This window comes from Lycorma delicatula, chromosome 1 (genome assembly GCF_047948215.1).
Source record: "Lycorma delicatula isolate Av1 chromosome 1, ASM4794821v1, whole genome shotgun sequence".
NCBI lineage: Eukaryota > Metazoa > Arthropoda > Insecta > Hemiptera > Fulgoridae > Lycorma > Lycorma delicatula.
Window position 1 is genome coordinate 253,781,593 of NC_134455.1, and position 72,089 is coordinate 253,853,681.

General features: G+C 31.1%; 2 protein-coding genes across 2 annotated transcripts in view; both read right to left on the reverse strand.

Annotated features, from left to right (window-relative positions):
• Positions 1–9,327: 9,327 nt before the first annotated feature.
• Positions 9,328–28,199, reverse strand: LOC142317812 (uncharacterized). The gene is made up of 4 exons (XM_075354362.1): positions 28,142–28,199; positions 25,835–25,884; positions 19,936–20,281; positions 9,328–9,623 (listed from the first exon to the last, which is right to left on the reverse strand). Exons 1-4 carry the CDS (start codon positions 28,197–28,199, stop codon positions 9,328–9,330), a joined length of 750 nt encoding a protein of 249 aa, XP_075210477.1.
• A 38,315-nt stretch (positions 28,200–66,514) lies between these two features.
• The window catches only part of LOC142330475 (uncharacterized), a 14,655-nt gene continuing 9,080 nt past the window's right edge, over positions 66,515–72,089 (reverse strand). The window contains exons 2-3 of the mRNA XM_075375744.1: positions 71,027–71,485; positions 66,515–67,799 (exon numbers count right to left, since the gene is read on the reverse strand). Of these exons, the coding sequence (XP_075231859.1) occupies positions 66,610–67,799; positions 71,027–71,485 (1,649 nt within the window). The 3' untranslated portion in view covers positions 66,515–66,609. The remainder of the gene's footprint in view (positions 67,800–71,026; positions 71,486–72,089) is intronic.

The following is a 72,089-nucleotide window of genomic DNA, read 5'->3' on the forward strand; positions in this document are numbered from 1 at the left end:
AGCTCGTCCAATCTGCCTTTTCAAACAACCATCTTTTAGAGATGGAATATATTTTTCTTGTAACATCAGTTACAATTTGCACCGGGAAATGATCGCTTCCATGCAAATCGTCTAAAACATGGAAGCTGTACCTCGGTGCTATCGATCCGCTTATGAGTGCAAGATCTAAACAGGACGTCGATCCATTTCTGGCATTGAAAAAGGTTCCTGACCCGTCGTTTAAAAGAATAAGTTCAGAATTCATCAGGAACCTTTCCAATTCTCTTCTGCGGGGATCTACTCGATCCGATCCCCAAAGAGAATTATGAGCATTAAAATCACCCACCAATAAGACAGGTGGGGGAAGCTCAAATACTAATTGCGCTATGTCATCCTCCTTCCAATCAAAATTCGGTAAGTATATGCTGCAGACAGTGACCTGAAGCGGACGCTTCATTCTAATAGCGACCGCTTGTAGGTTTGTATTTAGAACAACCGCTTCGGTGGTAGCTCTGGTCGACGTTAATATGGCTACTCCACCTCTAACTCTAACATTTGGCAGTTGATCTCGCCGAAATATGTCATATCCTTTAAATTTAAAATTTTCATTTCGGCTGAAACGTATTTCTTGCATACATATACAAATCGGGTCTACATCATCTACCAAGCTTTGGAGCTCATGGATTTTGAAGAACATCCATTGATGTTCCATTGTACAATCGACTCGCTAATTTTAAATTAAATTATAGTCTGGGTTTGCCTTTCGGCCATCCTTTTTTTCTTTTTTTCCCATACTGCGAACAGCTTCGTATTTTCGCGGAGAACGTCGTTGCCCGTATAGCTTCCAGTCTCCGGATCGGAGATCACCGAAGCCGCTGAGGACGACGGTTTCAGGAGCCGATTGAGAGACGGCAACCTGGCCAACCTCCCACACGGGAGCAGCACCGGTCACCGCCTTTGGAAGGGGGGACACTCGCCCCCCTTGTGTGGATATTTGTGGCCTCTGTTGTTTAGAGGCCACCTCAGTTGCAGGAGGCTTGGCAGCCTCCATAACACACTCTTTCTTCTTATCCTGAAGGATCTCGCTGAGACGGACTTGACATTCTGGTTTGGCGTCCGTTTTCTTTTCTACAGGAGCAACTTTCATTTTTATAGATTTATCTTCAGCAGGCTGTACCACTATCTTTGGCTTAACAAATTAGTTGCTGCTGAAAGGCTTCATCTTGTTTTCGATGATCCCTTCAATCATGTTAGCCAAACTAGGCGCAAGTTTGTTTATAATTTGTGTCTCATCTACAGCAATTGGAGCAGGAGCAGAAACAGCAGCCGCAGCCTGAGCATAGGTTGTTGTTGCTCTAGGTCTGCGGGCATTTACAATCTTCTTTGCTTTGAAGTAGCTGACCTTTTGCAGGGTTTTTATTTCCTGCACAGCTACCTCGTCTTTGTATACAGGACAGTTCCTGGATCTACAGGAATGCTGTCCTTTGCAGTTGATACAAGTAGGAGGCTCCTTACATGGCTCTCCTTCATGTACTTTGTCACCGCACACGCATATTTGCGGTCTCTCACACATAACAGCGGTGTGGCCAAAGCGTTGGCACTTAAAACATTGCATTGGTTGCGGGACAAATGCTCGCACGTCTAATCGGTGTATGCCCGCTCTTACCTTCTCCAGCAAAGTTGGCCGGTTAAAAGTAAGAACATGAGAGGCTGAAGGTAGGACTTCGCCATTCCTTCTCATGTTCAATCTCCGACACTCTAATACTCTTTGCGGTGCTAATTCTTCCACAATTTCCTGCTCCGTGCAGTTAAGAAGATCCCGACAGACCACAACACCCCTTGAGGTGTTGAGCGTGCCGTGGGGATCGACGCGTACAGCAAAATCTCCTATGTTTTGGAGTCTTAGGATCTTCTGAGACTGTGCATCATTCACAGTCTCCACATGAAGTCCATTAAAGGTTTTTCTTATTTCTTTCACAGGGCCACCAGCGCATTTAGTTATTTCCCGAGCAATGAGAAAAGGACTCACTCTCGAGAAATTCCCATCCTCCTTTGTAATGACCAGATACTTAGGCTTTGGAACATTACTATTCTTGAAAAAAGCTTTTTGTAAGCTTTTTCTAGCTTCACCTTCAATTTTCTTAAACTCCACACTCTTTCTCCGTTTTGCCTCAGGCGAAACGGCTGGTTCTAAACGAGGGTGTTTTCGTGAACCCTCTGCCACGTTTGGTTGTTCAGCTTGCATGACGTATGATCCCTTCTGTAGTAATGCTAGCCGCCGGGGTACACCCCCACTCCAGGGCTACCAACCCTGGAGGCCCGTTCCGGTACTCCGGTTGGAACCGGCATATGTCTTGGCAGAGAGCGGATCCGCAGTCTCTGCACTGACTCCAGGCCCCTACACACCGAGGTTTTCAGGGCTCCCATGCCACGAAAAACATGGACACCTTAACTACATGCTTGCCATCGCGGGGGATATGTGGACAACGAAAGGCCTCCGTTATACCTGAAAATAACTTCGACCGTAGCCGCCACATCGCCAGCTCTAATGGTGGTATTAATCCATGTCCTTAATCGTTAATAAAGTCGTACCTGCAGGTGGCCGCGAAACCCAGTCCTTAAACTCGGCCTGTAGATGTAATTCGGCCGAAAATGAACATTACCGAGAACAATACTCGGATCCCCGTTAGCCAGCTATATGTAATGTACGTAAGTACAGCTGTTGCCGCCCTGGACGTCGAATATAGATGTTGTGTTCCGGACGTGTGGATTATCTACCTCGGGGCTCTTAGTTCTTATAGTTTGGTAACTTCATTTTTGTGGTTGATATAACATTTTTTAATATTTTGATGGAAACTGAAAATAGAGTAAACTTATTTTTTTTTTTTATTATAAAATTTTACTCTTTTTTTTTCCTTCTAGAATTTCTTTATGGATATTTTTACATTTACACATACAGTTTTTGGTGTTACTGGAAATCTAATCTATGAGAAACATTTACATTTTTATTTATATAGATGTATCAAGATTTATCATTATTTTAGTCTCCTTTGTCAACTAATAAGGTTGGCAAATAATATGCCGTCTTGGTTTAATATCTTGGTTAGGTTTAATTATTCTAATTATTTTATTATTTGCGGGTTCAATCAAATAAGTAAAAGTCTTTATTTCATTTATAATATAAATTATTTTTATTAAACTACTTTTAATTCATATATATATATTTCTTAACATAAATCATATGATTTTTGCAATTATAAGTTACATACATGATACAATCCATAATGTTACATTTCAACAGAATAACAAACAAGTTTAATTGTGAATAAATAAACAATAATATAATTAAATTGTTAATATTTATGTTTAGTTGAAAGGTATTTACATTCATTTGTGACACAATATTAATAGTATTCATATAAATGTATAATAAATTAATTAAAAAGCTCAAAATAATATTTTGAATAATAATAGTCAGCATATTCTTAAATAAATAAAATTACAATTGGATATTTTAACCTATAATAGTTTGAAATTTCATTCACATTAATCTTAAATAATAATTAAATCTATGGAACCCTAATCCTCAAGATCAATAAATTGTTGTTGTTGCCTTATTGCACCTAATATATAAAACAATACACATTTATATAAAGTATAATATGGATGTGAAATCATAATTAAATTAATACAAATATGTAAATTAGGTTATAAATGTTAATACAATATTAATGAGCATGTAAACAGTCATATTATAAGAATATAAATCAAATGAAATTACGAGAACAATAGTAAGAAACAATTAAGTCGATAAAAAATATTACTTAAAAATATTATTTAAATCAATCATTTGAGATTGGTAATAGGCACAATTTAAGCACAGGTCTTCTTAATGGACCATTAACTGTACGTAAATCAATAACCCTTACTACGTTGTCAGAGTCCAGGTAAACCTGGGTGACAATTCCAAGTTTTCAATGCATGAGTGAAGAATTTTCACTGGCAACTAATACTAAATATCCAACATAAAGATTACTGGATGGAAAACAGTTACGCAACAAATGGTGTTTCTGTAAATAAACGACTGTGAAGTCAGATCAGAAATTAATTCTAAATGAATAGCTTTAGTAGAAAGACATATAAAAAGCGCCATATAAGATTTAATTAAGGTTTTAGACCTCTGCCCGCCAAGAAAAACCATAATTGGACCGCTGTAGTCTACTGCACAAGTAGAGAATAGTCGGGAAGGGATAACTCTGGAAGACGGTAACAGACCATGCTCTTGTACCTTGGTTTTGCATTATATTGAAAGCATATCTCACATTTACAAATAAATAAGCATATCATGCATTTACATCTTCTCTTAAATATATTTCAGAGAAGAAATAATTCTCTTACCATTTGTAATCGAATATATACAATTTGTATGTAAATGTCACAGTTATAACGTTTTATAGAGGCATCGGATAATTCATGTATTTGAATAGAATTAATTCTACTCCCAATGTTAGGTCATTGTGTTACTAATGTGCTAGGTAATATTTCATTTCAATTAATCTAAAGTTACCACAAAAATTACATAAAATGTTTATGTGAGAAAACAATAGGACCAATGTGTCCTTTAGGATTCATTGGTCCTATTGGTAACGACACAACAGATTTGCCTTGATTACTTCGAGTAGTGTTGGACTGAAAATATTTTACACATGTAGAGGTTTCATTACTGAAGCATTAGTATTAATTTTTTCAATTTTCCAGAAGTTCTCAAGTATAGTTGAGAGATTTTTATGAGTGTTACAAGCAAAAAAAGATGTAACAGTATTGCTGTCCTTAATGTTATTATGAAGGCAGCCACTAAGTATATATCATAATTTAGTTTCCTGAATAATAGGATATCTGAAATTTTGAATGAATTTCTCAGGCAAGATAAGATTCAAATAAAATTGAGCTCCCATCAGTAGGCCAATGTTATTTGCTATGTTGAACTTGGGATCTGCTAGAAATATATTACAAGGAAGATTAAGATTAGAAATGTCAAATGTGGTTCGTGGAAGGCTGTCTGATAAATCAGATAAAACAGCACATTGCACTTTGAATGAAAGGTTCTTATATTGAGAGTGTAATGTAAGTGTAACACTATATTTGGATTGTGATAATGAGTTATTTATGCCTGAAATGGGGATGTCATTTTTAATAAGTTTCAGTCCTAATTTTCAGGCAAGTTTATATGTACTAAAATTTGCCTGGCTACCAGAATCTAATACGATTCTTATGAGTGGTGATTACCATATACATCATTGGTGTTACATATAGCTGTTGATGAAAGTATATTTTCGTTTGACTGAGTATTAAATGAACAATAGGTATTACATCTAAATTAGAATGATTAATTTTATCTATATAAACGAGTGTATTATGTTTTTAGAAGAAATCATGCATAAATGTTTTGAGTAACACTTACTAATAGAATGGCCTTTATTTAAACAAATAAAACAACAAATATTATGCCTCAAAAAGTCTTTGCATTGATGGACAAATTTAAAAATTCTTAAATTCTTATTGTAAATGATGGTTTGAATAAAAAAATAAACATTGCTTAGACTTAAATTCTGAATAAAAACTGACATTTCCTTTAAATTGCTTGTTATGATTCAAGGTAAAGCGTTGGTTAATAGCTTTGGTTGAATTGTTATGACACGATCTTTTTTTTGTTTCATTTTCTGTTTTCACTTGCATGTTTGAAGTAAATGCATTAATATTTTCTAGAAGTTATCATCTGGAATTAAGAAATTTGATAGTCTTTAAAGGTGGAAAATCTTTGATTTGATAACATTTCTTTCCATAATCTTCAGGTATTGTAGTCCAATTTTAATGTTAGAAATTGGACAACAATAAATTCATATGTGTTTACAGGAAGTTGCATTGTTTCAAGCGAAATTTCATTAATAAATTTGGATAAAGTATCTACGGATTCTCTTTTCATAAAATCTGACCTTAAAATGCAACCAGCATTATGAAATTGCAATTATATATTTGTTATCAAATCGTATTTTTAATAATTCTAGAGCATTAACATAATTTTCATTTGTTATTGGCAGATCTTTAATGATAGCTAAAGCTTCATCCTTCTAAGAGGAATGTAAATAGTGTAATTTTTTAATATTAGATTAGTCATCTCTATTATGAACTAAATCAATAAATATATTAAAATAGTGTTGCCACTCTAACACATTACCTCTAAATAAAGGTATATTTATGGGTTATAGATGTGTGTTTAAATGTATTTGAACTAAATTCTTGATAAGATGATTTTGACTATTATTTATTAAATGTTGCAATTTGAACTCTATAATACACAAGTCTTCTTTGACTTGGATGCACTCCAAAGCTAAAACAAAACATCATACAATTTTTACAATTCAATTTCTGATTGAATGGTGCCATATTCACTTTGCAATCCAAGAAGATTCCTTCTTTTAATTTGTAAGGTGGAAATATCACCTTGTGAAGGTTCATAATTGTGAGTAAATGGGCCAATCCTAATTATAGCGACCTTTACTAACCCTCTTTGTCTAATTAATTGTTCCCTATCCATAATAATAGTAATAACTTAAATTAACAATGTAAATTATTAGCAAAGTAAATTAAATATAAAATGAATCAAATGTTATTACATAAATGATGAGACAATGTAAATTAAATGTAATAATAAATTAAAAAAGATATTACGTAAATGATGTTGTAAATCAAATTGCTGCGAACCCTTTTGTTTTAGTAATTTGTTGAACATTGAAAATTTTAGATTACATCCATGATTCTGGAAGAACAAGATAATGATTCTTCAAAATTTCACATTTCATCCGTAGTTCTGGAAGACTAAAAATGTTGATTCTTCAAAATTGTAGATTATATTCGCAGCTGGAGGACCAAAAATGTTGAATAATATGCCACCTTGGTTCAATATCTTGATTAGGTTTAATTATACTAAATAGTTTATTATTCACTGGTTCAATAAAATAAATAAAAGTTTTTATTTCATTTAAAATATAAATTATTTTTATTATACTTTGAACTTGTGTTTGTCACAAATGTATAATTAATTGATATAATAATAAAATATATATAAATTACAAGATGAGTCTTTGAAGGATGGAAGAAGACTAACTAAAAATAGGGCATTAGACCAGTTCAATTAATAAGCGTAAAAAAAAGTGAGAATTTATATGAGTAAGAAAAAGTGAAAATTTTTATTTTAAAATTCAGAAGTCCCTCCTTTAACAAAATTTAAAGTTCCTACTTTTAATAAAAAAGGAGAAAATGAAACCTGAGTCTTAACAGGATAGTTATGCATCATTGCATTTTGTTCAAGATTTTAGCCAATATTCAATTCATTACATCGTTGAAATTGTATGAGTTGTGCATGGAATTAAAATCGGGCACTGTAATTGTATATGATCATGTTTGCTAGAACTGGATTTTTATCGTACTTTCAGTATCAGAAGGTGTTAAGTATATGTTTTGTTTATCAAATATCAACAACAGAAAAGAAATCAATACAATATAACATCTGACTCAGACTAATGGCTGGGTACCCACCTATACTTGCAGACAACTTGCTACATAACACACTGAACAGAATAAAAAAGTAAAATATTACACAGGTAAAACCTCTCTCGTTTTCAAGAAGGAACTTTACTATATCATCTTTAAAACAGTAAAAGAGAATTCACAGAATCTTTCTAAGTGCTCACTAAAAAACATACTGACATGTAAAAATTCAGGTTATGCAAATTTAACTAGACTTATAACTAAATACTATATTAGACAGAGTAGATACACTTTCACCCATAGATACAAAGTACCATACAGGCATTACACGTCCTACAAACAGGTCATATAAGAAATTAATGACAACATGAACATGCTACATAGAGCAAATAAAAACCAACTTGGCTTTTATGTACATATGTGTAAAATGTTACATATAACATTTAAACATTACACATAACATTCGAGGATCACACACGAGTACCTAATGTCAGGAGGACATGCATCCCTATGCACACGATGAAACTGCCGCATGACTGTGCACCACATTCTCATAGACTGCATATGTTATGCGGTGTTATGTCATAAATTTAATCTACCCAGAAACATCCAAGGTATCTTGTACAATGATAATGAAATTTTAACCGGATGTTTCTGTTTTTGCGTAGTACTAGGTTACTGCAAAGAATTTAATATTATCATATATGTTTATGCTGGAAGAGTTTTTGATAATTTTTTTTTTCTTTAATTTCAATTTTAATTTTTTCGGTTCTGTCTTTAATTTTATTATCTGAGTAGGGAGCCTTTTGCACTCTCTATTGGAATTAGTTAAGTTTTATATAGTTTCCTTTTTATATTATTTTAAAGACTCCATCTGCGATATAAACTTTGAGTTTTATTTCACTTTTTTAACTTTTGTTTTAATAAATTTTTATTATATAATTTATATTAATTTTAAACCTTATTTAGTTTTATTATTTTAGTGTTATTTTAGCTTTTTATTAAAGAAACTTCTGGGCAATAATAACGCACAGGTGTTTTTCACATTCCAACAAAAAGAAAATATAAAATAACATTTAAACTAGTTATTTTTTTGTATCTTAACATTTTGTATAGAATTCTTTCTGGAAGAGCAGTAAATTAACCAAAAAAGTAGCTTAGAAATAGATTTACAGAATTAAAAAAAGAATTATTTTTTTAGCTTCCAGAATAATAAAAATATAATTGAAAGAATTAGTTACAAAGGTAAAATATTATGTACCTGTTAAAAAATTAGTAATTACTGATGAATTTTCAAAACAAAAAGACAACTTTAAGATTTAGTAATCCAATACTCTTAATATTTTTCCTGATGTGAAGTTAAAGACCATCACACATACAGAGTAGACTGGCAAATAAAACTGATTTATATAGACTGATTTTATAATTAAAACTTGATTCATATATTTTACATTTGACACTTTTATTCCTATAAAACTAATTATAAGAAAATAACTAAGGAAATATATGATTTTTTTTAAATTTACAGATGATCATTCATGGATTAGTTGTTAAATTGTGGATGAATCATCTGTTAATGAACTAAGTACTGAGAAACTATTGTAGGCACTATGTATGTCAATAGATTGAACCCTTGCATCAAAAGGCCCTAAGTTTTTATCTGTTTGTTGATAAAAGTTGCAGAGAAGATGTTTCTTCTCATTTGGTTAAGATAATTCTTTGGATTTTTAATAAATATTCACGATAAAATAAATATATAAAAATATTAAATTATTTTTACTTAGTTAAGTACAGTCTTACTTATGGCTCTCTTTCATAAACAGTTCTATACACTGCACCAGATATATCTGCTGGTTTCTGCATTAATTCTTGTATATCCATGTTGCGCCCATTTGCAGTTATATAGTGAGGAGCACATTTGTCCCCTGAGCCTATTCCACTACCCCATCCACCTCTTAATGCACCTGCAGCAGCTAACATCAGTGCCAGCATAGAAGTCATCATAGCTTTTCCAGCCATTGCAGCCAATGATGCAATTCCTATTGCTGCAATTGTACCTGCTGCCCACATTGCACCACCATATCCTTTTTTTCGACCTTTAAACAAAAATATAAAACATTAACTTTAAAAATATGTCTCCAAAAATTATATATAAGAAAAATTGTAATTGGGGGCCCCTTCACAGATTTCTCAATATTTTGTTTTTGTATTAAAAAGTTTTTTATAAACTATCAAGTGCTGTAATATGTAGTCTAAAAAAACTGTTCACTATGCAGTGCAAAATGTACTAGTTGATTTAAAAACTATACATATATAAATAAATAGTTTAACATAATTTTTAACAAATGTTCAATTTGAGCACCTTTCATCATGCAGTAATATATATTCAACCAATAGGAAAGTTTTTCCCATTTTTTAAACAGTGTGTTTGGAGTAATGGAAGTGACAGCTGTTTCATTCCTGTGCTTCAATCTCGGTAGATCAGTAGGTTGAAGAGGCGTAGATCCTTTTATGTTCAGTTTTGTTTTGTTTCCTCCTTATTGATGGTAAACTAACTGTCTCTTTTACTTACTTCATAAAAGCATATAAATTGTTATTCTAGTTGATGAGTTCACCAGCTGATTTTTATGATATACGAGTATTACTGTTATAATCTATATAAATATGTGATAATCTATATCCTAAATAAGCATATATTGAACAAACTAACAATGAATTTATTTAGAGATATAAATGATCCAGCGTCGTAAAGGTTCAGAGTAATTAAAGAAAGGTGCAATAAGGCATAGTTATTTACACATTTTTTTGGTCCTCCCAGCTGGCTTTGTACCAGTGACCTATGGATATACAGTCCACACCAACTGAGAATATATTCTTATTTCGTTTCTTGGAGAACAGGATATTTAAAGTTTTGAATAAATTTCCTAGGTAAAATAAAATTGAGTTCCAATGAGGATGTCAATTTCATTTGTTATGTTGGATTAATTGTTATTTTGGTGAGTCCCTTTTTCTTGTAAGAGTCTGAGGGATTTTCTGACCTCCATATATGGACTTACCTGGGTTAACTTTAACACTAAGTTTTTTTTCATCACTAAACACAATATGTTCAAAAAAGTCCAACTTCTGAACAATGCATGAAGAAAAATATGATCTTCATATTGCAACATTTCAATTCTGAAATTGGTAAGCATAGCCTAATTGGTAGGTTTTAAACCCTGTAACAGCTGTAAATGGTATGAATGCATTTGTATGTGTCTCCTTAAAACATTCTACACTATTATCACCAGCACTGTTAATTTGCAGCAGGCCTTCCTAAAAGATATTTTAGGACTACACAGAAATGTCCTCCTGACACAATCAATATTGTCTTCAGAATCATCAGCCATCCTGTAATCTTTCCTTTACATAGACATCCGGTTACTTCAAACTGATTATGCCACTGAAAAATTTTATTGCCACTTGGAGGAGCACAATTATACTTTTTATAGAATGCTTGTTAACTATAACTATAGTTTCATATTTAACAAACTGGAAAATGCAGAAGACTTTCTGGTTATAAGTGCTCACCTCTTTAATTTGTTGCTGTTTGATAATTATATAAATTAAACTGTGTCGGAAAGGTTAGTACTATCCTTGCCATGAATGAAGAGATAGTTAAGCCAGATCAGTGATGGTTTAATAATAAGGCTCACTGATACTCTCTACAGTCATCATTCCATTGACATGTTTTAATTAAACCCACCCATCCTTTCCTGGTGATCCACTTTACCAGCATCAACCGCTTCAGTATGCCCCGAAGCGAGAAAGTTGCACTAGGTGTATGAAGAATTTGGAATACTATACACAACAACCAATGAACTAGTTAAAATTTATGCTTTTGAAAACTTGCAATTGTATAATCAAACACTTCAAAAACCAAGGCATGAAGAGATGTGAAGATTGCAAAATAAAGTATAAAAAGATTTTGATGGCAGTTTAAAAGTCAAATATAACTTCAAAAATTACTAATTTCCAAAATAACATAAATGCCACTTATAATACCTCAAATTAGGAATGGATTAATAGGAGAGGAATACCATCAAAATTACAGCACCAGAAGGAAATCTAGTTAAATCAGTGAGGGTAGGTAACGCATTAAATAATTTATTTGTCAATTTTCTTATTTTTTAATCTAGCAACTTTTTATTTCTGGTTTAAATGATTCCATGTAAGCAAGCTAAATGTAATGAAAACTAAATTTTAATAAAATACATGAATGAGAGATGGAATATATCATGAAAATAATGAAGAATAAAAAGTCTTTTGAATTTTTCAAATCAATATTATTTAACTGGGCATACATTCTATTGTGTACTACTCATGTATTTTAGTGTAAAATGCTGAGTGATAGGGAAGGATGAGCTTACCTAAAGCATAAATGCCAGATTATTTTTGCTACGATGCTTTACACTGGCTGCATAACATGCACATATTTACCAGAAATGCATACTAAATATCTCCTTTACTTACTCATTTTCCCAAACAGTGAGAGCAACATATGCATTCTGCATAAGTAAAATGGCACATGCTTGACATTCACTTATGTTGTGCCAGGTTTGAGTAATAGTGGTGGCGTTTTATAATTATAGCCAATTCCTCTAAAGAAGTAGTTTCCTTCTCAAGCAATACTGAAAATTATGAGAGTAAGTACAACTTTCTGGAAAAGGTTATCCTGCCTAATTAAAATGTATTAAATCATTCCAATGTATTAGAATGGGGGATGAAATCCTGAAACCTTAGTAAATAAAAAATATTTACAGAAACTAGGGTATCTTTCAAAGTAAATTAAATTAAGGGAACAATTTATTTAGTGTAGGTTTGTACCTTCTTGAAAGTACAGGTTTTGCAATTCTTGGGCAGAATTACAAAACCTTTTAAATTTATACATCACAAGTATAGCACAGTCTCAGTAATGTGAAATAATTTAGATCAAACTTTGGTTAAAAAACAATTTGTGAATTATTAAAAATACACCATGCAATACAAATTTATGTATATTCTGGTCTATTGTAAAAGTAAATAATTTTATATTCTGTATAATTAAAATTGTGTACTGTTTAAGAGTTACTTTTATGTATTTTATAAGCCTGTTAGAGTAATATAAATATTCTTCTACATCCAGAGAATTAAGTAGTGTAATTATTAATTCAGTTGTAAAGGATGTGTACTTGTATATTTAACTTATTTTTTTTCTTTTAACTAAGGTGACCAAGGTTTAAGTTACCTCAGATTACTGAGAATGTACTGTATATAAATTGTATACTGCACTCTACTGGGCTGACCTCTGTGTTTGTCACTGTACTTGGCAAAATTCTAGTGTATCTCTGTCTTTCATCCAGGAGGTTCTGGGTTTGATTCTTGGTCAGGTTACAATTTCTTCCACATTGCAAAATTCATCTCTTATACAAAACATAGATTACTTTAGTTGTAGTTAGGTGACAGTGTGGAGTTACTTCATGAATAAATACTACAATGAAAATATAATTAATAGGATTCTATTTGCAGCATGGGTGTTGTGAAAAAATATAATTATACTAATGAATGTTGACAGAAGTGATTTCCTTCTCACTAAAGTTACTGGATCTTCTGTCACGGGTCACAAGATAGCCAAGTTAAGCTACCTAGTTGTTTCCATGCAGTGAATTGTAAATGGTTCAAGCAATTTTAGTTATTCATATATGAAATATATATTGCAGTTAATTCATGTAAATAAATCTTATTTATTATATAAAAAAAAATAGTTAGATAAACAGCTGAAAAGGTTCTGTGATTATAGTAATAATAAAAAATGCATAAAAATGTATTTCTTTTTTTTACAGAAAAGTATAATTAACAAAAATATAAAATTGAAAATTTTTTTCCCTCATCATTTTTTGGGTTACAAGTATTTGACATTTTTGACAAATTCTCTGATTTAGTATATTTCAATAAAATTTTAAACATTTATGCAGTATCTAGAATTATGTTGATTAGTTCTCTTAAGTCCAGTTGCATATGCCTTCTCATTTTTACTAACTTCCTGTGTTTTAGAATACATCAATATAAAGAGTAGTAATGAATAGTCTTAAAAAGTTAGTATAAACAAGCAATAAATAAACAATACTTTCACAAATACTGTTCCTCAGATATTGAAAATTTTACACAGTAATATTTATACTTGTACATCCATACCAATTGATGACATGCAATTTTAAATCTTGTACATTGCCAAGGTCAGATTCTGAAACTTAGTAAAGAACTATTGTACATATGATAAAGTCAATTTGGGAATTTGTTAGGAACTTTCTCCTGAAAACAGAAAATGGATACAAAACTCTCTAACCACATTCATTTAATGTAAGTGAACAATAATTTAAGAATCTCAGCTTGATGAAAGTTTTACTGATTAACTGAACACAAATCTAAAAGAAGTAAATAAATATAGTTTATGACACTCCATAAAATGGAAAAGGCAATTACTGTTCATACATTTCCTAATTACTTGTTTAATGGAATTCTCATGTTAAAAATGATGCTAAGAAAAATACATATTTACTTATGTTCTTTTGTGTACATCAAAGTAGAGAGTAGCTGTGAATAGTCATAAAGTAAGTTTTCAAAATTATCAATAAGAAACAATACTACATACAGATACATTTATTCATATATTGAAGGTTTTATTTGCTATTGTAACTGCCTCAAAAAAACAAATCTTATATGTTGTGAAATTCTCCTTGAAAATTCTTTCTGTGCATATTGAAATTTTAATAATTGTTCAAATGTAATTACCAAATTAGGTAAACAAAAATGTTTCATTTGTACAACACTATTTGCATACTGTACTTTCATTCTGTTACTTTATAATGTAATTGAGACCTCAAAATAAGATATAAGGAAAGCTTTAAATGAAAAATTGTAATACAAAAATAGAGAAATAAAATTATGTTTCTCCAAGGCACAGCTTACTGTACAAGTAAAATAAATCATTCTTCAAGTTATTCTGTCCTCATTTACACAATAAACAACATTTAATCATGCAATCAAAATTCTAAGATTCAAATACTGTTCAAAGTACTATAATGTATATGGTCAAAGAGCAAAGAAATTCAGTACTGAGCTCTGCACATCATTGAAAAAAAAATCCTTTTATATGCTCTCCAAAATAAAAAGAACATATATACTCCTCAATTGCCCTACTGTTCCTAAGAATGATTATAGTCTGGTTAATAAAAGAAAGTGCAAGAATTAGAGCTATTACAATTTTTTAAGTAACTGCTACAAAAGAATATGACAGATATCTATCTAATTAAAGCTTATTCTGTTTTACATAATTTTACGAGTATTAAGAAAAAGTTTAAACAACAACAAATGATTTTTTTACTAAATTTTTAGATAAACTGAGGAAACTGTATCTTTACTCACTTATGCAACTTCTGTAATTTTGATTAAATAATTGTCTAAATTATGCATTTAATATATATAACTTTTAACTTTACTATGTCACAATTATTTCTGTTATATTAGGATTTAAAAAAAATATATATATTAATAATTTTATACCCAGTTATCTTATTGAAACTTTTTTTATTATTATTATTATTGCTTCTCAGCCACTGGCCCACACACAGTGATTTTCAGAGACTCACTTGCTGTATGGCAGTAAGTTCTGCCGTGTAGACACTGGCCATATCTGGCAGTTTGGAAGCCCAAAAGTGGGCTTCTCCATTTACATATATGGAGCATCCAAAACCATGTGCGGTTTTAGAACCGTCAGTATAAATTTTAATATGTTCTTCATAGTTACCGACGGTTGCTAAAACTTCCTGTTGGATGATCACTGCTGGCTTCTTTTTTATTTCTTCCTGAGAGAGATCCAACCTCATATTTACCGCTGGCAAGAGCCATGGCGGTATTTCTCTCGTAGAAATTGCGAATGTATCTGGAATAGCAATTTCGTATTTTCTTCTTAATTCGTGGTACCTAATTCCGGCTGGTCTGGAATAGGTAGCACAATTTTCGTATAATACAGCCAAAGGATGGTTGTTAAAAAGTTTGTTATTTATATGAAATACAAATTTTTTGAACACCTGAGCTATATTATTTATGAGTTTTTACGGAAAGTATAGGTTGTTGCAGTTCAAACTAACTTGGCTAAGCCTTTCAGTATAGCTGGTCATGTTATTGTGCTCTATAAATTGAATACCTTTAGCTTCTTGGACAATTTCATTAGATTTTTCCAGTTTTTTTATAAAAAAAGAAGAAATCAATAGCAGGCAGTTTGTGGTTTATAAGAGTATTGTCACTCTGTATCTAAGATTTATCTAGTTAAGATACCTCAGTTTCAAGTTGGTTTATTGCTCTTTTTATTTACAAATGTTATCATATTATTTGCAGAATTAGCAAAGATACCGTTTTATGTGATGATTTGAATGTTTATCAGTCGATGTAGATAATTTGCAATGAACTACTACTACTCCTACAAGAATTGAACAGGCTTCTTTACTGACCGAAAAATAACAAACTTTTGTTGTTAATTGTCATTGTATTATCATCGCTATAAATTGTACTCTTTAAAATTCAACGTAAAATGTTGGTGACCAAAGTTTTAAAAAGAATTAATAAATTTTATATATATATTTTTTAACGTTGGAGAGGTTTTGTAAAAAGGTATCTAGAGATACCTATTTGAATAGGAAATGTATTACCTATAGTTTTGAACACATTATTGACATCCGATGGATTCATTTCCAGGGTTCTTCACACTGGATGAAATATAACACTTTTTTAAAAAAAAAAACCCAACCTCCCAAGACTGGACCCGTCGATAGGCACGATACAGTCTTCGGGGGGGGGGGGGGATGCCTTTAAGCCTCTAACTTTTCAGGTGACCGTACTGGGCACGGCTATGTCGTTCCCAGCGTACCACTTGATCCGCAGGGAATAGATCCTTTCTCTAATTTCCCACGTCTCTAATGACAGTGCCCACAAGGAGCTCTACCGCCGGGTCTATGGTCTTTATAAATCTACACCCAACCCTGCCACAATATTAAAGCCCTACTAAGTTTCATTTTCCTCATCCCATTGCTCCTGCGCCTTCTTCCTCTATACAAACAACCATTTTATTGACCAAATCCCAATTCCTAGGTCCGTGTAACATGGTCTCGATAACGTTCTCGGCGTTATTCTGCCAATAGTACCAAGAACCTCCCTCCTTACTCCATCCCACCTCACACAATGGAAAACATTGTGTTCCACTGTATTAATCTGTCCATATTAGGAGCACTCCTCCCACCTCTTCCTTTTCGTATCACTAAGGAACTTATAATAACAACCATGACCAGACAATAATTGTGTCAATTCATAGTTAAGCTCACCATGCTTTCTTGACAGTCACGGCTATATCCGTGGAATTAATCGCTTGTCCACCTTCCCACCTGTACCCTAATCCATCTCTGCTGCCACTTCTCCAGCATTTCCCTCTTGGCCTGACTTCTACTCACTCCCTCCGATCTCTTCACCAACTCATCCGCAACAAGATCCAGCGGTGGCATTGCTGCAATAACTAATGCTGCTTCAGTCGAGACCATCCTATAGTCCCTGGGAGCACCAACGGCAAGCGGTCTCTGCATACATAACAACTTAATCCTTGTTACCTGCTTATTCAGCGCTCTCTTCCAGGCCGGTAAAGCCATAAAGAACAACAGACCTCGCCACCGAAGCCAATACTATTTTTTTTGGCCACGCTCGGGGCGCCGATCCTGCACATCAACCTGGACACCGCAGGAACAGTACTCCTGCCCTTGTGCACGGCCTCGACTGCATGAGTCTGAAAAGATCTTCTACCGTCTAGCCAGACTCCGATATACTTGGCCCTAGGCACTGGCACAATCTCAACCCCCTCTACTGCTAGCTTAATTGGACGCAATTTACGCTTCCCCGTCATTACGATCACTTGAGTCTTCTCAACTGCAACGTGAAGATCTCTCTCCCTTAATCTTACACCATTTGAATAGCAATATTCCCCTTGGTCATTATCTCCTGTTATGTTTTCGCAGTTATCACAAAGATAAATCTTCAGCAAAACCAGTGGAGTATACTTTCTCTGGGCAACGCAATCTAAGAATACCATCACACGCAACGTTCCACAAAATAGGCCCGAGAACCGAGCCCTATGGAACTCGTGCCTTCATCTCCACTTCTAGCTGATCTTCAGCACTACACCACACCGATCTTCCCTCAAAATAATATTTTATGAGTAGAGTCTTGTATACTCATATTTATCTTTTAATGTTGTTTTTCTTTTGCTTTTATTAATTTCAAAGTTTTTTGTAGATTATTACTTTAACATTAATATTTTTCACTAAATTTAATTTTTAATAAATAAATAAATTTTTAACTGCCAATTGCCTACATTAGTTGCATTAATTGCCTACAAAGTCAGTAATGATCATTAAATTATTTTATAAAATTACATCATTTTTTTAGTGTAATTCTATGGATTTTTAATCCAGTATTTCAATTTAACGATTAATTCATCCTATATAACATTGCAGAATCAAGAATACAAAAAAATTGTCATTCCCACTAAAGCAGATCTCTCCATTACAGTTTATTTAGCCCGGACATACAGTTTTATTACATGGAGGTTCAAGTTCAACTGTTTACCGTATTCTATTTTTAGGGAAACAGGGTACAGTTAATAACCTCAGAATAATTCAGTTCAAAGTAAAAATTTATCTCACATTATTCTGTTCCCATTAAATAAAGTAACTCCGGGATCGGGAAAAGAGTCGATTGAAATACTTCATATTCAAATAAATTTAAATAATGTTCATTACATTCAATAGTAAATTAAAATTAAAGAATTACTGATATTTTTTATAAATAATTTATTCTATATGTAAAATTGAATTTCGTCTTTATGTTACCAAGTAATTTTAAATTCTAACTAGTAAGCTTCAATTTCTGACTGCTTGTTGGCCTTCTTATCTGGATATCATGCAGTAATTGTTAAACTTTTTTTCATGAAAATAGTAAGATGAGTTAATTTATCATAACCTTAGCTGAAATTAGAGTTTTCTTTCAAGTTAAAATACTTTGGGAAATGAGCCACTCTTGACAAAATATAGTGTTTCTTTATTGCATTTATTTGCTAACAAAAATAAATTCAGTAAAGAAGATGCGTGCTCCCATTTTTGTTTATTGTTACAGTACTACACAATATTTTTGAGGAACAGGGATTGAAGTAAATCGAAATTCTTCTATCGGAAATATTTTTTCGAAAATTTTAGCGAGGTTCACTCTCGAAGGTAACATATTCGTCTCCAAGTACATAATACGCTTAATTAATGAGTTTCTCAAAAGCTAATCAAAAAAACAATCTTTATTATTTACCAATTTCTATGTTTCTTCTTATTTCTTCTTATTTACCAATTTTTATGTTTATTATTTTAAAAGAGTTTAGCCCAGATTTGATGCAATTTGAATAACTCGGGCAAACCCAGCCTCACTAAATTCCCTTTCATCCCTTAGGATCATTTCTAACAGTTGGAAAAACATAACACTGAAATTTAAAATTTAGATTCCTTCTTTCATAGCCAGAGTATACCCCTATAACAGTGCATTTCAAACGTTTCAGGTTTGAACCCCGGTCAAGCACGATATTTTTTCTACGAAACAAAATTTCCATTTCATATCCCCATCTATCATTAACCGCAAAAAAGACAAGACAAAAAATGTAATATATGAAAAGCTGAACATGAAGCTTACATGTAGTTCTAGTGTTATGTAATACACGTAATTTAAAGATAGATTATACCAAACTGCAAATCACTCGATGCTTCAGTATAGGTACTAAGAATGCTGAATTAAAGTTGTTACAATTGTAATGAAATAAACAATATTTTTGTTTAATATTATATCTAATTGTATTAATTAATTTGTAATTTATATATTTACTTTCACCAAGTATTTTCTAAAAATAAATTGGGTCGTACAAATAGTACAATATTAGCACCATGCACTTACTAATTTTAACTTACCGGTACAAGTTAAAAAGTCAAAAATGCCGTAATAGAAAAATCACGATTAAAAATATGATTCTGAAATATTATTATGTTTGTAGACAAAGTTTATACATTCGAATGTTGTATTTTGATATTTATTTTTGATATTGTGATTCTTTTTTGATTAGGTTGTAACGGCTGATAATTTTTTCTGTAGGTGCATTGTGTTTTATCTTTTTCCAAAGTTAAACGCTGTATTGTTTATAAAACCCTGTGCAGACTTATTTTGTAAGAGATTAATTGGGCCATGACCACATTTTATAAATAAACTTACTATCTCTTACTATTTTTACTTACATTAACTCTTAACGAAAATAATACTCACCCTTCTGTACATCTTTAGAAAAACCATCCAGTATTTCTTCACTAATTTCTTTAGCTTTACTGACAGTATTCTGATCTAGTAGTTTCACAGATAAGGTGAAAGAATGAAGATAATTATTGATACGGCCCGATAAAAATTCGTCCAAATCGTTCGAGACATTTCCTTTTGCGAGAGAACTGAGTAATGAAACCGGTAATTCCTTAATTCCAAATTCATTCGCATGAACAAGTGAAACACTTGGTAATAGTTGATAATCGGGTACGTGGCCAAGTCTTTCGACGAGACGAATCATATCCAATTTGAAACAAGTCATGGAATACGTTTTGGAACATCTATGATCCACCATCTGTAGGACAAACAATTTATTATTGTTTAAATTATACAATTAATTCATTAGTGAACACAAGGATAATAAAGCAAATGCAAAAAGTTCTGAATGAGTGATAAAATTTAATCATGACTTTAATCATTTAAATAAATATATCATATGACTTTTAATCATGTTAATTTTGATGCTGGAAAAAAGAAATCTTCTTCGCTTGTACTGATACTGCAGTACAGCTTCAATGCAGCAAGAGTAGATACTCTTCCTATTGATATTTCGTATTTTATTCAAGTATTATTAAAAGGAACTAGGAAGCTGTTGGTAATATTGCTTATACTACAAGAAAGAAATAGTTATATTTTTATTCTGGTGATGAAGAATGTCTAACTTTAGAGAAATACCATATTGCACCCCACATTTAATAGTTAAAAAAAATTAGCAATCAACATGATTCAGTTTAAAAGTTCAAGTGTTATATTTTGTAGAGAACTTAATTCCTCAAAAAAAGATGAGTTTTCTTTTTATCCATTTTTAATTAAGTTATTTTTAATGTTAGTCAAAAAAACTTTAATTCTATTCAAAAGCTTTTAGCTACTAAAGCATTGTGGTTAACTGGACTTGAAGACAAGCACGGTGAAAGAAACAAGAAGAAGTGATTTGATGGATGTAGTGACCCAGTTTTTTAAATAGAAGTCTTCTTTTTTGGGATGTGAGAAAAATAATATAAAATAGAGATCTAGGATATTTCAATAGAGATATAAGCGATTGAGTTTGAAAAATGGCCATGCGTAAAATATAAAAATTTCCAGGTAGAAATGAAATCAGTTATAAGATTTTTAAGTTCTCATTTCCAGTAATTAAGGATTTATGGAAAGACTTGTTTAATAATATTATGGATTCCGGTAAATACCTGTTTCTTGGCAGTGGCAGATATAATATTGTTATTTAAGAAAGGTGATATGCAGAACATTGCAAATTATAGATCATTATATATCAACAGTGAGTAGAGTATTTATGAAAGATTATTTCAGAAAAATTAATGGAAATTATAGAAATAACCAGTCGGTTCATCAGGTTATTGAAAAAGCAGTTGAATGCAGAACGTTTATTGTGTATTTTATTGATTTTAAAAAACCTTTGCTTCAGTGCAGCCTACATTTTTAGAGATAACTTAGAGGATCAAGGTATAGATAGAAACTATATTAGTTACAAAAAATATTTATTTAAATAGTAAATTAAGAATAGTTATGTGCAAAATGGGTCATACTGTAGAAATTACAGATGAGTAAAAGTAGGCTTAAAGAGAGTATGATGAGAGAGCAAGATAAGTATTATATATGATAGTGTGCTTAAAGAATTTTTTTAGAAATTAATATGGAAATATATCAATTATGAAGTAAGTATTAATTATTAAAAAATGACACATTTAAAATCCACTGATGATTTGGTGTTTTTTGTGCAGAATGCTAGAAAAAATGATAAATGAATTAGAAAGAGAAAATCATCCAGCAGACAATGCTCATTAAAGATTAATGTAACAAAAAGTGTATTAATAACAAATAGAGTAAAGAAAGAAGTTAGATTGACTGCAAAATTACTGAATTATGTAAACAATACTATACATTTAGGACAAGTAATGGTATTTAAACATAGACCTGAAAAGGAAGTAGAGAAAAGAGTGGCTGAAGCTTGGAAAAATATTGGTTAACGAAATATTTAATAAACAGTTCTATTAAACAAGAAGGGGGAAAATTAGAATGTTGCACAATGCCACGCTTAATAAATGGATGTGAATCCTTGAGTCTCGCTGAGAAGATTATTGATAAGTTAAAAAACGAAAAGAGCATGGAAAGAAGTATGACGGCTGTAACAAAAACAGGTTATATTAGAAATTTGGTGATCAAACAAAAGATAAAAATGAGGACTACAGTGAAGATAATAAAGACACACATAGTAAGATGTAATGATGGGAGATGAAACAAACAAGATAAGCTATGGGTTCCTTATTATGGAAAGAGAAAGGTAGGAGGTCAAAAGATGTGATGGCAAGTTGACATAGTGCAAATCACTTTTGAGGCTATAAAGAGGATATGAGGATATAATTATATAAAGAAGATATAAAGGGTATAAGGAAGTATATAATAGAATGGACTGGTTAAAAATGGGAGAAGCCAAGCTCACTTTGTAAAGTGAGCTTGGTTTCAATGGTTTACTTTTTAGATATCCATAAATATATAATTTGTTTATTTGTGGGACTTTAAGCTGATTCTCACATAATGATTATATAAAAATGACTATAAATATGTGATTATATAATGACTATAAAAATGTGTAGTATATTATTATATTTATAAACCAATAAATTTTTATTATTATTATATTTATTTTATGTTATAAGGCATCAGCTAATATGGCTATTAGCCACTTTAATTATTGGAGCCATTGATCACTTGGACATGTAGTAATATAAAAACAAAATTAAATTTTTTCAACACACACACACACACCTTAATTTTCCACACGCTTGTAAAATTGTTTGTTCAAAATTTCCCACGGGTTCACTGCATAAGACGTAAAGAGCCTTATACAGTTTCCTTAGTAAATAGATTAAAATCCTAAAACTAAATAAAAGTACAACAAATTTAAAAGTGTCACTGCAACAGACGTAAAAGGCCAATAACGGATAAACACCTTATTCACCTGTAAGTGTGTAAAGATCCCTTACATGCATCAATGAAAGTTTTTATTAGATCTTATGACTAGATGGAATAAAAAATTTCTGTTGTAGGAAATTCATTAGAACATTGATATTTTCTTTTCAGTTTTCCAGTACTATTCGCAATTTCTTTGATAAACCTATTTCTTCACATCTGATGTATTAGATTAGTAAGTATTTGACCATAATTCTAATGTCGCAATCTCCTAGTGTACATTCAATATTGCAGTATACATATCAATCTTTATTTCCCGGTCAAGAAATACATTAATGTTAAGTTTGCATGTCCAATCCTGAGTAGTGTCAGCATAGTGTTGCCAGATTTTTCAGAAAAAAAAAGGAAGATTTTTAGCGATATTAATATTTAAAATTTTCATATAACAAAACACATACATGGTTTCATACAATAAAGTAGAATAATTTTAATTAGAAACTAAGGAGTATTAATTAAACGAATTCAACATAAAACAAAAAAGTATATTACACTAATCTGTGATGACTTTGAATCTATTTTAATGAAAACTTTGCATCTCTTTAAAGTCCCACATCAATTTTTATTTGTTCAAAAATCTCCTTTGCAGGGCATATCAAAATTCACAACCACTGGAGTTCTGCTTTTCATAGTTCATTTGTTGCTCTCCAGTGAGAATACTCTCTCTACAAAAAGCATTTGAATCTGGACTGCTAAATAAAAATGATTATTTATTAATATACATTATTTATTATTATTATTATTTATTATTTATTTATTATAATTTATTATATATAATTTATTATTTAATCAATCTTTTTTCAGCAAATACATAGTTTTTCATGACTCAAAAACACTTACATCATGTTTCTCTTGCATTTTTGTAGTGATGTCCAACTGGACATCACTACAAAAATGGGATACATCACTCCTGATGTGGGATACCAACTGGTATCCCACATTAGGAAAGAAAGGCAACTATAAGAGTACACAGTTTCTTTTGTCAGGAATTTCACTCAAAAAATGTTGGAAAATAATTTGGGAAGTCATCATTGCTTATACCAATGAAGTAACTCCTTATAGCAGATGAGTTTGCCACTATTCCATTTACTGCTGGTATCAGTGACAACCATCCTGTAGGAATAGGTCTTAACAATTCACTCCATTGTAAGTCAGAAAGTTCAAAAAAGATATTAGTTTTTCACTTTTTTTGGCATACACCAAAAAATGTTGATAAAGTTTCAAAGCAAAATTTTTTATGTCAACATCTATCTAGATGTCAGTTTCAAACTTAATTGCATTGTGTAGGATAGGGTTTGTGCAGCTGGCTTTCACAATATTACTATTTTTTTTTTTTTTTTTTGAGTTTTTGAGTAGCTGTAGCAGAAAATGATGGTGGCTAAAATTTTCGTTTGCATTGTCTGCAGTATAGCCAGAAACACTTTTGATATTAAGAACTGAGTTTTGAGATTGTCCAGTAGCAATTCAGAAATGGCAACAACACATTCATAAATTCAGTTTTTTTTCACTTCTTGCACAGATAGAAATATTTATCACAGAGGGAAATTTTTTTTCCATTGTCAAAAGCATTGATGGTGAGAAAAGAAAAATTGTTGCTTTTTTAAGGGGACTATGATTTTTAGAGAATCATTGATATTTTTGGGTCCAAGGATACTTTACTTAAAATTTTGTTCTGGTCAAGATATTTTTATTGCAATTTAGGGATCAGGAAAAAGTGATGATGCCAATTTATTGTCACAGTTTAGCCTAGAATAACTTTTTTTCTGTACTCCCTTAGGTCGGACATAGAATGAAGAAAAGCTCAGTCGAGGGGAGTATCCTTCAAACTCAAAATAGCCTCCAGTTCGGCTCGCCGGTTGAACGCCTGCCTCAAATCGTCATGGAGGGGTTAACCATGCCTCCCCTCCCCCGCATAGGCTGAACTCCGTCTGTACATTTTCTCGCCTGCCTCCAACTACAAGGGAGGGGGAACTGCGCCCGATTATGTCCTTTCTGGGCTCCAGCCAGTAGTCGGGACTCGATCTTTTGATTCCCCACCCAACAGATCCCAGGAGAGAATTCTCCAGCAGATAATCGAATTGAGAGACGTTTAGTGGTACGCCTTGCAGAAGAAGTGATGTGGAGTGAAGGCCTCAGTCCGAATCAGTTCGGCTCTCGGAAAGGGGTCTCCACTACTAGTACGATTACACGGGTAATGGGACTGGTAGATGGAGCGGCTGGTGGAACGTGGCGCACGTTGAAAACCTTTAGTGATGTTGGACGTGAAAAACGCGTTCAACACTGCCGTTTCCGTGTGCGATAGCGGCCCTTGAGAGGAAAGAGGAGTGAGGCCGTACTTGTTAAAAGTGGTGCAAAAGTTTTTCGCCAACAGGATGTTGGTAGCTGGAGAGGATGCTGATAGAGTGACCGTGCCAGTCAAGTGTGGAGAACCGCAGAGGTCAGTGATCGGACCCTTTTTATGGAATGTAGCGTATGATGAGGTGCTAAATTTGTAGTATCCAAATAAGGTGTCGGTCACCGGCTTTGCTGATGATCTGTCGTTGGTAGTGGCTGCTAAGACCGAGGGGAGGTTATTGAAAAAGATGATGCGCAATTGTTCTTGTCGATGGATGGTTGGTAGCAAGGGGGCTCTCTTTGGCTGCGAAGAAAACTCAGGTCGTAGTTATGGCTGGTAGACGGAAGTTGCAACTATTGGATTTATAGCGAGAGGGGTGCCCATCGAGCCGGTTAGTCAAGCCATGTACTTAGGTGTTTAGGTTAACAGAAGGTGCTCTCTTAGGCCGAACCTGGAGGAGGTGCTTGTCAAGGCCAAGCGAACAGTGGCTGCAGTCCTTCGGCTTATGAGTAGGGTGGGTGGGCCGCGCACATCTAAAAGAAGTGTGCTCGTTTCGGTGACGCGGTCCGTGGTGTTATACGCTGTTCCCGTATGGTTTAGAGTTTTGAAGCAGAGTACAGCGGTGCATAAATTGGAGCGCCTGCAGCGTAGACTAGCTGTAGGCGTGTATGGCGCTTATAGGACTGTGGCTAGAGAGGCGATTTTTGTAATGGAATCTGTTCCTCCAATGCAGTTGTTGGCGAAGGAGGCCGTGAGGAAAGCCAAAGGTCTTGCTCGCAAGGATTTGCTGAACCAGTGGCGGCAGAGATGGCATGGTGTCAGACTGGACAGCTGGACTAAAAGGTTGATCCCTCATGGTGAGGTGAGCTTTGAGCTCACACAGTTCCTTACCGGCCACATTAGTTATAATGAATATCTGCACCGGATGCGCAGGCGTATAAAGAGGTAGATTCTGTGGAGCATACCATATTTAGATGTGCAAGGTGAGATTATGCCAGGTTGGTGGTGGAGCGGGTCATCGGACGATTGACGCCGGATAATTGAATGGGCACTATGTTATTTATCCCTCGGAATTGGGTCGTAGTAAGCGCTATAGCAGAATAATGTGTCGTAAATTCGCGGAGGAAGAAGATGATTGCAATTTAAGGTAGATTAGGGATGGGCGGACAGCCCCGTTCAGGAGGGATGGTGATATTCCGATGAGTGAACGGGGACTCCTGGGGTCCATAGGATGGGTAAAAAGAAAAGATCGGAGTCCCAGGTGGAAAGGCCTTTTGTAAGCGTGCCACTTGGAGGTAAGGCAATGAAGAAAAGACCCAGTTCTGGCATAGCCGGGTCCAGCATGGTCGCCCGGAAGGTTTGAGGCTCTATGGCACCCCTAGGACTGAGTAGTGCTATCGGAGCAGGGTGCTGGTCCTAAGGGAAAGGGTAGAAAGACATTTTTGTTATTATTATAATACACTTAATTTTTTTACAATTAATAAAAAAAGTAAGGGTTTAGTGATTAATGGGAACCGAAAGGATAATAGAATTTGGTTACCATTCCATCAAAAGTTTCGTTTTTAATTCAATTCCATTTCTTCACTTGTAGACGGATGACATAATTTTTGTCCCCGTCAAAAAATTTCATATGTTTTTAGTTCAGGTTCAATTAATATTTTCTTACTGTTTATGTACATACAAGTATAAACAAAAAGATTTCTCTGTTCTGTAAAAAGGGAACTGAAATACTGAATTATTTACAGTTGGTTTTAGCAAAAAAATGTTTCATTCAACTGACTAGATTTTACTCAAATCATGTAAAACGCATTTTTTCATCGTTTGTCTCATATTTCGTGTACTTATTTTAATAATCATTTAAAAATATGAAGAAAAAATATTGATGTTCAGTGAATAAAAAAAAAATTCTTGATTAACCCCTAACAAAACAGTTAATCTCGGAAATATAACAATGTGCCTCTCAATTCGAGCGTCTTTGCAAATACCAAGTAATTTTCATTAAATTCTTAGGTTAATTTAGTGTAGACATAATTCAAGTTATACAGAATTTTAAAGACATTCCAGGGGAAACTTCTCTCTATGATCATATCGTTTTTATTTGTTTTTTGAAAGTGAGTTTAATAAAAGTAACTGTAAAAAATATATTCGTTTTCGCATATTTTATTTTATCACTTATTATTATAAAGCGAAGGATATGCTTGGCAGTGATGTTACTGATAAGACTGCTGCTATTGTTAATGGTAACTGTCAAAAAAAAAAATTAAAAAATTCTTAAGTATGTATTGAAATAATATTTTTTATTTACTTGTAATCTACTTAGTAAGTACCTGGGGTGGAAAAACACAGTGATGGACAACAAATACAGCATAGTATTTTTAACTAACATATATGAAATGTTCGAGGCACTTAACGAGCCTTCTTTGTGCATTTCGTATATCAAATTCTGAACAGTAGGAGATAGTACGGGAAACCGAAGACAAAATACTGATAACGTTTTCCCTAAATATTGGCAACATTATCTGGTGACGTGTACATGATTGCGGTGCATAACTGTCCTACGATAGAAGATGCAGGGAACCGGCCCGCAGAGGATCTGTCTCTTCTACACTCTGTGGAAGGACCGATTTCAAAATTGGATAGCGTTCTTTAAAAGACTCAACTTAACTCGTTCAAGGTAAAGGTTTGCATTCTCAGGATGTTTAATTTCAATCCCTTAACATCATAATAAATTCTAAGCGTCAGAATGTTGTTCTTCGGTTATAGTTTCTCTTTAGCGCTTTATTCCACCAAGCGTTAGGTAGGTGCTTAGGATTGCCAAACGGCACGACATAGATTTACCTGCAGCGTTGAGTAACTGATCAGTAAATAGTTGGTGAGAATGTTGTGTCAGCGGCATCTTCATCGTTCCCCGATCTATAGATCTTGTAATACTTACCCAATCCGTCATTTCCGTAAACAAATGTTCTGGTCTCTCGTCAGGCATATTATTATTTCTGTGTGATTCTATTTGATCGTTATTATACAGACCAATAGCTTGCTGGTTGCTGGGATTGTGGAATTACATAAAGACTACAAAGGCAGATGTCAATTTTTGTTCAAGAGTCAGCGGAGTAAGATGTTGAAAAGGAGTCAATTAAAGTAAACAATTGCGGAAACCTGATAGTTTGCCTCTCGATTTGAGCGTCTATGCAAATGCCAATTAATTTTCATAAAAGGTTAATTTAGTGTAGACTTAACAAGTGATGGACAATAAATAGAGCAGATGCCTTGAAACCCAGAAAAGAAAATATAAGCTGAGCTTGAGTTCTCATTGGAAGATTTATGTATGGTCAGTGCACGGTCTTATTCCCCAATCATTAGAAAATATTTTAAATTGTGTAAATAACAAACAGATTCCATTTTCGATAGTTTTGCTATTTCGTTAAAGCATTAGACTTCACACCACCTTTCTTACTGTCGAAAAAATGTAGTGTTTATGGTGTCAATGAAACTAATTATAATTGGTTAATCATATTCTACAAACCGTAAACAAATGATTGAAATTTCATATTTCGATAAAAATACACAAATAAAATATAGATCCTCATTTCAAGTAAAAATGATCTTGAGCGCCACAGGAAAGTGTCCTTGGTCCCACGCTTTTCTTATTGCTTATTTATAATTTATCTCAAAAGTTAACCATTAACCGTTATACTTTATGAATACTCTGAAAATAATTATTTAAAAGGACTTGAAGTTCAAAAAAATATCGATTGGATTAATTATAACCATCCAACTAATACGGATAAAATCCGCTACATTGAGTTTCTTAGGTAAACGTAAATGTAACATTGCTAATCAAGCGGATAGAATTCCCTTTAATGATAACGATAGTATCTCGGTTACACATAGTGCGAAATTTTTGAGTCCTTTTTAGATGACAAATTCTCTTGGAACAAAATCAAATTGTTCTGATTTGTTTGAATCTGTTTCTTTGTCTTTGAAGCGCCTTACGTTTAACATCATTATTAATTATTTATTGCGGTAATCACAATCATCTGAAGTAATCATATTTTGGCACCCTTTATAAAATAAAAACGATTTTTCAAGTCATAAAAAATTGGATGATAGATCATAGAAGTCATCGATTGATTGATATTTAGAAAATTGAAAATGTTTTTATCCTTGTGTTTCTATTTATGAATGTGTAATCTTTGTTAAAAAGAGTAGTCGCTTACTGTTAAAAAATAACAATATCCTCCTCTGTCCAATTAGGCAAAAAATCCTTTTTCATGAAACTTATTACATCTCACCTAACGATAAAATCCCTTATTTTTTCATAAGTACTTCCACTGCCATTTTTAATAAATAACTGAACCATATAAAAAAATAAATTTCCCATTAAAACATTTTCTTTTACAGAAACAATATTCTTGACGAGTCTGTAAATAACACTAAATAAATATAAAATAAAAGTTTTAATTGCTGTATCTGCATTCAATGAGAACTCAATATGTGCTCAATTAAATTTCATTATCGCCTTAAAAAATTTAATTTATTTTGTAATTACATTAAATTTCTTCATAAAATACTAAAATGTTTTTCATGTGTTTAAATCTTAAATAATTAATACGGATTTTACTCACTTATATTTTTTACTTATTATTAATTATGCATTTCGTGTTAACTCTGGTTAAGGTTTTACCAAGTTTTCACTTGCTTCATCCACTTGCTTCTACAAAATGCAGGAGCAGTTACTGTTTTCGATCGGTGGAGTAAATACCTATCCGTTCCTGACGTGTTCTAAAAAGAAATGTATTTAAACAACTAAAACGATGTATATAGCGATGAAAATATAAAAATTATTTTTTTACATCCCCAACATCCTGCATTACTAAAATGCGATACTTGGAGAAGAGATTAACTGAAGTGGAGCATTTCGTGGTTTAAGTTTAGGCTTCACCGGTAACGAGTTACCTTTGAATGGTTTAAAGTGACAATTTTTCCAAGCACGAAACTGGTGGTTTTGGTGTGGGAATAAGGAAGTTTTCCACTTTGCCCGATTGATTGTTTCCTTGTCAACCAGATTATGTTGACGATATTTTTATGAGATGTTACAGTTTACATTTGAGGTATAACTGTTTGATTTTTTCGAACACTTTTGTTTGTTTTAATCTAATAAACGAAATATGATTCTTAAATAAAAATATGTCACCTATTATTTATTCTCATTTAAAAACAAGATCTGTCATTCAAACATTTTTACACGATATTCTAAGTATTTTTTAACGAAATATAGTAAGGAGTATGATTGATCAAAATATAAAATCAGTACAATTAGGCCTAATTGTTTTAAAAGGCATTTGTCTTTAATAATAGGCAACTTATGTAGAATATAAAAAGTACTAGGAAAGTTTAGCAATATGACTTTAATTTTTATAATTTTTCAAAATAATTTCCCCTCATACATTATCATCATATATTTTATCATCCTTCAAAACCTATCTTCAAAAAAAAACCTGCCATGTTTCGTCAGAGATCTGGGCACACTCATCATCTGAAGTCCTTAGGGAGCCATCAACGCTCGTAAAATGCCTTCATTTTCTTCTTCACCTGGAGGAATAGCACGAAGTTACATGGATCGAGGTCAAATCTATCGTACTGTAGGGAGGATACTCTAACAGTTTTATTCCAGTGCTGGCCAAATATTCAGAGCAAACCTTGGAGCAGTGCGCTGGACGATTATCAAAGTGAAAAGCCCACGAGTCTATCCTCGAGTTTGGACGCAGCTTCTTGAGAGCTTCAACAACTTCAGACAGTCATTGCTCGGTTACATTTCCGTGTAACTGTCTTCTGAGTTTCCAACACAACTCGCTCTAAAAATCCTTTCATATTAAAAAATACAGCCACTATTCTTTGTTCACTGCTCTGGATTTTCAACAGCCAAGGGGGTCTCCTCACCTTCAAACATCTATACTTTGTTCTGAGCTTTGGTTGGGACACATAATAATACAGCCAAGTTTCGACACCTGTCAGAACTACTGTTGCATTGGAAGATTTCCATTTTCAAACTTTTTCAAGATTTCACGACATCATGAAAACGATGTGCCATCTAAAAAATCAATCGTTATGTGGCACTGAAAGGGTTCAAAGCTTTCTACGGTAATCTCGCAGAAAGCACGAACTGATAGTCTATTACTGCCAAGGACACCTCTGTTTGGTGGTAGATCACGCTCCTGTCTGTCTTTAGTATTTTTCGTTCAGCAACAATATTTTCTCCATTCACAGACAAATATGTTCAACCTGACCTTGGAGCGTCCTCAGGCCAATTTTTATTTTTTTTTTCAGACTCTCGGTACCACTTAAATATTGTTGTACGATGAGGACAGTACTATTCAACCACAGAAGTCGTTTCCTCTAAACACTGATTAGCACTAAACCCACGTATGAAATTGTAGCGAAAAATTTCCCTATATTCAGTTTTCGATCACGACACAGTTACTACCTCTTTTCACTAACAGCTAAAGAGCAAAATGATGCTGGGACAGTGTCATATAGAGCTGCTACATCCCAGGTTCGAACCTGTCTAAACACGCGGTAACTTGTAAGCACCGGGTATGATCCGTTACATAGTATTGCAAAACTTCCCTAGTGTCCTTTTTTCCTTCGTCTTCTTTCGTTGTCAATTCTAGGATTGGTTTGCAACTGATTTCCTAATATCTCGATTTTCCACCAGTTCCTTCAAATCAAACAGTAATTCTATGTATTGACAAACCGACTGAGTACCATTTTTCAATTATATACATTTATACAACAATTACCTTTTAAACAAAAGGTTTAATTTTTAGACATATGAAAATCAGTCAACTATTTCAAAATTTGGTGAGTTCTTAATTATTAGAATTTCGTAAGGAATACCATTTGATAACTTTTTGTGCAAATAGAAGATAATCTTATAATAATTTTTTTTTAATAAACTTGCTATTATTAAAAAAAATAAATATAAATTTAAATTAAGAAGAATCAAAAGAGAAATTCCAACCAATAATAGTAAATTCGTTTACAATCTGAATAGCTTAAGTTTAAAGAGGTTATGAAATTAAAAAATATTTTCAACATAAGTTTATTTGTGAATTACGAGAGCAGTAAAAAATGAATACACATTCTATTACGAATATTTCAAATTCACGTGCAACTTTAATTACTTGAGATTCCAAAGTATCATCTGCTTACTTTTTTGTATAATTACAAAAATGACAGGGTTGATTGATTAATTAACCCATTTAGTAGCTAACATTTTCGTAAAAATGAATTACGGTAAAATAAATACTTCGGTAAAATTACTCTGTTAAAAATTTGTCATCAATTTTTTTTTTTATAAAGTTTTATTTATTTTTGAGTTTAACAAATTTAGTTTACGTCACATTTAAAACATTTTTGGGTGCATTTTTTCAGCTTTGCTATAATTTTCTTGGAAACTATTCAATATACTATTGTAAGTTTTTCGTTAATTTTTAAGGTCATGTTTCACATAAAAGCAGTAATTTAATTTCATAATTAGTATCTTTGAAATTTTAGTTATGCCCCTAATCGGGCAAACTATTTTACTGTTAGTCAAGAAATCAGCAAAAAAATATTTCGTAACCGTACTTGAAAAGAATGCCATTTCTGTACACACATTTTTATAAAAACGTTGCTTCAAATGGGCTCTGAAATGTGCTCTAGAATTCAAGGTAAAGTTTCTTGGAGAATTCTGTATAATGTTCAGTTTATTAAATACGTTTGATGCTGATGTTTCACACATCCCTTTGATTCTGCCCTTCGTGCAAAAACTCTTTTTTCTACGCAATGTGATTATGTATGAGTTTTAAAACGAAAGTGTTATTTATTGTGTCAGAGATATGGAACATTGAAATAAAAAGAAAAATAATAAATAAATGCACGCAAATAAGCACCGAGAAGGCCCACTGAAACGATGTGTAGAATCCTTTCTCCCGACCAGAAGAAGCGTTGAGCTCCAATGGCGTTGATTAACACTCGATTTAAAATCCTTAGTACTACATCATTTTATAACTTTGAATAATATTGTTTTAATGAGTACTCCTAAAGACATCGTTTTACTCATAATATTTTATAAATCTGGAGTGTAGTTTGAAGGTTTTTAATTTTTTAATCCTATTAACTGATTCTGTTTGTTGATGGGATTCTGTTTGTTTTGATAATAGGTACTCAAAAAATAGATATTTTGTACAAATAAAAAAATATTTTATACGATTTTAAAGTTAAGTTCTTGTAATTATATTTTACAACTGACAGTAGGGCTGTAGTATTTAAAGTTTACAGACAAAATTAGTAGATATTAAAAGGTGAAGAACTTTACCGTTCACAAATATTTGGAGGAATAAATTCCCAAAGTACCGCAACGGACGTTTTGCATAGAATAAAAAAGAGAATAATCGAAATCCACCCCCGTGATCCTTTTAAGTGAAAGTTAGGATTAAACATATAAAAGTATTACATACAAATTGAATTAAGAATTCCATCTTTTTTAAGTCAAAAAGTGCGTTGTCAGAGTAAAAACTAAGTACCCTCCGGTCCAACTGGAATTACTTAGGATCCTCCGGCCAAAAGTGAGGGAATTAAGATACAACTCACCAAACTCTAGATTAATTGTTATTACAAAAATTATGTTTACTGATGCAAAGTAAATTGGATCACTCTAACCCGTTAGCGCCGAAAAGATCTCTAGGAATTAGGTTATTAAGAAGCCTAAAAAGTTATATTCCCTCAAAGCTTGATTAATTTTTGATGTTGCTGAACAACGGTTATGCAAGTAGTATCAATCCACAGTGTCCATAGGTGTTTAAGATCGGAAAACGACTGCCGTTAAAATAAATTCTTATTGCTTGAAGCAAGCAGGATGGGGTAGTCATGGTAAAGATTTATCAAGTGAAATCTTTCAATACTACTTCCATCAGCATATTGCAGTAAGATGTGTGCTTATCAGGGTGGAAGTTATAACAGGGTTGAAATAAGTTCGGGGGCTGCATGTAAGGAGGTAACTAGTATGTAAATTCATATATATAAAATGTATTTTTTTTTGAATAGTCAAAAACCAACTTGAACAACCCAAATATAGAATTACAAAGTAAATGAAACGACACTTTCCTTTTTTTTTCTTTTTTTATTATTCTAAAAGCACTTTCGCGGAATCCCGTATCATCAGGTGTATCAGACATAACAAATTTTTTCAGAATAAAAATTAAAATTACTCTCTTACATACAAAATATGAAGTCAATTAAATAAAATAATTGCATATGTTTAAATTTGACGTCAATTAAGAATTAAAAATTAAAATTAAATTTTAAAATAAAATAATTATAAAATGTATACCATGTAACCTGGCCAGCCAGTTTTGCATTACTGATATATGTGTAGTTAATCTAAACAGTTTAGTCTCAGCCTACTATATAGATTATTTATTGATAGTTGTGAATGGTTATTAAAACCACTACAGTGATAGATCTCCGATAATGATGAACTGGAAAGGACAGGCTAGTGTGATGGACCCTGACCCACCGAGTTGGTCTAGTGGTGAACGCGTCTTTCCAAGTCAGCTGATTTCGAAGTCGAGAGTTCCAGCGTTCAAGTCCTAGAAAAGCCAGTTATTTTTACACGGATTTGAATACTAGATCGTGGATACCGGTGTTCTTTGGTGGTTGGGTTCAATTAACCACACATCTCAGGAAAGGTCGAACTGAGAATGTACAAGACTACACTTCATTTACACTCATACATATCGTCCTCTGAAGTATTATCTAAACAGTAGTTACCGGAGGCTAAACAGGAAAAAGAAAAGGCAGAAAAAAAGTGTAATGGACCCTGTTATTAACTTATTCAGTGAAACTCCCTGAATAATTCTTGATAGTTGAAAATAAATGATTAATTTACACATTCTTATTCAGAAAGACAAATTATAGAGAAGCTTAAGCTAAGCCCAGGCAGAAAGCTTCTTCATTCTCTTATATTGGATGTTATCGCTAAGTTTACCCATTAATCGTGAAGGTGACGCTCAGAAAGAGGTTATGGTAATTCTCAACTAATGTACTTATGCAAGTTAATACACCTTACTGTAATGCAAATAAATGGAATAATAATTTTCCTCTGCTTTTCCTAACAAAGAACCAAAATCAAACAATATAATTAGGAAATTAGTTTTTTCATAACTAGTGAATAATTCAGTTTTTTGATATAGCCAACTAACAGAATAACCGAAACAATAAAAATCATTTATATTTAACTTATTGACAAAAACATATCATAATGAAGCTGAATGATGCGTTTTATTTTATTACTACTTGCAGATGTAGTATTTATTTCTTTGTTTTGTGATGAGATTAATTGGAGAAAAATCACGTACTCTCACTAGGAACTGAGTTAAAAGAGAAGTTAACACTCTATGCTAACCAGCCGGTTGAGTATAAAAAGAGATAAAAAACAAAAACTTCGGAAGTTATATATTATTTAGATTTATTTAAAACAATACTACTCACTTTAAAAATTACATCGGTAACATTTGTTGATGTATTTCCGTATCCTTTTTTTGGGTTCTCTTCAGAAGAGGATGTAGAACCGACAGTAATATTAAACGATACATCATTATTAATATTATCTGATAACACTGCATAACATAGAAAACTAAAACAAAACAATAAGACAACAAGTACATCAGACATAATGAAGAAAACAGCTTGTAACTCCGTTCTATTCGTTTAACTTCTGCTACTGTAGAAGTCTGTTGTTAGTTTTATAGAGAAGGAAAATCAAGAAAAAAAACAAAAGGGCGTCTCACTATTCAAAATGGATCTGATGCTTAGCGTAACAATGTTAAATGAACCATTTCTCTCGCAATATATCACAACACTTTCCGCTGGTGATTCATTACCCCACTTGCCCTGCAACCAAGACCAGAGTCGACACAATTAACAACTCATAAACGGTTTCACAATAGAAATTTTATTCTCAGCCCGATTAGTAGAGATGGGCTAGCGTTAACCTTGATCGGTTAATTCATCTCGATTCACCTCTGATCATTCAACCTTCTTAAAAACAAAAAAATAATTTCATCTCATTTTTTTTTTATTCTTTATAGGTGTAAAAATAAATTGTATCATTTAGATAAACAAAGTTTGAGAAAGTATAAACAATCATTTTGGTGAACAAGAAATTATCGATTGCCATGCTTTAAGTTTTTACAAAATTTTCATTAGAATAGTGTCTAAACAGATTATCATACAATGGGCTGCCCTACATTTAAACAAATCAGTTTTCCCAAAAACTGAAATAAAAAAGTTAAACGCAGAATAATTTTCTCTTTAAAGACGCTTGTTCTGTAATAACTGTCATCAAATACAAAGACGAGCATAAAAATAGTGTCATTTCTAAAATAATATAATATTAAGGTGATGTAATAAACTCTCGTTACAGTTTTAATTGGTTATGCACATAAGGTGGCAATTAAACAATAATAAAAGAATAAACGAAGTGACTGGTTAAAACAGAAAATATTAATGAACCGAAATGCAACAGCGATTCATATTTACGTGCGGGACTATATTTTGTTAGCCTTTTAAAAATAACGGGTAAAAATAAGACTATTCATTTAACATTTGTCACAGTAAGGCACGGATATTTACAAATAAAGAATTATTCTGTAACTTCTTTTTTTATCACTACGTACGTAATATGTAGAGGAAGTTATGCGATCGAACAAAATTCGATTTTCAGATTTTAATTCAAATATCCGTTTATAGAGTTCCTGATTCCTAAAACGGATCTAACTTTGTTAAAATACTCAGTTTATTTTGGATAACTATTTTTAATCAATAACCAGTTTATAGACACCATTTCTTAAAAAGTGGAACATTTATAAATTATTTAAGTAAATTAAAAAAAAAAGATTAATAAATAAAATTGTACTGAATTTTTAATACATCTCTGAACTAAATTTAGGGTAATCGAAACTGGTGCGATTCAGATATTAAGAAAAAGCGTAATGAAGTCTCACTAATTATAGTTTTCTGTAATTAGGTATCGGGTAAAGCCGGCCGCCGTAGCGCCAGTAGAAGCATCTCGGCCTTTCATCCGGAGGTCCCGGGTTCGAATCCCGGTAGGCATGGCATTATTACACGCTACAAATCGTCCACTTCATAATAGAATATAAAGTTAGCTGAAAAGGATTAACCTTAAAGGATTAAGCTTTTTTATTTAAAATTAATTAAATGAACATTTAAGTTTTACAGGAAATCAAGAAAATTATTGTGAATTATTGAGAATCTAAACCTAATTTCAGTGAGCAATTAAACTTTGTTAAATGATTTTTTACAAGATCATTGCAAGTGAAGACCCATTACTTTTTATAGATGATTTTTTTTAGAGACATGCTACTTTTATTGTTGATTTAGCTAGCAAACAATTTAGCCAGAACAATTTAGTCACTGTTCTAAAATTGAACAATGACTTTAATTTTGCTTCTTAATTTTTAATACTACAATACTGGGTGGTATTAACTGATAAAAATATCAATCTAAATAGAAATGCAAACAAATCTTCCTAGCTTTGCTTTCTGGTAAAACTTTAATATGAAGTTAACTTCCTGAACGAAAATTTTTACTATGGAGCGTCTGGAAAATTAGTTTTCCTAACACTTCGTATAAGAATACTTTCAAAATCGAAAGTTAAAAAAAAATTGTGTTTCAACTTAGAATAATTTATTGATCAAATTAATTATTTCTGGTAGGTAATTAGTATTAGGATATTACAATTGTACATTTTTATTAAAATCTCAAAACGTTTACTTATTGATATTATCAAGTTAATGATAATAGATCGGGATATATTAAAGAATTATATTCGATTGTATGAAAATAACCTGTATCACCCAAGCTTACTTGTTCTAAATACCTGCTTTTTAATGGTAATGGCTCAATTACTCATTCTTTGCTACATGAGTAGATATTATTAGATTATAAATTGAACACTTAATTTAAGATACAATATTTTAATTCTAGGGGGAAAATTAAAGAAATCAGTAGACGTATATTATTATGATGTATGTAATGTATTCTAGATGTATGTTAACAATTCCATTTTTATCTAAGCCAGCTCCCTTGCCTAGATGGTACTGAGGAGTGATAAGTATGAAATGGGGAAATCATTTGGTTTTTTGTTACGAAATGTATTTAATTGAGGGAATACACAAGTAGTGAGTGAATTACTATTATCTTAAAACTACTCTCAAGTATGTACATTTTTAAATAAAAAACCGGAAGTATTACATTCTATATAGAAAACTCATACTATTAAAATGCCATAAGATTCTGAATATTATGGTTACAGATGTATAATGAAATCTATATTATACAACCAAGTAGCATCATACCTTTGTTGAGGAGTTTGAATTCAGTAAGATAACTTCATACTATTGAAAAAAAAGAGAAATAATTTTATTCGCTAATTTTTATCATCAAACGTGAGGAACCTCATTGATTACTAAATTTTATTCCTCATTTTGTGTATTTTACAATCAATTTTAATATGCACGTTGTATTATACATAGTAAATACACATTGTGACACTTTTCTAAGCGACTGAAATTTCGAAGATTGTTTTCTTGAAATTGAAACAAAACCATAGAACTAACTGTTATATTATTTTTACTAGCTGATAGAGAAATTCTGTATGATAATCAACCATTATTTATCAGGTAAAGAATAAATTAGTTTTAAAAGTAAACAGCAGGTATGAGGCGTACAGAAGGGTGAAACATAATAATTGAGGAACAATTCGCATCTTTAAGAAGTTGAGATTTTTGTAACTGTATTACGTATATGTTTTGCACTTTACATTTAGATTACTTCAAATAAGAATAAATGTGCTTGCTGGTAGTAAAGAATACTAATTCAGTCTGCAGTGAGACTAGTGGAGAATATTTTCTACGGTATTTTTTGCTATTAGTCTTATAAACCGTGAGTATGTCAAGACACGTCAATCATTCTCTTAGCATCTTGCCGTCCTGGAGATTTAATTTTTTACTTTATACCTTTTAAGATTATTTATTATTATCTCATGTTTTTATTTTATTTTATACCATTATAGACAAAGTAGAATCGGTTTAAGCTTTGGGTCATGGCCAGCTGAAACCGAATAAAACTAGTGTAAAACCATATGCTAATAACAATAATAATAATAATGATCTTTATGATATGTTAAATTTTTTAAAGTAACCTAATAAAAACAATCACTTCTAGGTAAATTTTTAAACCTTTAAGCTGTTTTAAAAAATCGTTAAATTTATTCCCAAAAAATAAATGGTTTTAATAATAAAACAAAAAATTACACGCTTGATGTCGTTTATGAAATGCATGTCTTGTGGGTTCATGCTAATGAATTCATACATTAAAAATTTGATTGAATCCACAAATTTAATGTAATTTTTTGTTGTTAATAATGAGTTTATTATTTTTTTGTATTGATTAACATAAAGTTTTTGTGTAGAAAAATTGCTGATTAATTTAATAATTTTTTATACAATTAAAGGGCGGAGAAGACGACAAACATTATTTTCGATGGTGGTATTAAGAAAGACTTCGTGGAAGAATGTAAACATTTTTATTTTTAATACAAAAGAAAATTAGAAGTCCTTAGGAATTTTTACCAGAGGTTATAAAAAGAGGTTTCCACACCAGTGATTTTTCCTGGCTTGTCGTAATGGATAATTCCAGTTATTATTCAGTTGAAAAGATATGAAGTCTGTTTTGCAATTAAATTTTAATTTCATCTACGCAATGAAACATTCAACGATCAAACATTTAAGAGCTACCCAGTTCGCTTTTTGGAATAATGAAAAGTATTACAAATCCGCAGGTGCTGCAAATTGTATATCACTCTACTAGTTGTACAAAGTATATCATTAACTTATTTACACAATTACATACCCATTTGGTTATTAACTTGTTTATCTATTTATGGGTATAAAAATATTTTTATGAACTTTTTTATTTTATCTTATTTAATTATTTGACTAATTTTATTTTCATTTTCAAAATCATTAACGTACGTATTAAAAATTATATTTCACTTTAATCTATTTTTTTTTATTTTCCCTCTTTGTAAATTATAATAATTAAAATTATATTATATGTATCATTGGCGTGATACATTTTACTTATTTGAATTGAAGATTACTGAATTGCAACTTGTTATTATTTCATAATAATAACAAATTTAAGCGCTGTAGAAATAAGGTATTTAAAAATAAATATTTATTGACTTTTTTATTAAAATATACAATATTATTATTATTTAATATTTAAAATATTATATTACTTATTTGACATACCATTAACATTTGTTTTATTTAAACAATAAAAATTTATTTTTTTGGTTTATGGGTATGTAATTGTACTAGTTGTGTGTATAATGTAATAAGGGATAAATGTTATCTACACACAGGGACTACTAGGGTTTTATTGCAGGTTACTAGATGTATTATATGTATACTTATAAAGAGCAGTACAGTCGCTTTTACTGTATGTTTACGATTAAATAATGATTTAATTTGTTATTATATATAGAAGCTAACAGAATTATTACAATAAATGAAATCTTTATTTACCAGGTACAAGTGATTTATATCAACAAAGGCATGATAAATTTTACTTATTTGAAATGAAGATTATTGAATTGCAACTTATCATTTCATAATAATAACAAATTTAAGGACACTAGAACTATTTAAAACAATAAAATTTATAAAGAAGCAAAATAAAAAAAATAAAAATAGATTTAAGTGAAATACACTTTTTAATACGTAATAATTTTGAAAATGAAAAAAAATTAGTCGAATAATTAAATAAAAAAAAATAAATGAATAAGTTCATAATTAAATTAAAAATAATATGGTTAGTATTGTTCTTTATTGTTAGTTAGTTCTTTATTGTTTAAAAAATATATTTAATTTATTCATATAAACAAAATCGTAACTTGAAAGATACATTAACAAAGTTGTAATCTTTGTACATTTGAGTAACAATTTCAGGCTTCTCTTTGATGCGAATTTGCCCTTGGCTCTTTTTCTTTCAGAAACTATATCACTGAAAATGCTGACATAAAATAACACCATTAAATATAATTCCAAAAATTGTAAATAGGGCGTAGAGATTGTTAGATAAAATATGGACGACGTCACAGCAATCAATTTATCATACATGAATAAACTAATGCGGAATAGAAACCTTAGTTTTAAACATCCAAAGCTAAAAAAAAATGTGGAATAAAACTAAGATATGTGTATCTAATATTATTAATTTATTTCCAGTGTACTACAAAGTAATTGAAAAGTAATTTAACACGTCGAAAGCGATGTATTGATGACACACTTCACAGTCTATCATAATTTTGTTAGTAAAATATATTTCTCGCTTACAACTCAGATAATTTTCAATAACCTTCGTGAGAACAAAACAAGAACATGCATTAGCAAAAAATATTTTGACTTTATAGTCAAAGTATATAGAGTATATATAGTATATAAAGTATAAAGGAAAATCAATCGCAAAACGATTACGACTCTATTACTATACTATAATTTAAGCGCAAATAAAACCATTAAATTTATCAAATAAAAAAAGTTAGCTTTTTTTAATCAAATGTAAAATCAACATTTCTTAGGAACAATATTGGTTAAGAAGTACTACAACATGAACTGACACCGAAAGTGAATGTGCACGGGTATAATAGGACAATAATAAAGTAAAATTATTTCATTTTTCTTAATATTATTAAAATTCTATTTTTAATTTGCGAACAATGTTCAAAAGAAGTTTTCTTACACATAAGAGTTGATTAAGAAAATTCGACATTTAGGCTTTCTAAAAATTGGTCTAATTAAAATAAAAACAATTAGTTTTTTAAATATGTGAATTTAATGCGAAAAAGTTAAGAAATTTTCTATTTAGATATGTAATTACTCATTTAATTCAAGGATTCTAGAATTCTATTTGTCTGTGCCTGCAGTCAAAAAAAGGAAAAAAATGTAAAATAGAAGAAAACTGTAATTAGGTTGTTTCCTTTCATATAAATATATGTAATCTTCTCTTACCTCAATCCGATGATATGTTGGAAGCGATTCTTCTTCACTAATCCCCTTACCCCTGGTCAATCTCTTGAGCGTTGAACTCTTCATCTCTGACTGTGATTCTGTATCCTCTTTAATTTAAGTATTGTATTTCCTGCCTATCTCTTCCTCTCTTATCTTCTACTTTGGCCTCTAATATCCTTACCATGAAGTTATTCAGTCAACGTAGATGGTTAATAAGCTGTTCTTTATTGTTTAAAAAATATATTTAATCGTAACTCTTCTATTCCTATATACTATACTTACTATATTGGTCTACCTATTAAACAAGGTGATTCACGTATTCTTGCCAACGCTTTTTAGCAACAAAAAGCCAGATAACGTGAATCTATGGTAACACTACCATATGTAAACGAATGGATTACACGTACACAGCATGTTTACTTTTCTCAAAGTGCAATGATACAAAAAAAATTGTTGTATTAAAGATAAAAATAAAATTAAAAATTAATAAAATGTAAACACTGATACTAATGTTATTCAGACAATAAAATTTATGTATCTTTCTGAAATTCACTATCAAATTGTAAATTTCGGAAATTATGATTTCGTAAGCTGGTAACCAGAAATCAGCAGGCCAACAATGCATTTTATGTCGTGTCATCAGTGCATGCGTGTTATGCGTTATTGCTGTGATCTGTTGCCAGTATTGTGTAGTATAATTGTGTGAGTTTGTTTTAATTGGTGCAGCAATGAATTTGTTATTTACGACTGAAGAATACTCCGACATGGTATTTATCTTGGGGTTTGTGATGGAAATGCAACTGCTGCTGCTGCAGAATATCAAAGACGTCTTCCCGAGCGCAAGGTTCCGAATCCTAAAATAGTTAATGGAACATTCCATGCGCTATGAAAAATGGATACATTTTTCAGTATTAGTACTCACCGCAACCGTTCTACTCATCATAATGCCGATATTGATGAAGTAGTTATTATAGAGGCAACTTAAACCAATCCACGTGTTAGTACATGACGCCTTTCCCAGCTATTCGGAGTTTCCCAATCTATGGTGTGGGGCACACTATGTAAAACTATCGGAAAGTAAGTTGGCACAAAAAACTACTAGCATTCAGCAAACATTTGGCACAATACTAGGCTGACCGAAAATATTCTCTGTTTAATATAGATGATATTTATAACCAAAAATACCTACGACTCTATTTAATTAAAACTAGTTTAATATCCCAATTAATATAATATTTTAAAGTATTTTAAATAATTATTTTTTCTACTCACTTTCCTCCTCTATGAATCATGAGACCTTGCCGTTGGTGAGGGGGCTTGAGTGCTCAGGGATACAGAGTAGCTGGACCGAAGGTGCAACCATATCGGAGAGGTATCTGTTGAGAGCCAGACTAAGGAATGATTCATGAAAGAGGGCAGCAGCTCTTTCAGTAGTTGTTAGGGGCGTGAGTCAGGACGACTTAAACGGCCGTATCAACATCACTCAGTCCTCTGAGTACTGCGCAGCTGAAAGCAATGGAAAACTACAGCTGCTTTTTTTTTTCCAAGAAAATGTGGCTCTGCATTTTCACATAACAATAATGGAGGCGCCTTCCTTGGTAAAATATTCCGGAGGTAAAATAGTCCCTCGTTCGGATCTCCGGATGGGGACTACTAAGGAAGGGGTCACCAGAAAATTAAAAAATAACATTCTACGAGTCGGAGCGTGGAATGTTAGAAGCTTAAAAAAGGTTGGTAGGCTAGAAAATTTAAAAAGGGAAATGGATAGGGTGAATGTGGATATAGTAGGAATTAGTGAGGTGAGGTGGGAAGAGGAAGGCGACTTTTGGTCAGGTGATTTTAGAGTAATTAACTCAGCGTCAAATAATGGGCAGGCAGGAGTAGGTTTCGTGATGAACAAGAAGATAGGGAGGAGAGTGGAGTATTTCAAAACGCATAGCTATAGAATCATTGTAATAAGGATAAAATCAAAACCTAAACCGACAACGATTGTTAACGTTTATATGTCTACAAGCGCCCATGATGATGATGAGGTAGAGTGTGTATACGAAGAGATTGATGAAGCAATTAAACACGTAAAAGGAGATGAAAATTTAATAATAGTTGGAGATTGGAATGCAAGCATTGGAAAAGGCAAGGAAGGAAATATAGTGGGTGAATACGGGCTGGGCAAAAGGAATGAAAGAGGGGACCGACTTATAGAGTTTTGCACGAAGTATAATTTAGTAATTGCCAACACCCAATTTAAAAATCATAATAGAAGAATATACACTTGGAAAAAGCCAGGCGATACTGCAAGGTATCAGATAGATTATATCATGGTTAAGCAAAGATTTAGAAATCAACTCGTTGACTGCAAAACTTACCCTGGAGCAGACATTGATAGCGACCATAATTTGGTGATAATGAAATGTAGATTGGGGTTTAAAAACCTGAAGAAAAGGTGTCAGATGAATCGGTGGAATTTAGAGAAGCTTGAGGAAGAGGAGGTAAAGAAGATTTTTGAGGAGGACATCGCAAGAGGTCTGAGTAAAAAAGATAAGGTAGAAAATGTAGAAGAAGAATGGGAGAATGTTAAAAAGGAAATTCTTAAATCAGCAGAAGCAAACTTAGGCGGAATAAAGAGAACTGGTAGAAAACCTTGGGTTTCAGACGATATATTGCAGCTGATGGATGAACGTAGAAAATATAAGAATGCTAGTGATGAAGAAAGTAAAAGGAACTATCGGCAATTAAGAAATGCTATAAACAGGAAGTGCAAACTGGTGAAAGAAGAGTGGATTAAAGAAAAGTGTTCAGAAGTGGAAAGAGAAATGAACATTGGTAAAATAGACGGAGCATACAGGAAAGTTAAGGAAAATTTTGGGGTACATAAATTAAAATCTAATAATGTGTTAAACAAAGATGGTACACCAATATATAATACGAAAGGTAAAGTCGATAGATGGGTGGAATATATTGAAGAGTTATACGGAGGAAATGAATTAGAAAATGGTGTTATAGAGGAAGAAGAGGAAGTTGAGGAGGATGAAATGGGAGAAACAATACTGAGATCTGAATTTAAGAGAGCATTAAAAGATTTAAATGGCAGAAAGGCTCCTGGAATAGACGGAATACCTGTAGAATTACTGCGCAGTGCAGGTGAGGAAGCGATTGATAGTTTATACAAACTGGTGTGTAATATTTATGAAAATGGGGAATTTCCATCAGACTTCAAAAAAAGTGTTATAGTTATGATACCAAAGAAAGCAGGGGCAGATAAATGTGAAGAATACAGAACAATTAGTTTAACTAGTCATGCATCAAAAATCTTAACTAGAATTTTATACAGAAGAATTGAGAGGAAGTGGAAGAAGTGTTAGGAGAAGACCAATTTGGTTTCAGGAAAAGTATAGGGACAAGGGAAGCAATTTTAGGCCTCAGATTAATAGTAGAAGGAAGATTAAAGAAAAACAAACCAACATACTTGGCGTTTATAGACCTAGAAAAGGCTTTCGATAACGTAGACTGGAATAAAATGTTCAGCATTTTAAAAAAATTAGGGTTCAAATACAGAGATAAAAGAACAATTGCTAACATGTACAGGAACCAAACAGCAACAATAACAATTGAAGAACATAAGAAAGAAGCCCTAATAAGAAAGGGAGTCCGACAAGGATGTTCCCTATTGCCGTTACTTTTTAATCTTTACATGGAACTAGCAGTTAATGATGTTAAAGAACAATTTAGATTCGGAGTAACAGTACAAGGTGAAAAGATAAAGATGCTACGATTTGCTGATGATATAGTAATTCTAGCCGAGAGTAAAAAGGATTCAGAAGAAACAATGAACGGCATAGATGAAGTCCTACGCAAAAACTATCGCATGAAAATAAACAAGAACAAAACAAAAGTAATGAAATGTAGTAGAAATAACAAAGATGGACCACTGAATGTGAAAATAGAAGGAGAAAAGATTATGGAGGTAGAAGAATTTTGTTATTTGGGAAGTAAATTTACTAAAGATGGACGAAGCAGGAGCGATATAAAATGCCGAATAGCACAAGCTAAACGAGCCTTCAGTAAGAAATATAATTTGTTTACATCAAAAATGAATTTAAATGTCAGGAAAAGATTTTTGAAAGTGTATGTTTGGAGTGTCGCTTTATATGGAAGTGAAACTTGGACAATCGGAGTATCTGAGAAGAAAAGGTTAGAAGCTTTTGAAATGTGGTGCTATAGGAGAATGTTAAAAACCAGATGGGTGGATAAAGTGACAAATGAAGAGGTATTGCGGCAAATAGATGAAGAAAGTAGCATTTGGAAAAATATAGTTAAAAGAAGAAACAGACTTATAGGCCACATACTAAGGCATCCTGGAATAGTCGCTTTAATATTGGAAGGACAGGTAGAAGGGAAAAATTGTGTAGGCAGGCCACGTTTGGAATATGTAAAACAAATTGTTGGGGATGTAGGATGTAGAGGGTATACTGAAATGAAACGACTAGCACTAGATAGGGAATCTTGGAGAGCTGCATCAAACCAGTCAAATGACTGAAGACAGAAATAAAAACTCACTTTATTCCTGTAGTTCGCAAATTCCGAAGTCGCTGTCGTCGGTAGATTCTAAGAGCTCGTGTCCGATTCTGAATTCACATTTATCACAAAATTGTCGATGTGCATATCATATAAATGGTCATCTTCAATGTATTTTTTTTCAACGTTGACAACATGCACACAGACATTCCTTCATTCATTTTCAGTCACTTTCTAAAATTCCTCTTAAGAACGTCCGACATGTTAAAAGTTGTATTTCTTGTAGCTACTTGCCCTTTCACTAGACTCCAAAACATTTTAATGGCATTTAAGTCAGGTGATAAGGTGGCAACCGTAGAATTGTATGACGTAGATTTTTAATTTTCAAAAATGTCATCTGTTAGAAATAGATGACAATATTGTCAGCTTGTTTAACAACAAGGTGTATCCTTACCATAATCAACGAGTACAAAATCTTCAACAGAGATGCTCCTCTTCGTTTGCAATATTGCAACTAGTTGAATATGAACAGCAGATTGCACATGTTCATTTTATTTATTAACGAGGCTCAGTTTACTCGCGACGCCATCAATAATCTTTGCAATGAACACACTTGGGTAAAAGTCAATCCACACACGACAGTAAAACGTGATAAAACAGCAATTCCAGATAGTATTAAATTTTTGGTTGGTCTAGTTTACGATCAGCTATCAACATTTATAGATTACGTTACAATTACATGATGTACATTTTTCTATGTGACGATAAAGATTTATTTGTTGGATGAAATTCCAATATTTAAGGAACAATCGACGCTTCTATTAGAAGAAGTTCCATTAGCATCAAGATACGGCATGTACTTTCAGCAGCACGGTACGCTTCCCCACCTTTCACGTGCCGTACCGGCACACTTAAATGAGCAGTTTCCAGAGCGATGAATTTGCTACGGCGGGCCACATTCATGGCCACCAAGATCACATGATCTAATACCGTTAGATTTTTGCGTGTGCGGTAGGATGGAAAGTATTTTAGTACAAGAGAAAACTTCATAAGTGTGAAAAGTTGTTTTCTCATAATACAAATGCCGCCACACGAATTAAGGAAAGTCTTGCAAAATTGCGAAGAGCAAAGCTAGAAATCTGAAAGCGTGCAGCCAAATCTATTGAAGTAAAAGAACAGACTTTTGAAAATCTTTAAATTCATTAAATGTATAAAGTACATTTTTTTTATTTTTTTTAGCATTGTATCAATTTTATGTTAACTTCATTTTCTCTAGTTGATAATGTTTAAAAGTTTTTATACTGTAAGTGATAGTATTAAAATCAAATTTCTTGGACTTATATTTGTTTTTATTGGACTATTTAAAAATAATTCTCTAAGGATTAGATTCTCTGTAAGTTTTAATTATATGCATTTATTAGTCATTTAATAAAGTTTTTGTACTACAAATATAAAGAAAATTGTTTTTAGACAATTTTTTTGTGTTTTACGTCCGATATTATGGAAACTACTGGAGATATGGTTTTTTAATCCTGTTTTATTCAATTTTTCATATTACAAAACATAAGAAACCATCAAGTTTATCGCCTAATTTAGATTTCTAGAATTTTAGTATGTTTTTATTTCACTGTTTACTCAAAATCAGGGTGAAATCTTTTGTTAGCAGTAATTCTTGCTAATGAAACGTTCCAGACCGATGTTCTATGAACTGTGTTCATTATTTTCTCTAGTGGAATGAGTTCCGAAAGAGCCGGTAACAATACGTGAATCACTCTCAATTTACTGAAAATTTTATTTCTTATGTCACTTTTACAATTTAAATCAGATTAACCTTTTATTACAATAGCGTCAAAATTTATTAAAAATGTTTGAAAGTAAAAGAAAGAGAAAAAAAGAAGTGTCTTGAACTTTACATGTTATCATTAGCTGTCTAGTACACAGTTATTAATTGATTAGTAAATGAACACAATTTCTTAATTCAGCTACAGAAGTTTTATTTTCTACTTTTCATCTTGAATAGGGGAAAATTAATAAGACAATTTTTCTTGTTTTTCCCTACTAATGAAATTGTAATTAATGTTCCGTTTACTATTTCTATAATATAGGGGGAACAACCGGATGAGCCATTATCACCCAGAAAGCAATGTCAACTAAATGCCATAAAACAGATGAAATATAGCGCACGCAAACGTTTTTGGTAAAGATTAAAAAATTAATTGATAAACAGATCAATTTTTAAATGCGACGTACGCTAAGCAAAATAATTCCGGGTTGTCAAGAGAACAACGCATGCAAAATTAATTAAACCAATGCAGCTGGAATCCAGTAATAACAGAAGTAAATTATGAGAAAAAGTGAATTTAAAAACAAGAAAAATGAAATTTATAAAATTGTGCATGTATACTAAAATAAAAGTTTGTACACTTAAGCATTCATATACTTTCGCTTCGATGCATATATATATATATATATATATATATATATATATGTATAGAGAGAAAGAGAGAGGGAAAGAGAGAGACTCCTTCTTCGTATCTGTCCGTACCTGCAAATAGAATGTCGGCAAAAAAATTAAATTTCAGCCAAAGGTTGCCATATTTACGGATAACTCATTGTTTTCCATCACTTCTTTCCTATCTCAATTTAAGTGTATATTTATACTGGATGAATAACTGGATCATACAAAATTAAACCGATTTAGTTGCTCTGAAAGTAGTCTAAAAATATTTTCTATACAGCCATTCATAGATCATCTGTGATCTCGAGCTAAACAATTGACTGTAAATCTTTAGAAGATCAAGCCCCATTAATCTGAAAGTGAATCGTTTAATAATTATTAATTTTAAAGTTATCTATTATCGAATTTAACGGTATGATTAACCCGCTTACTATTACATGAAGAAAAATTATATAATCTTAGTTTTTGAAAAAATAGATTTCATTTTTTCGGAAGATAAATATTAGATTATTAGATCAGAATTTATAAATAATACATCCAATTTTTCGGAGGAAAAATTCTGGAATACAACCAGAATTTGTTTGACTTGTTTGACATGATTATCTGAACCTGAATCCTATTGAGTTAATTAAAAGGCAATAATGGTGTAGCTTAGCATTTCTTAACAAACGGGAGTCGTAATAAAAATTTGTTCAAGTCCTGAGGAACTTAAAACTGAATTCACTATCTCAGAACGTAAACAAATCGAAGACGTTTAATAGCTCCAAGAATCAGTGTCATACAGCAGACGAATCAGTCGATTGTACCTAAACGAAACTTACGTAAGGATTGCAAGCAATAACCTAGATGCTCGTCCTGCAAGTCACATGGTCATGCATCCGGAGGTCGAGGATGTAAGACGGCTGCATCTTCATCTGGAACTATGTCTTCATAGGAACGTCATGGTATCTTTGAGGAAAGCCTGATTCAGGAGGGGTGGGGGCATCGGTCTTTCACCTACGATGATGGGGTGGGGACTCCTTTGAGATGCCACTGGGGGGAGAAAATAAGACCGTAGTCCCGGTGGGGGATCCCTCTGGGGGTTCCACACTAGAGGCAAAGAATCAAGACCGGAGTCCCGGTCGGAAGTTCCCTTTTGGGAACGCCTCACTTGAGACATGCAAGCAAAAATTCCCGGCTACGTAGGCGGGGCCTTGCATCCTTCCAAGGTAGTTTGAGGCGAGGTCACCCCACGAGCTGAGTTTAAGCTTAGTTACGGGTCCGGTTCTGCTGAGCAGGAAAACAATAGATGACAAAAAAATACATATATATATATATATATATATATATATATATATATATAAATTCAAAAGTTGTACTTTTTTCAATTAGTTTTTTTCTAACTTAAAATGAATTTTGATTTAGTCTGTTACGAGTGATTATATAATGGATCTAAGTTATCAAAAAAAAATTTAAATGCTTATTATTTACACATTTAGCGATTAATTTTAGACATGCATTCAAATAAACCACCAATTTCAATCAAAATACGAACGTCAGAAGATAAAATACAGTTAATTATTAGTGAATGTAAAATGTTTAATTTTTTGTGTGCAACATTAAATCAGTAGGAGAATATGGTTAAGGAAAAAGTTTCCGAAACCGCAATAAAAGTAAAATATTGTAAAAGACTGAAAATTCATAGCGACTGTTACTCTGTTATATATTTATTGCAGTCGGTCAATTTTATGAGTGAACAAATTGCTTTGAGTTGCGTAATTTCTGGAAGGAAAGACATCACATGAAATACAGAATTAAACTGCAGGGTAGCATATATGCGCAGAATAGTAATATGCGCAGTGAATAGTTGAGTAATCTGTGTAGCATTCTTCGAAGTTTTAAGTGAGAATTTTTCATTTTCAGTTTTCAAATGCGGCACATCACTAGAAGTCAATGTTTCTAAAGCTGAGTATAACTTGTAAGGGAGTTGTAATTTAATTTTCTGTAATTAGTCGCTTACATTTCTGAAAAATCATCGATGGATGTTCTTGCGACTAAAGCTTACTCTTTGAATTATTAATCATCTGGACTACACAAAATTCAAATTATTAAATATAATTTCGCTAAATTTGTTGTTAAAATTTAATTAAATACAATTTTAATAACATTCGTTAAACATTGTCGAATTGAGATTTCTTATAAACAGAAAGTTTTAAATTTCAATAACCTATCACTTTTCGATTTAAAACGCTTTTTATTATTTTTAGACGCACCGATCAATTTATGGGAGAATCTAATTCTTGAATTAGTAATACTTTCTTAGTACTACTTTAAAAGCAAAAACTCGATTAAAAATGAAAGTGGCCTACGGTAGTTTTAAAACCTGTAAAATGTTATTAAATCATTACGCTTGAGTGCTTCTAGAATGTTTATTAAACAACTGTACACATTTATAAAAAAAAACAGATTTCTGTAAAATTGATTTTTTTTTTTTATGTAATACTAATGACCTGAACTAGATTCTGAATTTTGGAGAAAAGGACAGTAGGATAAAATCAGGATATATCTTAAGCCTTAGAGCAGTAAACTACAACACAGTTTACTGTAAGTGACTGAAACCTACGAATATGTTGAAGCAGAACGGTAAGGGTCTATAAAGGAAATATCTAAAAATATGATACCAAGTTATTCTCACTGTTAAAGGTGAATTATATACATATTATAAATATATATATATATATAATTATATATTCTACAACTATCACAGGATATAAATATTCTTACATATAGCGTAATGTCTTGCAACAATTTGTAAATTTCAAGATAACAAAACAAAACGTTCATGTTAAAGAAATGATCGAATTAGAGTGCTCAGATTTATTTACAAAAAAATGCAGTATATATTTAAAATGCAAAATGTAGTATATATTTATTTTATTTATTTAGAAATAAGATCGTTAAGATATAATAATTAAATAATAGTTACGGTATGATGAAAATATTTTTTTCAGTAATTTGTGGAGCAGTCTATATTCTGTTTTATTATTTATTATTATAAAATATAAAGGTTATTCTTTGAAATAACTATCGTGTTTTTTAAAGTATGAAATAATTTCCCTATTTCCTTATGGTAGAGAATGACCCGATTTCTTTGGAACTTGCGTTATCCATTATTTTCAGGTGTTTGAAGGATCCCGTGTATTCTATTTAGTGAAGAGAGCATGATGAATTACTAGCATTTCAAAACGAGATTTCAGTAGCGTTCAAAAATTTACTGTTCAACGATTCAGAGAAATTATATTAAAGATAAACTATATTTTATATCAGAATGAATTTCAGGCTAAAACTTTAACATACTGCAGATACCTTATCGTTACTTCAATTAGATCCAGTCTTTATTTCTTTATTTCAACCTTTAATATGTTTATATTAGACTTGGGGTTCTAACGCAGTGAGTGATTAAAACTATACCTAATTCAGTCTGAAGTAAAAGCCTCATTATTCTTAAGGATTTGATCGATTTCTAGAATATGCATACAGAGTGATTCAAAGAAACGGGAAATTTTGAAAGTTGTGTTGGTAGCCGTGGGCGATTGGTACCACTTGATAAATGGCACCAGACTCTCTAACTTAACCTGCCATTTAGTTGACCTGGATCCTTGGAGTGGTGCGCAACGTGCATTTGCTATCAAAGCGTTTTACAAAAACAATGACAGTGTGGAGGGAGCGCGTAGAGAATTTCGCCGTCATTTTAATCTGGGACGGCACGACCGTGTTCCATCAGCACATGCAATTAAAACATGGATATCTAATTTTGAGGAAACTGGTTCGGCAATGAAAAAGAAACCTCCAGGCCGTGAGCGAACCGTCCGTACACCACAGAATGTTCAAGCTTTACAAGATGCTGTCACACGAAGTCCACATCGGTCAATCCGTCGTCTCTCAGCATCTTTACAATTGCATAGTTCAAGTGTCCGAAGAATGTTAGTGAAGGACTTGCAATACCATCTATACAAGTTGCAGATCGTCCAGGAACTGCAACCGAACGATGCAGTTCGAGCAAAAATTCTGCAAATATTTTGCGAGCAAAATTCTGTAATGTAATGCTTAAGAAGATAAATGATAACGAAGAGTTTGTTCACGTACTGTGGATGTCAGACGAAGCGCATTTCCACCTCAGTGGATTTGTTAACAAGCAAAATTTCAGATACTTGGCACAAGAAAATCCTACGCAGCTACACCAGCGTACGTTGCACAGCCAGAAAGTGACCGTGTGGTGTGCTATGTCATCTTACGGTGTTATAGGCCCTTATTTTTTTGTGGATGACAACGGTCTTGCGATTACAGTGACATCGGCTCGTTACGTAGCCATGCTTGAAACCTTTGTTGTGGAACAACAAAAGAGATTTCCACCGATTCTTAACACAGCCTGGTTTCAACAAGACGGAGCAACGTCACATACTGCACGAATATCGATGGCAACTGTACGCCGATTGTTTGGACAACGTGTCATTTCACGAAATGGTGACATTACATGGCCTCCCAGATCGCCTGATCTCTCAGCTTGCGATTACTTTTTGTGGAATCACCTTAAAAGCAAAGTGTTCCACAGTAGACCTGCTACAACGGAAGAACTGAAGGCAAAGATCCGAGAAGCAATTGCGGAAATTCCAGTTGAGATGTTACATCAAACCACAAACAATTTAACGAAGAGACTTCGTGAGCGTTTACGTAGAAGAGGAGGTCACCTGCAAGATGTCATTTTTTTTAAATAATCTAAAATGTATGTATCCTAAAATTGCAACATTTGTACAATTACATGAAATAAAATTAATTTTCTAAAAAACATTTTTCATTAAGTTATTTAATTTTGTAAATTTCCCGTTTCTTTGAATCACCCTGTACTATAGTACTGTATAAAGCATGATGTACTTATTATTTTGTCGGTATCTCAAATTAAACAAATTTTTTCGATAATATTTCTTTTGTATTTTTAACAGAAAAACAACTCAAGAATGGTAAATGGTATGATCATTATTGCTCGTGTTAAACGTTAAGTTGGACTCCGTAATAAATAAAAAGAAACAAAAAAATTAAGCTGGTGTCTCGGTTATGTTGCTAAATAATTTAACCTCAAAATTAGAACATCAAAATTTATTGATATAATCAAAATAAGTACGCCGCTGTTAAAGAACTCAACGCGATTATTAAAAAAAAACTTTTTTTTCAAGAATCATCTAACAAAAATATTATCTTAAATGCTTCATGCTTCTTACATTCGTGTTTCTGCTGTTAATAGTACTCACTTTACTTTTGTCTATTAAAGTTTTTTTTTATATATTCCTATACAATAGAAAATATACAATAACATATAAAATGACTCGGTTTCAAAATAAGTGGGATTATACATCTAGAAGATCTTTAAGTTAATTGTACGTCTTCCTGGAAAAGAAAGTTGTACGTTCGTACCCATTTTGAAGCGGTGAAAGAAACTCTTTAGTACTCCGTAAAATTCTAATTTCTTTACAATAGTTATTAGATGCATCTCGAAGTATGTTTTTAAATTTTTGTAATATTCCATTATATTGAGATTTTGTTGTGGGAGCATTTTGTGTGGTTTGTACATAGAAAGTGCCTTTTATGTTCTATGTAAATTTACGAAGTGTATTAGCACATCAAAGCATACATATGCACATGTATATTGCATTATGCACTGTATTATGTGGCTTTTGCGAGCTAAATACAAAATTTGCATACTACAATTTAATGTTTTCGTTTGTTTCTTCAAGTTATCCGGGGTAACTCCGGCTATCAGTATTTCAGAAAGTATACAAAACAAATCACTTAAATAAGCTTTTTGGTAAAAGTAATCTTAATAACTTTATTTTATACAAAGGTTATACAAAGCTTTAATTTATACAAAAGAGCTAGATAGCAATGAAGTAAACAATGTTTAATTGTTTTAACTCAAGAAAAGTCTCGTAAGTCTCGCAAGATGGATTGCTTTTATCTAATAATTATTTTATTTATTATCGCGCTTTTCAAATTTAAAATAAAAATATTTTCCAGATACAGCTAGAATTATTAAATAAAGAAATTCGTTATCTGACACAAACTTGGAGTTCTAGTGAAATGAAAAGATAGAAGAGTGAGACGGTAATAGCGAAAATGATATTTTTGTAACTAAAGAATTTTTTAATGAAGAAGTTTACTTCTGAGCTCTAATAAGGAGTATATCTAAATTGAATTTTATGATACGGAAAGTAATAACAGAAGATCGTATATCTAAGTTGGAAAAATGATTATTTTTTAAATTTAAGAACATATTGTCTAGCTACGTTAAAAATTGAATTTCTCATGTTTTTTTTTGTCCATCTAATATATGGCTCTATGCAATCCTTGGGTTGAACGAAAATTGTTTACAAGTATTTTTTTTTACAAAAAAAATATATATTTATGACCATTTTATTATCTAATTAATAGCGCAATTGTATATTCAGTAAATAATTGAGTAAAAATTTGACATAATAATTAACCTATTTCTGTGGTTACAGTATTAAGAATATACTCGCTAAAACCTGTGAAATTCAATATTCAGTACAAATTCAACTAGAGGAAATAAAATTAGAATTTTTATTTAAAAGGGATGTTTTAGCTACAAAAAGTAGCGTTAAAAATAAATCTATCAAGCGTAATAAAGAGTGAAAATTCCACAAAATAAAATATTATTTCTTATCAGCATTACGAAATATGATATAAAATTTTATATACATAGATGTAAAACACGGTAAAGTAATCTCTGCGGCTAATCTAATCATCAAGCAATCAAAAAATAATTGTCCCTGATTAAGATACAAAACAGCTCTTACAGATTATTAATAAGCGAGTTGTTATTCATTTATTTATAATTATTTTATTTTTTAGTATCATTTTGGCTAAAGGTAACTTACACACTTTTTTCAGTGTTTTTTAATTATTTCTTAAATATTGCCTACTACTGATAAAAAAATGGGACGTAATGAAAGAATATTAAAGTTTGGTATAGACATAAGAAAATAGATTAATGTATTTTGAAATGGCTTAAAATAGGCCTAACGGCTTAATAGGACTAACTGTTACTTTCAAAATACAGTAGGTAGTTGAAAAAACGTTTTTGTAATCAAATAATTGAGGATTATATTCTTTTCCCAAAATATCATGGAAAATTATTCACATGATGAATAAATTTTATATGAAGCCAAACTTACACCCTTTCTCCCCTTTTTAAAATTTTAAAATTTAAATTTTAAATTTTATTGTCTGCGCAAGATAATCGCAGACAATATTTCTTCCATAAATAATCCAACGGTGCAAATGATAATCACAATAAACACAATTAAGTCTGTCAATGCCGACTTGGTCTACTTCATGCATCTCTTTTAAATTACTGACAATAATGTAACGATACTTCACACTAAGACGGGAAAAGCCTCTAGGCCATGTGTAATAAAACAAATATATGAAGAGTAAATAAAAATTTATTTCAAATTTACAGAATTAAAAAAAACATTAGGTTAATTTTATTAATTTAGTTATTGATTAATGAAATACATTTCTAAGTTGAAAATAATAAGTTAACAGTTTTTTGAAGGGATTCAAATGTTTCTGAGCAGAAAAATTAATGTGTTCTTCAATGCAGTAGAACTTTTGTAAGCAATAAATAAATTCATGGAACGAATCAAGCAGGAATTATTTCTTCAATAAAAAAAAATAAAACAATCTAAAGACCTGCAGGCAGCCCTGAAACGAATTGATGAATAATGCTCAAGTTATGTGTACCTATTTTATCATTAGTAGCGTATTTATTTTTATGATTTCGATTTAGTATAGTATGAATGTTTATTTTTCTTTTTTCCTATTTAGCTTTTGTCATAACAAGATTTCATAACTGTGCATTTTTTTATTATTTTACAGAATTTCTGAAATTCAATAAAGTTGGATTATTTTAATTTTATCACAATCTTGAATGAGTAATTTAAAATAATAGAGTTTTTATCAGTAATGTAAGTTGCATTTTAATTAGAAACTAAAAACTGTATGCTCTTTATTTTAAAATAGACGGAAAACCTGATAAAAAAATATTTTTAAAAGATAACTTAGTGACTCATATAATAGGTATGTCTAATCGTATATAATACAACAGCAGAAAAATAAATAAAATCAGTTTTTGTAAGTATAAGTTGCACAAAGCAGAAAAAATTTGTAGGTAAAGAATTACAAAATTGAATCATTAAAATAATAATTAAGCAAAATTCAAATATGAGTACATCAAATTCACCGGCAAAGAATAAAATATACATACTAATAAAAATGTATACACATATGTTTAAAAGTATAAATTTAGTCATCCAATTGAATCTATTTCAACAAAACTACATTCACAATGTACTAATCATATGAATCTGTAAATCAAACTATAAACGATGAATCAGATTTAGGCGAGTAAACTTGTTAAGATTTTGTTTAAATGTATACAAGTACTACATTTACTTACAACGTAATTTAACTCATTCCAACAGAAATACTCTTAACAATATTAGTTTATCTTACTTAAATTCTGAATCGTACCAATTAATACTGCTTTTCTCTGTCAGTTCTTCTTTTCTTCGTCAGTTATGTTCTTCTATCAATAAAATTTCTTTTTTTATCACTAGTATTCTCGAATTAATGAAAATTATAGAAAACATAATGGACTGCTGTGACCTACATCAGGAATCATTTCAGTTTTACATTCTTCATCACAGTTAGTGATGATTCGTTCTTTATATGACGGAAAGAGAAACATGTCTTTTTAAGAACAAAATTATGATGTATGTTATTTCCACGGATTACTCTCATTAAACATAGTAGATTCATTGTTTGTAGGCCTACATTTCTTTTTGAAAAAAAAAGTTATTTACTCAATTTTTTTATAAATATTATAGGAACATTATAACGGACCAGAGCAAAGGGTTTTTTCCTACTAAGAAGAAAAGAGAAAATAATAAAAAAACTAAAAGGGATTCTTTTCTTAGACTAACAGGTCTGTTTAACCGTTTGCTCTTTGTTATACAGACAATCGCACCTCCAAAAGCTCTTGTTCGACCAGAAGGGTTACCTGACCGAAATAAGAATTTATAGAAAACTGTAAGGGCGGGGAAGATTAGAATTATTATGCCTGAACAATTAAAGAGATGAGGCTGGTACTGGTTCTGCGGGCCACGGGATATAAATACTGCCAGGGACCAGTGGATTGAGGAGTAGTTTTGCGAGGCCATGTTCGGCGCAGTTGCGTTAACAAGCGATAATCAGTAAGTGTATTGTAACAATGATTGAAGTGTACGTCACTAGTATTTCAGTGTGGATAGTCGGTGAATACAAGAAGTTTTTCGGTGAGTTATTGGTAAACAATAGTGAAAATGTCACTATTATATCCATTCACAAAGGGTAGGGCAGTTCTTTTATAAACAGTAAAAGTTATAATACTTACAAAAATTGAACATACTTACAAAATATATGAACTTTAGATTTTTCTAGTGTTATCTTGTTAATGCAATATTAGTTTCTAGCAGTCATTTTAATGTTTCTAGTAAATTGTATTCTGTTTTTTATAATTTCACTTATACAAATATCGTCATATTTATTTGAATTACTATTTTTTATATTATATATAGTATTATCATTTTTTATTATTATCTACTTTGTTTGTCTTTAATTTAATAAATTTTATTTGTAAGAAATTTTTAAGTTTGCTAGTATCTCTGTAACCTTTTCGAACCGCGTACACGCGATAATATGTTTAACATTATTAATGAAACAGAATAAAAAGATCTTTGTAGCTTTTACCTCTAAATTAAAAAAAAAAAATCTAGCATTATTAGTTAATGTTATTAACTAATTAATTAGTAATTAATACATAAGTAACATTAATAGTTACTTATGGAAAACTAAAAGTTTATGAAAACATATCTTGAAAAAAGTACTTGATCCTTTCTATTTTCTAATTGCTTCTTCGATAAGCATAGTTCAGTCTATTATTAATGCAGTTTAATTTTACATTTACATGTGTTTTTGTTTTGTACAATTTACTAAGTATACACTTGAGTGCTAATTATTGGATTTGTCAACATTTTATCCAGTTACCTGATATCATATCACTTGAAGTAACAGGAGCAAATGATAAAAGTAAGTGCTAAAGTGTAAACGACAGATAAAAAATAATGTATTGTAGATCATTTAATATCTTTTCCAACACAGATTAAATTCACTCTTTAAAAGAATTTTGCGTTTTCACATCAAGAATGTAAATTATTTTTTTTTACTTCAATATTATTTAAAATTCCCTAATATGTGAATACGAGTAGGGGATTCGGTTTACGGGGCACTCTGAATTACTTTTCTAAATTATGGCAATATAAAAGAGACATAAGTTTAACATTTTCCTACCATTGATGAATTGTATTACCGTGACGAAATTAAAATTTGTGGATAAATAATTATTTTATGATGGGTATGTTATTTCTGTTCAGCTGATTGTGTTTAGTACGGAACAGTATTTCCGTATTCAACAAAATTAAAACTCTAAGGCTTTTCAAAAAAAAAATTATTTTCTAATCAGAATTATTTACTTTTTCTTTTAAATAACATATTTTATTAGATTAGAATAAAATAAATGAATGTCTTTATGATGTTACATATAAAGCGAACTGAAAGAAAGCTACATTCTAAGAGAATAAAATTATCAGAGGGATGATTGTTTTTCACAAATTTTTATGTATTATAAAACCGATTAAAATGATGAATAACTGATGAATGGTTCTTCCTTTAAAATATATCAGTCATCCACCTCATATTTGTTAAATAAATTACTCATTGGCGCCCTAGTTTTTAATATTGTTTTCCAAAGTTGACTGTTGTTCTATAAAAATTTGTAAAATGGTAAAGATAAAATTTTACAAGGAATCACTAAAAGTTATGATATAATATCATCTGTGTACTCGTGTGTAAATGTATTTATATTTGTGTGTGTGTGTGTGGACGCGTATGTTCGAAATAAATGTATATGTACCAGAGGGACGTAATTTTTTTCTAGGAAATTTTAGACTCGGTGAAGAGCAGTGTTATAATTTGTTATTAACCGTGCAAACACAAGTAAGAGACATTGTACTACAAGTTCTAGTAGAAGTTAATAAACTAAGTAATTAATAAAAAAAGACCAACAGTGGTAGATCATATCACACCAGTACATTCTGAAGTCGATGGAGGCTGTTTCTAAAATTCAAGATTATGTAGCCCTTAGCAAAGGATGGTTAACCATACAATGAAGAATTAGGAATCAAGAACGAAGTGAAAGTAAATATTATTTTTTACTATCCTTAAGTTTGTTGAATAACTTAGAATTTAATGACAACCTATTTTATACTTGTTAAAATCTTACCCCAAAAGAAAACGATATATTCACTTTTGATATGCCTTACTGACCTCTAATATGTAAACTTAACTTTAATAAATTTTGGAATTGTTAAATTGTATTGGGTTGTCCAGTAGACATCAGCAAATAACCATTTGGTAGAATGAAAGATAATCGTTTCAGCATAACACTTTAATGCTAAAATTTTATAATATTGTACATATAAAAAAAGAGATCAAGATCAAGAGATGGTTCTGAATGAATTAAAAATAACTGCATGGGTATAAAATATCCACTAGATTGGGCATTATTGTACAATGTATAAATGTTTATAATGTATAATATGTATATGAATAATGAATTATATATGTATAATGTATAAAGAGCGCCTGTGCGCAGACAAGAAGTTATTTAAGTAAATAATCCCTATTAAGTAATTACTGTTTCTTATTTAACATCTAGTTCTACTGATTATATTAATCCAGTACTGAAAAAATCGCTAAAAATTGACAGCTTCAGTACTAGTTGGTGGACTTTAAAGGGAACATCGGGATGAGTTCTTTCATGCTCAATTGAGTGTGTGGGTGGTAAAACTAACTTCTGATGACTGTAATCGATGCTTTCAACTACCCTGTTTGAACAATTTTCAAGATCACTTTCCCGAAAGTAGATAGAGATTATCGAACGCAGTCGGTTTTTTCTTAAACAATGCCCATCATAGCCTATAAAAACATTCGGCTGTGTTCGATGATCCCCGTCTACCTTCAGTAGTGACCTTGAAAAGTAATTGAAACTAAAATTAAAATTATTTTTTTTTAATATATATATATATATATATATATATATATATATATATTATATTATTATAATATACTTTTATATTTTATATTATTTTTTATATATTTTATGCCGTCCCTGCGTGGGTAGAGGCCCTTGAAAAGTAAATGAATGTAGATAAAATATCTCGCTTCAAAGACGTGATGCGTTGAACATTGCGGCCGCATACCGCACGGTTTTGCGAAACGCTATTGAGGTCATCTCCGGGATTCCCCCGGTGCGGCTGCGTGCATTGATGCTCCGGCGGGTTTATCTTGGTATGACTAAGACCGAGGCTAAATACTTACTTCTGGCCGAGTGGCAGGAGGCCTGGAACACCTCACCTACTGGTGTATGGACGCGTAAATTAATTCCGAGAATAGAAGTATGGGTGCAGAGAGGACTGGGTGAGGTAGGTTTCTATATAACGCAGCTCCTTTCTGGACATGGCGAATTTGAACCTACTTGCATCGATTTGGCAGGAGAGCGTCTCCTCTATGCAGGTACTGCGATCTTGAGGAAACCGTTGAGCACACCATCTACCAATGCCAGCGGTGGGATGTGGTCGGACAAGATGTCGGGTTAAGCTGGCTTTCTCCGGAAGAAACAGTTCCATACATGTTGACAAGAAGAACGGAACGTGATTTTTTTTCCAACAGTGCCACAGACAAAATCTATGGTTTGGAATGTAAAATCATCATCACAGTTGGACAAACCTAGATACGTTATTGTAGGCTTCCAAACCGATAGATTAAATAAAGCTACTAAAAACGCGTCGGAATTTGATTCGTGCAACGTTAAAAATATTAAAGTATTTATAAATTCAAACTGTTATCCATACGAGGATTTAGAGAGTGATCGAATATTGATGTACAAAATATTTGTCGATTTTAAACAATTGTATTATAAATTGACCGATTCGCCAAATACGTTTTCAGACTATAAAAATAAATATCCTTTGTACGTGATTGATTATTCGTGACAGGATGAATCAATAAAAATGGGTGTTACTGATTTGAAAATTAATTTTGAAGTTGAAGAGAATTTTAAACCAAGTACAATCGTGTATTGTTTATTAATATATGAAAATGTAGTGGCTTACTCCCCGTTAACCGGTAAAGTAATTAAACAACCTTCATAAATAGAAATTTTATTTTTTATTTCGCTGAAAGTAATGATGCCCGATTTTAAAAGTTAATTTAAAAGTGATTAAAACTGTTAATCGAGCACATTTTCAATTCATTTCAGCATCAATTTCAAAAAATGTTGTGAAAAGGACGTAAACCGAGAACGGGTAGATGAAACGGCGGATGAAATTACCGACAATCGATTCAAAGAATTGGAATACATCCTTTCGGTTAAGCCATTCAAAATCACGTTAAAAATCGTCTAGGATGCACCGTTTTCGAGTTACGCCCTTTTTTTAAATTAAAAAATTTTTGGATTTTTGTAGTTAATAGTCGCTTTGGTGGTGAGAATTTAACGGGAAAGTGGTAGTCGATCTCGTGAAAAGAGACCTGAGATTCTCGACCAATCAGCGCTCGTGAAAAAAAACAGCACATTCAGCTGTAATTGCCCCCCACCACTTTACAGCTGAATGTGCGGTTTCTATACTACTGATCTCCCTATGAGACACATCGAGTACAGGGAAGAAGAACATTATTAGTGGAAACACCGACAGTGGTTTACCGAAAATCACTTTAATCGTTACACCACCGAATAAAATTCCCGCTGTACCACCTACACAGCAAACAACTAAAATCACTTTAAAGGATCTACCAAAAAATCGTCGCCTGGTATGGTATCTTCGGTCTCCCAGTCTTCCAAATCCCTAACACCATCATGAGTTCTCTTTGAACATATGGTGGAGGATGAAGTGCACGAAAATGCAAAGCACTTCCTAAAAGTGATATTCACAAAAGAGAAAACCCGGATAGTATTTAACAAATAATCTCCCCACAGAGTGGTTTATAACAGGAAAACAGTATTTTTATGGGTACAAATATTATTCACTGGAATATTTGCGGTCTCCGTTCTTGCCTTGAGGATATTAAAAGACTAATAAGGAAATTGAAGGAAATCCTTTAATATGTGTCTGCAGGAAACTCACTTCCGGCCCAAGGATGTTGTGTCCTTTCGCGGATACGTCTGCAGGAGATGCGACCGTCAAATTGAAAGCAGAGGTCGTGAAGATGTGGCCGTTTTCCTGAAGGAAATAGCTGCCCGTATTCCGCTAGCGACAAGCATCCCTTCAGTATCAATGAAGATATTGGCGCAATTCAAAATGATTATCTACAATTTACACCTTCCTCCAAATTCCGATATCAGTGAAAATAATCTGTCCAGTAAGTTTTCCGTGATCTGTTGATTTTTGTCATTCAGTCATGATATAATCAAAATAATGGAATAACAAGAGCAACCAACCAAATTTTATCATGAAAAGATTGAAGAATACAAAAAAAGAAATTCAGATACTCAAAGGAAACTATTATGAATTAGAAGACAGGTTGTTGGATGTTGAGTAACATTCCCGTACAAATTGTTTAGAAATACGTAGTATTCCATAAACCCGCAATGAAGACAGGGAAGAAATTATTGTTTCTCCTAGTAAGGCTTTGGTGTGTAATGTCAAGAAAGACACAATTGAATCATGTGATCCTGAGAATCGAAGCCAAAGCAAGTGGTCCTGTACCCATAATAGTAGAATTTGTAAAACGAAACGTAAAGGACGAAATCTTGAAAAAAACATAAGTAAAGGGAATTTTGTGCTGGTCATATGAATTTAACTATGGATGAACCTATATATATATGTAAATGAATCATTCTGTCCAGAAAGACGAATTGTTTTTTTCATTTGCTAAGCAAGTAAAGGAGGTAAAACAGAAGTTGTTCATAAGAAGAGGAAACGTTTTTATACGCAAGGTTAACTGTTCACTTGTAGTATTGAAAACAGCTAAAGATGTTTACGAATTGATGTAGTGTATGTAATGGTAAAAAGTGTATATAATACATCACAATATCATAAGTGTAAGAAAATTGTTTGAACTATTCAATAATTATTTTAATGTAACGTATGTTGTTACGAAATGTTTCCAACTACTATTGTTCATTGATAAGTTGGATCTTCGAAAGTGAATTGAATAACTACAGAATTGACTGTTATAATAGTTGTAATGAAAATGAAAGCTCTGATGTGGTGATTGTTTTCGTTGATGGCAAGATAACGTGTAAGACCACATTTCTTGATAATATGTCTGGTAATTGTTTATTAATATCTTCATATTATGTTTGTAACTGTATTAATAGTTTTCTATTTGAATAATTTTAAATGCAGTATTATTGCTTTATATAGATTCCTTCGTTATTCGGAATGTATATTTGTTCATTAAATAAACAGTGTATTATCTGATTTGGAAAATATTGATAATATAATATTGATAATAATTTTAATAATTAGTTACTTACTTACTTGACAATAATTTTAATTTACTTGATAAACACATCATATATTTGAATGTAACGTTTATTACAAAATTTTGAATTTGATTTTCATACTAGTAGTATTAATAGACCGTTACTGGTAGATGTACGTAATCATATGTATGTTAAATTTAATTTTAGATTTATGAATAAATATGTTAAATTTATGGTATAGTTCAGGATTTTAATATTACTGATCATTTGCTATATAAGTTGCAAAGTAATCTGTTAGATACTATTAAACAAACAAAGAAAATATTGGAACCAACTGTAAGAGTTAAATACCAAAAATCTATAAAAACTTAATCATTTATTAAAAAAAAAAATTGTTAATAAACTGATTGGTAACTCAGCTCAATATGAAAAAAATTAACAAAATAATTGAATTGCGAAAGAAATATGTTAGCTTGATATTGATATAGCAAATTCTTTTAAAAAATAATTTTTAAATTAATAGAAAAATTAGAAAATGAACTACAAGACACAATTCAATGTCTTCGTCATAAATGAATATTTTTTATTTCTGTAATTCTTTTTTCTTTTTAATGCTCCCGTTTATTTAATTTTAATTTTAATTTTTTTATTTTAATTTTAATTTTTAATATAAATTTAATTTTTTTAAATTTTATTTTTAATTTTAATTTTAATTGTTATTTTTAATTTTGGTTTTAATTTTAATTTCTATTTATTTTTTATTTTTTATTTTAGTTAAATTGTAATTTTTAATTTTAATTTTTTCATTAGTGATTCATGAACCCTGAATCATACATAGGTGATTCATGATCGATGAATTTTATTTTTATTTTTAATTTTAATTTAAAGTTAACTTTAAATTTTAATTTTAACTTTAATTTTATTTTTAAATCTAATTTTTATTTTTATTTTATGTTTTTATTTTTAATATTAATTTTTATTTTAAATTTACTTTTTTTTTAAATTTTTATTTTAATTGTAATTTTTAATTAAATTTTATTTTTAATTTTAATTTTATTTTATCGTTAATTTTTGTTTTTTTTTATTTTATTTTTTTTTTTTAATTTTATTTTTAATTTTAATTTAAATTTATAATTTTAATTTAAATTTATAATTTTAATTTTTTTCATCTGTGATTAATGATCCATGCATCATCTCTGATTCATGATCAATGAATTTTATTATTATTTTTAATTTTAATGTTCATTTTTAATATAATTTTTATTTTTAGTTTTAATTGTAATTTTAATTTTAATTAATATTTTTTTTTTATTTTTTTATTTTACTATTTATTAATAGTTAAAATAGTTTCACAGAAGTAGTTAAAAAAACGATCATAAGTAAATTCCATCTTAGGAAGATGTTTATTAAGAAAAGGATAAATAAACAAATGGAATTTATTGATTAAAAACAAAAAAAAAACTGAGGTATCATATAAAAGCAAGATGAAAATAATATACACACATGTTATCATATATACTTTATTATAGATCAAAAGAAATTAAAAAAAATTTATTTAAATAAATTTTCTGAGCGTTTGGAACCAACTACTGATTGTGCCTTCATTATGTTCATTATGGGTGTTTTCTTGATTATGATTATTGTTTTGGTTTTTATTTTGGTTCGGGTTTATTTTATGAGCGTTATCAGAAGAATTAATGGATTTTTTCTGTTCTTTGTTATTCTGACTATTCACATTTTGCTGATTAGAATCGTTGGGATTCTGATTCGCATTTTTGTTGTTATTGTTGTTGCTATTCAGGTTTTCACTATGATAGTTATCATTATTCTGGTTTTTGTCTTTCTCATTATAGTCGTGCTGGTACTGATCGTTATTCACATTCTGGTTCTGATTTTCAGTTTGGTAGTTGTTAACGTATTTGTTTTGATACATATCATTGTGGTCGTTCATGTACTGGTTTTGGTTGTTGATATTCTGGTACTGATTTTGATAATTATTATTATTATTATTATTATTATTATTAACATACTGCTCGCTGTCCATACGACCAGTATTAACAAACTGGTCGTTCGCGTACTGATTATGATTCTGATTGTTGTTGTTGTTATTCTGGTTTTGTCTCTGGTTCTGATTGTGATTGTTGTTAACGTACTGGTTTTGATTTTGATTGCTGTAGTCATTCGTATATTGGTTCTGATTCTGTTTATTATTATTGTTATTATTATAGTTCTGATTATAATTTTGATTATTGTAGTTATAATTCTCATTGTCATTGTTATATAGATCGTATTCATTATTATTCTGGTTAATAGTATTCGGTTTTTGGTTATCGGCGTTTGTTTGATGATTAAAGTTCTGAGTTGGATTATTATTGGTGAAATGACTATTACCATTTTGATGTTGGTTATTTTGATAAATATTAATGTTATTTTGCTTGTTGGCTTGTTGAATTTGATTTTGATAATTATTACCAACATTGTTATTCTGATCCTTTTCGTTATTATCATGGTAATTAGTGAACTGATACTCGTTATCTTTATTCTCATTTTCATTTTGATTGTTTACATGAGACTGAAAACTGTTTTGTTCATTGATGAATTTGCACTGATCGTTAATCTGTCCTTGATTAACTTCACAATCGTAATTGTGGTTATTAAACTGTTCATTGTAATCCAGATAGCTTTGCTCAATTTGGTTTTGATTTTGCTTATGGCTTTGACAACTACCGTTATCAACTACATGATCTGAAAACAGAAATTAATCCAGTCAATAGTATTCACTAGCTTCTCTACAGTAGTTAATAAAATAGTCTATTTAAAGCAAAACCTCAACTTCATACCGACTTTTATCAGATTTCTAGCATTACCCGTGAAAGTTTAGACAGATTTAAAAATAAATTTAATATCAGTCTAGTTTAAATAATTGTATGTTTCTTTAAAATTATACTATACTTATTTATTAAATTATTCTACATTTATTTTTTAGAAGTATGAAAGTTAAAATCGTAAATCTTTAGTAATTTTTTTTTGCGTGTGAATTATTGTATTGTTTGCTTCTGAAGTAATTTTTTTTACTAATTTCATAAAAATATTATACTATACTACTCTTTTTATTATGAAAAATAAAAGAGTGATATTAAAATTTGAAAAAGTCAACTGAAAATCTGACATCTTAATTAAAATATGCTACATTTGCACAAAATATTTTATTAAATATACCAAAAGAAGGCAGGGAGAAATCACACGATTTGGGATTGCATTATTTTTCCATTAATTTTATTTTTCATTTAAAAAAAAAGATTATTTATTTTTTATTTAATTGAAATGTACCCAGTACCATTTGAAAAGTTGAGAAAAACGTAATTTAAATAAATTTTCGTGTACTGATTAATCAAAGTAAAGAAAAAATGTGTCTGCCTACACAAACTTATAAAATATTTTTCTATTATTTGTTTATTTTAAAAATTAATAATTCTATTTAGAATAATTCGTATTTAAATACGTTAGAAAAACATAAACCAAGGTAAGTGTAAAATGTTTGATTAGAAAAATTTCCAAATATAAGTCTACTTAAAATAATAGGTGATAAGCTCCGCCACGGTAAGTCTGTAAATACAAGTTTAGCGTCTCGATCCATACTAATCGTATTATAAGAAATAATTTATAATGTTCGTTTTCTATTTCATCCCAAGTACCATAAAACCAAAAAAACTCTTACACTATTTTACAGGATACTCCTTTCCAACTGTCATACGCTATCAATTAACTATGTAACCACCCACATACTTTCTCAATTTCGTCTCCTAGGTACTCCTTCACGGTAATAAATCTAATTATGTTCATAAAAAGAAAGTAAAGTCTGATGATGAGAAAAGAAATGTTAAGGGGAGAAAACAATTTGTAGCATATCCACTAAACTTTTCAGTTTGATTTTACAGGACTAGAAACGTACCATCATCACGCTTGAAATACCTTTAAAGTCCCTTCAAGCATTCAACCCACCCAAATTTACTTTTAAAAAAAATGAAATTCTGTGATATTCAAATTTACATATATCATAGTACATTTTACCTAAGGAAAAAATTAAAACATTTAGTAAAAGATCCAGGCCCCGTTGTCACCCAAAATCCTCAGCTCTCTTACCAAGGCTCCTAAATTAAAAATAATTGAATTTGTGGTATTCAAACTACTTTTTATCAAAATGTCTTATATTTAAAAATGCATTGAAAATGAAGAAATTGATATCTCTTTTTGCATCTCAAAGAACTTTCTTCCCTAAACACCTCAGTTAAGTAAACTTGAAATATAACATTATTGATTATTGAATCTTTTTTCCAAAATATGTTCTATTATAACATTATGAATAAAATGTAGTTAATTTTAACCTTATGACTAAAATTTCAAGCTCTTTCATCACTTATTGTCTTCTAGCCTCTCAGTAAACTATGAAAAAATAAATTGGGTATTCAAAGTTTCCTTTTTGAAAATGATTTTTTTAATAAAAATTAAAAATCACATATAAGAAGAAATTCACACCTTATCCTCCAAAGATCTCATACCTCTACACCCTATCAAGTAAGAAAATTTCAATGTCACGATATTGGAAACGTTATTTTTTTAAATTGTGTTCTATCTTCTGAAAAAAAATGTTGTTCAAGAAGTTCAATTCAATTTGATTTCCAAAGAACTAGAAGCGTACCATGATCACGCTTGAAAAATCTTAAAGTTTCCTGCAGGCAAACGCCCCACCCAAATTTACTTCCATAAAAAAATAGTTTATAATATCACCTGTTGTCACAGAGTAGGTGATATTATAAGCATCATCTACTATAAACATAATATCACTTATTATTTTAATATAACATTAAAACTAAATCCCCTTAGTATTAATGTAAAGATTTTAATGTTAATTATTAGATTTATTTATTTTAAGCCCTATAAATCTAAACTGTGAAATAACTTAAAACAACAAAAAAATTAAGGAATAATATACATTTTTCTTATTTACTGTTCACGTTGCAGTTTAGAAAAAAAATGAATGAATAAATATTTAAGTAAAAAATTAAGGTAAATTAGTCTGATATTTATAAAAAGTAAATCAACTAGGTTTTGTATAGGTAAATCAGATATCGGTCACAGTTATTAACCCAAATTAAAACGGCTAATAAAACTGATCGCTGATAGTAACGCTGAGTTATAATAATAAATAATCTACAGGCTGCTTAACCAAGTAATGATCTTAATACCAGTTTACAGTCCATAATATTAGGTTTTTAATTATTTATTATTATAATATAATAGCATATCACTTATTCATGTATTAACGTGTATGACGTGTTTATATATTATAAACATAATATTCAGTTATTAACTATATTACAGGTGTGCAATCAATTATCCCAAATAGACACTACAACCAGCGATGTTTTTGTGTAGAAGTCGTAACTAGTTCACAAGTTTTGAAAATTTAGCAAACTTAAAACAATAAAGATAATAAATCCGTTCGTTTTACGTATAATAGAACCTTTTTTATTAGGAAACTTAATAAGCTATTAAATTAAATATAATCCATTAACTAATAACTTTTCTGAATTGCATCCAGAAGAACAATTATTTTACTGATAACTTATTAATTTTCTCAATTAATATTTTTTCAAAGAGAGTTCAGGTAAATATTACCTGAACTCAGACGATTACGTCACTTCAGTATTTTATAGAAAGAATATTTTTACGTTTACTTGATTAAGTATAGGGTCTTGTGTCATTTTAGAAAAAAAATTTTCTACGACAAAAACTGACATGCAGATTTTTTTCTTTGGAGTTTCACATTCCCTCCATTCTCTAGAACATAGAGTATTAAAATAAATTACGTTATGACACAAAATGTGGTGACCTTAAGAATATACCTCTTAATACCTTAATTATTCATCTTTACAATATAAAATTATCTAGCTGTAAATCTTACTACTAACCATCATTATCATCTTTGTCATTATCGTCATCCTCTTTCTGATCTTTCTTCTGATCTTTATCTTTTTGATCCTTGTCCTTCTGGTTTTCATCTTGATTCTTATCTTTTTTTGATTGATCTTTGTCTTTTTGTTCTTTGTCCTTCTGGTTTTTCTTGTCATCATGATTCTGATCTTTCTGATTGTTGTTATTATTATGATCGCTGCTGCTGTCATGGTTTTCAGAGTTGTTATTTTCATTTTGGTCATGGGTATTTTGATTCTCGCCATTCTGGTTATTATATCTGTCTTGATTCTGAACGTGTTGTTTATTGTGTTTGTCGTCCTGATTTTTAGTGTTGAAATTGTTATTCTGATTGACATCACTGTTCAGGTTCTGGCCATTTTGATTTTGAACGTTCTGATAATTGTTGTTTTGACTTTCACCGTATTGGTGTAAGCTGTTCTGATGATTCAACAAATCTGAAATCACATTATAATAACAAATCAGATAAATTTTATAGTTTAATAAAGTACCATTTTAAAAAATCTAAATAAACTAAAGTACATATGTGGCTGATTGATTGACTCATTCGTAAATTATAACTTCTAAATTTCCCTTGAAAAGAGAAAAGTGAAAAAGAATTTGTTTATTTCCGTTACTATTTTAATGCAATATTTGGAAGATAGTCAGCACAGACAGACTCAGAGGTTAGTATTATTTGAGTATTTTATTATATATAGTATATCTCACAAAGTGAATCGGAAATTTCAAATCGGTTGATAATCTCCATTTTTTTAGGCTTCTTCATAATTTGGGCGATCTTAAGTTTCTGAATTCCAGCAGCAATAGTAGCATTAAACTAAACAGAATATAACAAAGTACACAACACCAAAGTCATTTGATTGAGGTGTGTGTTGCCGTTATGCAGTAGTACCAAGACAGACAATTCTGAAAATGAGTCCTGGTGGTCTTCACTTTTCTCCCCTGAGAAGATTTCTGCCAAAAAATTGCAAAATCCCATTTAAATCAGACACGTAAAAGATATTCTAGGGACTATTGACCAGTTTTAGGCTTCCTGAAGCT

Coding starts and splice junctions, on each gene's coding strand:
- LOC142317812 (XM_075354362.1), bottom strand. CDS start 28,199: ATGCCGCTGACACAACATTCTCACCAACTATTTACTGATCAGTTACTC. Junction 25,885..28,141: donor TCAGTTACTCAACGCTGCAG/GTAAATCTATGT, acceptor ATACGGGAACAG/CGTATAACACCACGGACCGC. Junction 20,282..25,834: donor CGAGCACACTTCTTTTAGAT/GTGCGCGGCCCA, acceptor TTTGTCCTACAG/ATGGTGGATCATAGATGTTC.